We start from the raw sequence: 72,089 nt of genomic DNA, 5'->3' as shown, positions 1-72,089 counted from the left end.
CGGAGTGTGTGTGTGTGTGCGTTGTGTGAGTGAGTGTGTGTGTGTGTGTGTGTGTGTGTGTGTGTGTGTGTGTGTGTGTGTGAGATAGTGTGAGAGTCTGAGTGACTGAGTGCTAGTGTGTGTGTGTGTGTGTGTGTGTGTGTGTGTGTGTGTGTGTGTGTGTGTGTGTGTGTGTGTGTGTGTGTGTGTGACCCAGCAGCTCATGTGTGTGTGTTTCTCTCTCAGGACGAGCGGTTAGCTGGAGGTTATGAGAACGTTCCTACAGTTGATATTCACATGAATCAGATCCAGTATGAGAAAGAGTGGCTGAAGTTCCTCAAAGACTACATCGTTCCTGTGACAGAAAAACTCTACCCAGGGTACTATCCGAAGGTGAGACACACACACACACACACACACACACACACACACACACACACACACACACACACACACACACACACACACACACACACACACGTCCATTAACACCTGGCCTGAGCCATTCATTTGCTGCCCATATTCATATTTTACATTGTAAGTTATTTTTGGTTGCACTTTTTGATTGACAACATTTTACTTACGATAGGGGTAGGGTGTGGTTTAGGGTTAGTTGCATGTAATTATGCAAAATATATTGTTTTTCTGTAGTAAATGTGTATAACAAAGACACTGTAAAATAAAGTGTTACCTTTACTTTTTAATAGGCTTTTTATTTGGTCATTTACATTGCATCAGTTTGATTCATTTTGGAGTTTGATTCACTGTTTGTTTCAATGAATGAACTAAATTGAATCAGATCAAATATTGAATTGAACAATGAATTTAATAAAAATTGTGATTGTTTGTTTGCATCATCGCTCAAATATGTATTAAAATGATTTGGTAATATATCTGTAGGTAAATAAGGCAGTGTAAATATAAAGCGATAGGCCTATATTTGATTGGAAACAATTATCTTAACTTGATTTTTACTGTTTATTTTTTATTTAAATATTTTGATGATTCTTTAATTCAACGACTGTTGCTTCCTCTGATTCAGAAAAATAAAATAAAATCACCCTATTTGAATAATTTTGAAGCAGATATACTCAATACTCAACAGCAGCACAAACTTTTGTGTTTCAGGCTCAGGCTGTGATGAATTTCGTGGTTCGTTATCGTCCTGATGAGCAGCCGTCGCTCCGTCCGCATCACGATTCCTCCACGTTCACCATTAACATCGCACTCAACAGCAAAGGCACCGATTATGAGGTAAACAGGACTTTCCATTGACTTCTGTTGTGTTTTGTGGAGTGTATCGACCCATAAACCCTCACACCGTGTCCTAACCAGACGCAATGCGATAAGATTCCAGCGACAAGCAGTTTGTATGTCCACACCAAGGTTATTTTTGTAAACTGAAACGACTAAAGACTAAAACTAAAAGACTGTTGGTCAAAAAACACTTTCATAAACTGAAATAAAATGGAAATTTCAACATAAATAGAAAAATAAAAACAAAACAAAACTAACAAGTTACTGAAAACTAACTGAAATAAAAAAATACTAATTAGCAAAAAAAAAAAATCGTTTTCGTGATTAATTAGATCCTGTACCGGAAAATCGCGTTTTTCCTATTGGACTGCGTTACTTTATTTTTCAATGTAAATGCGTGTCTAGCCCACAAATAGACATATTTTCAGAGAAGTAAACTAAATGTCTGAATGGAACACATAAATATAAGTATAACTATGAGTATATGATATTAAAATATACAATAGACAAAAAGCATAAATGGATCAATACAAGAATAATATTTGAAAGGATTAATGATAGAATTAACCATAAAAGAATAATCATAATAATCATATGCATATTTTTTTCTTATACACCACGTTTAACAAGATTTCATCTTTAATATGAATGAGTATGTACTTTTATACATTTAAGTTGCATTTAGTTTGGTTCTTTGTTCAATCCTAAACAATTTTTTCATTTTTATTATTTGCACAAAAGTTAACCCCCCTCCTTGAACTGCCACCTTACCGTGGTGGAGGGGTTTGTGTACCCGAAGGATCCTAGGAGCTATGTTGTCTGGGGCTATATGCCCCTGGTAGGGTCTCCCAAGGCAAACAGGTCCTAGGTGATGGGTCAGACTAAGAGCGGTTCATTAACCCTTTATGAAGAAATTTAAAACAAGGACCGTGACGTCGCCCGGCATGGCGCAGCCGGGGCCCCACCCTGGATCCAGGCCCGGGGTTGGGGCTCGTATGTGAGCGCCTGGTGGCCAGGCCTCCCTCCATGGGGCCTGGCCGGACTCAGCCCGAAGGAGCGACGTGGTGCCACCCTCCCTTGGGCTCACCACTGGCAGGAGGGACCGCAAAGGGCCGGTGCAAAGTGGATCGGGCGGCAGTCGAAGGCGGGGGCCTTGACAACCCGATCCCTGGACACGGAAACTAGCTTTAGGGACGTGGAACATCACCTCGCTGGCGGGGAAGGAGCCTGAGATGGTGCGTGCGGTTGAGAGGTACCGACTAGAGATAGTCGGGATCACCTCCACACACGGATAAGCGGCTTGGGCTCTCCCTTGAGAGAGGATTGACTCTTTACCACTCTGGAGTTGCCCATGGTGAGAGGCGGCGGGCTGGTGTGGGTTTGAGTCATGTGTTGGAGCCATGTGTTGGAGTTCAACCCGGTGAACGAGAGGGTCGTTTCTCTGCGCCTTCGGGTCGGGGATCGGTCTCTCACTGTCGTGTGCGCCTACGGGCCGAACGGCAGTGCAGAGTACCTGGCCCTCTTGGGGTCTCTGGGAGGGATGCTGGAAAGTGCTCCGACTGGGGACTCCGTCGTTCTACTGGGGGACTTCAGCGCCCATGTGGGCAGCGACAGTAACGCCTGGAGGGCCCTGATTGGGAGGAACGGCCCCCCTGATCTGAGTTACAGCTTGTCCACAACGAACACCATGTTCAAGCATAATGTTGTCCATCAGTGCACGTGGCACCAGGACACCCTAGGCAGGAGGTCGATGATCGACTTTGTGGTTGTTTCATCCGACCTCCGGCCGTATGTCTTGGACACTCGGGTGAAGAGAGGGGCGGGGCTGTCAACTGATCACCACCTGGTGGTGTGTTGGATCTGATGGCAGGGGAGGAAGCTGAACAGACTCGGCAAACCCAAACGTACTGTGAGGGTCTGCTGGGAACATTTGTCCGAGTCCCCTGTCAGAGAGAACTTCAACTCCCACCTCCGGCGGAGCTTCGACCAGATCCCGAGGGAGTGTGGAGATATTGATTCTAAATGGACCATGTTCTCCACCTCCAGTGTCGACATGGCCGCTCGTAGCTGTGGCCATAAGGTCTCCGGTGCCTGTCGAGGCGGCAATCCCAGAACCTGGTGGTTACTTACAGGAAGTAAAGGATGCCGTCAAGCTGAAGGAGTCCTATCGGGCTTGGCTGGCTTGTGGGACTCCTGAGGCAGCTGACGGGTACCGGCAGGTCTAGCGGACTGCAGCCCAGCTGGTTGTGAAGGCAAAAAATCGGACCTGGGAGGAGTTCGGTGAGGCCATGGAGAAGGACTACCGGTTGGCCTCAAAGAGATTCTGGCAAACCGTCTGACACCTCAGGAGGGGGAAGCAGTGCCCTACCAACACTGTTTACAGTGGAAGTGGGCAGCTGTTGACCTCAACTAGGGATGTTGTCGGACGGTGGAAGGAATACTTCAAGGATCTCTTCAATCCCACCGACGCGTCTTGCATTGAGGAAGCAGAGGCTGAGGGCTCAGAGGTGGACTCGTCCATCACCCAAGCTGAAGTCAACAAGGTAGTCAAGAAGCTCCTCGGTGGCAAGGCACCGGGGGTGGATGAGATCCGCACTGAGTACCTCAAGTCTCTGGATGTTGTGGGGCTGTCTTGGCTGATACGCCTCTGCAGCATCGCGTGGTGGTTGGGGACAATATCTTTGGGCTGGCAGACCGGGGTGGTGGTCCCTCTTTTTAAGAAAGGGGATCAGAGGGTGTGTTCCAACTACAGGGGGATCACACTTCTCAGCCTCCCCAGGAAAGTCTATGCCAGGGTACTGGAGAGGAGAATATGACCGATAGCAGAACCCTGGATTCAGGAGGAACAGTGCGGGTTTCGTCCCGGTTGTGGAACACTGGACCAGCTCTATACCCTCTCCAGGGTGCTGGAGGGCTCATAGGAGTTTGTCTAACCAGTCCACATGTGCTTTGTGGATTTAGAGAAGGCATTTGACTGTCCCTTGCGGCGTCCTGTGGAGGGTGCTCTGGGAGTACGCGGTCCGGGGCCCTTTGCTAAGGGCTGTCCGGTCCCTGTACGACCGGAGCAGGAGCTTGGTTCGCATTGCCGGCAGTAAGTCAGACTTGTTCCCGGTCCATGTTGGACTCCAGCAGGGCTACCCTTTGTCACCGGTTCTGTTCATAATTTTTATAGACAGAATTTCTAGGCGCAGCCAGGGGCCGGAGGGTGTCCGGTTTGGGGACCACATGATCTCATCTCTGCTCTTTGCGGATGATGTTGTCGTGTTGGCCCCATCAGACCAGGACCTTCAGCATGCGCTGGGACGGTTTGCAGCCGAGTGTGAAGCAGCTGGGATGAGAATCAGCACCTCCAAATCCGAGGCCATTGTTCTCAGTCGGAAAAGGGTGGCTTGCCCACTTCAGGTTGGTGGAGAGTTCCTGCTTCAAGTGGAGGAGTTCAAGTATCTTGGAGTCTTGTTCATGAGTGAGGGAAGGACGGAACAGGAGATTGACAGACGGATCGGTGCAGCTTCTGCAGTAATGTGGTCGATGTACCGGTCTGTCGTGGTGAAGAAGGAGCTGAGCTTCAAGGTGAATCTCTCGATTTACTGGTCAATCTACGTTCCTACTCTCTCCTATGGTCATGAGCTGTGGGTCAAGATCCCTGATACAGGCGGCCGAAATGAGCTTTCTCCACAGAGTGGCTGGGCGATCCCTTAGAGATAGGGTGAGGAGCTCAGGCACTTGGGAGGAGCTCAGAGTAGAGCAACTGCTCCTCCACATCGAGAGGGGCCAGCTGAGGTGGTTCGGGCATCTGTTCCGGATGCCTCCTGGACGCCTTCCCGGGAAGGTGTTCCGGGCATGTCCCACCGGGAGGAGACCCCAGGGAAGACCTAGGACACGCTGGAGGGATTATGTCTCCCTGCTGGCCTGGGAACGCCTCGGTGTCCCCCCGGAAGAGCTGGAAGAAGTGTCTGGGGAGAGGGAAGTCTGGGCATCTCTGCTTAGACTGCTGCCCCCGTGACCCGGACCTAGATAGTTGATTTTGGCATTTAATGATACACAGAAACGATTACAATGCCACATAACCTAAAACATAACATTAACTCTTAATGTCATGTAGTAACAACAATGGCAAATCAGCTGTTCTCCCGTAGTAGACGGTCACAGTAGAACGTCGCTAAGTAGCAGTTAATGTCACACATGCGCAATAGAACGACAGAATGCCATTGCTGTTCCACCAGAGGCTGTTGCTTAAAGTCCCTATTAAACTTTGCTGAAATTAAATGTCTTCAACTGGAAGTGTTCTGTTAACTCTGCTAAACTATAATTACTAAAACTGAAACTAAATATATAAAAACTATATAGAAATGTGTTCACAAAATAAAAACTAAACTAAAACTAACAAAACCATTCATGAACTAAACTGAAATTCTAGGAGATTGATATTAAAATAAAAACTAATTAAAAAATGCAAAACTAAAATAACCTTGGTCCACACCAGACGCAATATGACGAGATGCAACAAAATCAATCCATAGTGTCAGCCAATCAGAAGAGCGTGTGGGCGGAGTCTCTCTGCAAGCGCACTGCACTTACAACCAAATCAATCCAAAATCACAGCCAATCAGAAGAGTGTGTGGGCGGAGTCTCTTTGCAAGCACACTGCACTCACAACCACATTAATCCAAAATCACAGCCAATCAGAAGAGCGTATGGGCGGAGTCTCCCTGCAAACACACTGCACTCGTATCCAAATCAATCCAAAATCACAGCCAATCAGAAGAGTGTGTGGGCGGAGTCTCTTTGCAAGCACACTGCACTCACAACCAAATCAGTTCAAAATCATAGCCAATCAGAAGAGTGTGTGGGCGGAGTCTCTCTGCAAACACACTGCACTCGTATCCAAATCAATCCAAAATCACAGCCAATCAGAAGAGTGTGTGGGCGGAGTCTCTCTGCAAGCGCACTGCACTCAAAATCAAATCAGTCCAAAATCACAGCCAATCAGAAGAGAGTGTGGGCGGAGTCTCTCTGCAAACGCACTGCACTCAAAACTAAATCAGTCCAAAATCACAGCCAATCAGAAGAGCGTGTGGGCGGAGTCTCTCTGCAAGCACACTGCACTCACAACCACATTAATCCAAAATCACAGCCAATCAGAAGAGCGTATGGGCGGAGTCTCCCTGCAAGCGCACTGCACTCACAACCAAATCAGTTCAAAATCATAGCCAATCAGAAGAGTGTGTGGGCGGAGTCTCTCTGCAAACACACTGCACTCGTATCCAAATCAATCCAAAATCACAGCCAATCAGAAGAGTGTGTGGGCGGAGTCTCTCTGCAAGCGCACTGCACTCAAAATCAAATCAGTCCAAAATCACAGCCAATCAGAAGAGAGTGTGGGCGGAGTCTCTCTGCAAACGCACTGCACTCAAAACTAAATCAATCCAAAATCACAGCCAATCAGAAGAGCGTGTGGGCGGAGTCTCTCTGCAAGCACACTGCACTCACAACCACATTAATCCAAAATCACAGCCAATCAGAAGAGCGTATGGGCGGAGTCTCCCTGCAAGCGCACTGCACTCACAACCAAATCAGTTCAAAATCATAGCCAATCAGAAGAGTGTGTGGGCGGAGTCTCTCTGCAAACACACTGCACTCGTATCCAAATCAATCCAAAATCACAGCCAATCAGAAGAGTGTGTGGGCGGAGTCTCTCTGCAAGCGCACTGCACTCAAAATCAAATCAGTCCAAAATCACAGCCAATCAGAAGAGAGTGTGGGCGGAGTCTCTCTGCAAACGCATTGCACTCAAAACTAAATCAGTCCAAAATCACAGCCAATCAGAAGAGAGTGTGGGCGGAGTCTCTGCAAGCACACTACACTCAGTTTATCATTGTCATACTTTGTATGTTGTTGTTCCAGCCGCTACCTCGCAGAAATATAAGCCATTTCTAAAATAGAATCGGCACGTATCGCTGTCACAGCTCGTCAGGATAAATACTCTGATTAACATGGAAAACATGGCTTTTATTGCGCATCTTGTGTAGTGTTGCTTTCGTCAACGAAAATGATGACGAAATATTGTCGTCAACGAACCGTTATCACCTGACGAAAACGAGACGAGACTAGACGTAAATGCATGGTCATGTGACGATGACTAAAATACATGTATAATGCAATATCGTTGACGAATAAAAACGAGACTAAATGTGGCTTACAAAATAAAAACTATGCTAAAATGTCTCTTAATTTTCGTTGACCAAAACGAGACGAGACGAAATGTTATAACGTCACGACGAATGAGAGTGTTTTTAACAGTTTGTGCTTGTTATATTAGACATAGGGCGCGTCAAGTTTGGTTGTAAAGCGCGTTTCACACGCGCGGGTGATTTTTTTAGTTTCACTTTCTCTGGCAGCGCAATCTCAAACATAGCCTAAATATTTCGCCCTTGTGGAGGATAAAATTCGCTCTTCAGACCAATTTACATAAAGTAGAAAACACGAAGATATCATAAAGAGATCGATGGTCTCTTCCTGCTCGTGTCCCACATGCCACATCCCTCTCAAAGTGCAGAGTGGTAGGCTATATCACGCGTCTTTGTGTGGAAATATAATATAGGCTACTAGCCTATAAAAAGATAACCTTGAAATTCTATATTGACTGGGTTAAATAGAATCACATTACTAAAAAGAGACTAAAATACAATTTTCATTGACTAAAACTAGACTAAAATGTCATCAGTTTTCGTCGACTAAAACTTGACTAGACTAAAAAGAGTATGAACGTGACTAAAACTAATAAAAACTAAAATGACAGCCTGACACAAAGACTAGACTAAAACTAAAATTAAAACAGGCCGCCAAAAACAACACTAATTTTGTGTCAATCAAACCTTTCTTACATTTTCATTCAGACATTAGTTAGAAGATAATAGGCCTGATGCACTGGACAGCGGGACTTTAGGTGTGTGTATTTGTGTGTGTCAGGGTGGAGGTTGCCGGTTTCTGCGTTACGACTGTAAGGTGGAGTCTCCCAGGAAGGGCTGGTCGTTTATGCACCCGGGCCGGTTGACGCACTACCACGAGGGGCTTCCCACCACACAAGGGACTCGATACATCATGGTCTCATTCGTTGACCCTTGAAAATCATGTGAACTTTTGTCTGTGTGTGTGTTTGTTTGTGCTTTTTCTGTAAATTATAAATCGAATGTTACATTCGAGCAGATTGTTACAAACGATCTCTGGCACACGTGAGGTCAGAGATTCACTCCTTCAAAAGATTATTGTTTTAAGTGAACTTTAAAGCTTGATTTAAAAGCTTGATGAAAAGAGTATTTTTACTTGATTTTTATAGAATATTCAAGGCAGAAATTTTTTTTAAAGAGCAAAACTTTCTGAGATAGCTTTTGTACTCAAGCTTTGTACAAACCGCTTTAAATTATTTTGAAAATAAATATTGGAAACAAAAGTGGGTTGATCTGAGCTCATTTACACTATTATGACTTACAAAAATTACAAAATCACTCTTTTATCTTGGAATTGTATGTTTTCAATTCAATTGTTATGTCCCAGTCTAGGAACACCGTGGAGTAACATAAATGAAGAATGTCTTTTTACATGCCACTACATGAGCTTCGGAAATGGGTATATGCCAAAATAACAAGCGAAAACGGAAACTAGCTCTTTATTTAAACGCTACCATAACCTAACAAAGTAAAAGTAAAAAAAATATATATTTCACCTCCCTAACTCCATATCTATTTCAAACCAGGAGAAAATATATTTTTCAAAATATGGGCGCCCATCTCCTACAAGATAGTGGCATTACTCTATTTACAGATTACCTTTTAATACCGACACAGTAATAATAATAGAAAGGGAAAAAAACCTCCTACAAGATAGTAACATTTCTCCCCACCTTTTAATATCGGCGGATTACTAACAACACTAGCAACAATAACAGAAGAAATCCACAAAAAAAGATGTCCACAAACCACAGTTTAGTACCATATACGTCCAAGGACATAATACCCCCACCAATGAGAAACCAACTTCAGTGTTAGTAAAAAGAAACAAAAAGAAATATAGCTGCAAGCAGCAAATATCGGGGTTCAAGCACTAAAGGCCTTTAAGCCAATGCGTGAAAGGGGATTGTTTTATTTAGCAAGCATGTAACCACTTAGATCATAGATGGAAAAGACCATTTACAGCCAATACAGGCAAATTACCATGGGAAATATTTGGGTTTTAAAGCTTTTTAACAGTTATAGTGCCAGCTATGGTCCAATCTCCATAAAAGTTGGCATGCTCGTTTAGAATCATATGTCGCATGTGCTCACTTAATTTCGTGACATTTTAAATATTTGTTTGTTAATTATTGAACTAGAGAGTCCAGAGAATTGTACTGCACTGGTTTTTGTTTTATTGAGGTTGAGCGACAGACCTAGGACTAGCTTGCAAAAGTTTTTTTTTTTTTTTACATAATCGTGAATATTTAATGAACGATTTGATTGACAACAGTGGTTCTCAAGGCAAAGTTGTTCAGTATGAGGAGATCTATCAAATGATCTGAATATTGTGGGGATGTGTGAAACATCATGTGATTACAGATGCATAAAACTTGTTGGCGCCAACAAGTGGCCAATTTTTTTTCCAAATTCTTACAGACCTCTGCGGCCATGAGTCAAACGTGCCCACCAAGTTTCTTGTCTGATAGCTGCTCAAAATTCATTGGACTCTGCCGGTCGCGTTCTTCAAGATACGTGAATGTCCTTAAAGTCAGTCTTGACACTACGACTTACGGTTTGGTCTGTCTGATCAGTTTTAGGGCAGAATCCTTGGAAAATTCAACAATTACAATAGAGTTTTAATGTTATGCACTTGAACCACTAAAAAAACAATATATCAGCAAAATTCAATGAAAAACCACCACATACCAACAGACCTGGAAAGAGCATCAGCAATAATATTATTATTTCCTTTCTTGTGTTGTATTTCCAATTTAAATTCCTGCAAAATTAATGACCATCTCATCAGACACTGGTTGTTATTTGACAAATTTATGAGTTTGAGAAGAGTACACATGTGCTATTACTGTACACAGAACAATGAAAGTTATCCCATCTGATGTTCTTCTGTTGTGTGCTGTAATTATACTGTGTTTACACATGCCCTACATGTGTGCTCTTTGTGTACAAAGTGTGACACTTGAGTTAATTATATTATGTGAATGATCTGAATGAGAACATTGTTAAACCTGTGTAAAATGAGGACTTTTTGTGTAGAGTTTTGCAGAATTAAGAAAAATTGAGAAAAACCTACTGTACTGTACCGTCAGGATTAGGCACAAGGATGCACGGGATCTACAGATGCTTTACCTCCTCTTTCATAATCTCCCGTTTAACTGGATTTGCAATTTTAAGAATGTTGACATATGGAAGCTTATCCCTCAATTTCAATATCGTGCATCACAGTCTCTGCAAATAAGGAAGATCTATGATCAACATACAGTCTCTAGACAGCAAGAGAGACCCAAGGACCAACTAGGACCAAGGAATGGACCGGAGCACTCAACGTTTTAAATAATTTATTTAATGGTACAAAACGACTAACGTTTCGACGCCCATGCGTCTTCTTCAGAGTCAAAGAAACAATGGCAACAATGCACAGATTTAAAAGAATCAAAGCTCCACACATTGGCCACTGGCCTAAATGGGTGTGGTACATCAATTACCCAATCTTATGAAAGCACTCAAGTAGAAACAACCCCCCCCCAAAAAAAAAAAAAAAAAAGGAATTAATAATAAATAAATATCTACAGGAAAAAAAAAAAAAAATACAATGAAGTCATGTACAAATAAACATACAATTACAACCTCAAAATGCGAACTATAGAAAACATGAAAGTCCCAGTTCCTCATTTAGACCATTAGGTTCAACTGTGTTGAGAGTAAAAATCCAAAAGGCCTCTCTTTGCAGTAAGGACTTAGCTATATCACCTCCTCGTTGGGAGGGTACAATTCTTTCAATACCCCAATATTTCAAGGACGCATTGGAGCCATGATTAGCTTTTACATAGTGTCTCGCAATTGCATACTCCATATTCCGATTCCGAATTGCTGCTTTGTGTTCTGCAATGCGTAGTTTAAGGGATCGTTTAGTCTGGCCTATATACACCAAACCGCATGGACATTTCAGCATATAAATCACGTGAGTGGTGTTACAGTTAATAAAAGAGTTGATCGTGTATTTTTTGCCTGACTGAGGATGGAAGAATTGTTTTGTATCATTTGAATTAGAGCAATGGGTACAGTGCCCACATCTGTAAAAGCCCAAAGGAGGAGCCGGCAACCACATAGGTTTTGGTAGAGGATTCATGGTCGTATGAACCAACCTGTCTCTCAGTGAGCGAGGGCGCTTAAAAGTAATACGCGGCGGTTCCGCACAAATATCTTTAAGAGATGGATCGCTCTGCAGGATGTACCAGTGTTTCTTAATAACATGCTTTATTTCTCTTACTGAAAGCGATATCTCCGCAGCCTATGAACGAGCTAGAATGACGCAACGTTCAGATCTTTTGACTAAAACCAAACGCGCCTCAAAACAAAGACTTTGTTTCTCCACAGATTTCTCTCATATCGGTGGAGAAATAAAGCATGTTATTAAGAAACACTGGTACATCCTGCAGAGCGATCCATCTCTTAAAGATATTTGTGCGGAACCGCCGCGTATTACTTTTAAGCGCCCTCGCTCACTGAGAGACAGGTTGGTTCATACGACCATGAATCCTCTACCAAAACCTATGTGGTTGCCGGCTCCTCCTTTGGGCTTTTACAGATGTGGGCACTGTACCCATTGCTCTAATTCAAATGATACAAAACAATTCTTCCATCCTCAGTCAGGCAAAAAATACACGATCAACTCTTTTATTAACTGTAACACCACTCACGTGATTTATATGCTGAAATGTCCATGCGGTTTGGTGTATATAGGCCAGACTAAACGATCCCTTAAACTACGCATTGCAGAACACAAAGCAGCAATTCGGAATCGGAATATGGAGTATGCAATTGCGAGACACTATGTAAAAGCTAATCATGGCTCCAATGCGTCCTTGAAATATTGGGGTATTGAAAGAATTGTACCCTCCCAACGAGGAGGTGATATAGCTAAGTCCTTACTGCAAAGAGAGGCCTTTTGGATTTTTACTCTCAACACAGTTGAACCTAATGGTCTAAATGAGGAACTGGGACTTTCATGTTTTCTATAGTTCGCATTTTGAGGTTGTAATTGTATGTTTATTTGTACATGACTTCATTGTATTTTTTTTTTTTTCCTGTAGATATTTATTTATTATTAATTCCTTTTTTTTTTTTTTTTTTGGGGGGGGGTTGTTTCTACTTGAGTGCTTTCATAAGATTGGGTAATTGATGTACCACACCCATTTAGGCCAGTGGCCAATGTGTGGAGCTTTGATTCTTTTAAATCTGTGCATTGTTGCCATTGTTTCTTTGACTCTGAAGAAGACGCATGGGCGTCGAAACGTTAGTCGTTTTGTACCATTAAATAAATTATTTAAAACATTGAGTGCTCCGGTCCATTCCTTGGTCCTAGTTGGTCCTTGGGTCTCTCTTGCTGATTTTTGTGTCCTGTTCCGTGAGCACCAACCAGGCTGAAGCGCAAGTGACTCCTTTATACAGTCTCTAGACATCTGATCTGGAAGATTAGATAACATTTGTTCAATGTTTAACAGAATGCAATGCAGTCTTAGGGCCCTATCTTACACCCGGCGCAATGCAGCGGCAAGCGCGACGCAAGTGTTTTTTACTAGTTTCAGTCCGACGCAGTTATCATTTTCACGTCCTGCGCCACGTTGTTTAAATAGCAAATGCATTTACACCCATTTGTGCGCCATTGACCAACTGAAACCTGGTCTAAAGTCAATGGCGCAATATTTTATTTTTATTTTTGTTATTTAAAGAGCGCGTTAGTAATGTGCACCTATAGGCGGGTCCGCAACGCGCATACACTCTGTTTATTACACACACAGGGACACAGCAGCACACAAACATGCCAAATATTAAAATTAAAAGGATACAATGTAAAAGATTATTAGTGAACCTGCGCCCTGCGCTTTAGACCATGAGCTTAGATCGTTAAAATAGGGCGCTTAATGTCCTCCTTAGTAGCATGACGTGGAACAGCTATTTTAAAGAAATCAGCTGTCTTTCCTACAGCGATTAAACTCCTCAGTAGAAGACAAACATGGTTGAATCAAAAAATAAATAATTTATTTTAATTTTTTTAAATGTATTTATTTTATTTCCAGCTTGGTCTACCTAAAATGGCACAGAAAATGTAGTAAATAATCAAATGTATGTGTGTGTGTATGTGTGAGTATATACTGTGTGTATATATATACATATACATATATATATATATATATATATATATATATATATATATATATATATATATATATATATATATATACAGAAAAATTATCTTAATTCAAACAGAAACAACTTTATTTTTCTGACCCCATTGGCAGATCATTTTGCTTTTTTAAGCATCAACTCACTTCATTTTGATTAATTCCCCTGGAAAACCAGACTTAATAACTTATGTCATTTTACTACTTTAGTAAATGCATCTTGATTTAAGTAATGTTTGATATTTGGACTGGAAACAAGACAAAAATAGTAAGAAAAACATTTTTGCCGTGCTGTAAATACTTGCTTGAGGTCAAACAAGGTGAGCAAAGTGTGGAAACCAGCAGTTTTTCTAGTTGGATGTTGAAGTCTCCCAGAACTACCATCCTCAGGGAATGATGACAGAAACACATCAAACTCCTCCAAGAAGTTACCCAGCTGACCTCACGGTCGACACACAACTACAACATGGATTTTAATAGTGCTGGTGAGAGTAATTGCATGTGCTTCAAAGGAGCTGTTGTCACACAGAGATGGCAAAGGATTAAATTTGGGCAGGTTTGTCTCAGTCAGGGACATCAGATTAAGACCTGAGTGACTAATAGATGTAATAACGTCTGTTTGTTTACAGAGACAGGATGAGAATGAAATGTACTTGTAGATTGTGCTTTATCAAACATGACACATCATCATCTCTGCAAGATATCACTTTATCACATTTATGTAGTGAGGAAGCCAGGGCTTAAAGTATTCCGGCACCGTGCCGGATCTCCGGCGTGCGGCCGTGAGGAAGAAAAAAAAATCAATATTCAATATTTTCGAGTCAATTGATTTCACCTACCAATCATATGAAAGGAACGCAGCTCTTACTAACGTTACAAGCCTATCAGAAGCAGGGCGGGGCCTGGCAACACAGTGTGATTGAGATTTATACGTCACGTTAACGTTGTGGGGGAAAGGAGCGGTAGTTCATGAAGCTTGGGGATGATGTCCTACCCACGGGCGTAATTTCCTATGGGGACACTTTACAAAATCCTGTTGTCCTCCCCACCCCCACTCATATTCGTTTGTTATGATGTTTAACCGCACGCCGTCATTGACACGGAGGAGCAGGACCGAGCCTGTGTAAAATAGCTCACTGAATGTTCTAATGAGCGAGTAACTTAGCGATTGCAGCACAGACAGCGATGAAACGCCAGAAACAACAACAGGTAACGTTACGTGACTTTAATGTCATCATGGATGAAAAGAAAGAAAGGAGATGTGAGTTGGTTCAGTAAATTAGCTCAGGTCAGGATAATCATATCTGTCTACACCTGTTGATAACTGAGCTAACGTTAATACACTGCTGCTTGGTAACTTCAGACTTGGCTAAATATTTAATTTTAATATTTAATTAAATATTCTGTGTAGCTTACAAAAAAAAAAAAAACATTCTGTGTAGGCCTACCATGAAAACGAGTCCACTTTAAACCGCAACATTTTCTGTCAGCAGCGGCGGGTATTAAAGTGACAGCAATTCTCTCTGTTAGTAAAGTTAACCAAAGAACAATGGGAACAGAGAAAATTACTAACTGCTCAACGCAACGCCTTGATGTCAAAATGACGTCAAAAAATAGGTCAAAAATGAAAGTCATATTGACGTCAAAGTATCAATGTCAATTTGATGTCAAGATTTTGACCTCTGCTTATGTAATTTTGCCAAACATAAATGTGAAATGCATGACCGTACACTTATTACCAGCTTCACTTAAACTAACCAGATTTACTGTATTTAACTTTCGGGGGTAATGAAATCATAATCATAAATATTTTTGTATTTTAAAGTCACCATGATGGTGGTTAGCGTTTGCTTTAGTTGTGCTCTTGACCCATGACTTGGTAATATAAAATTTTCTCTGATTGCTATAATTGTGTGTTTTTAATGCACAATTGTTGTAGCTATAAAAGTCATGAGATCAGGTGATCTTGGCTGTTCATTGACAATGATGATGATTTCATCATGTTGTGGCCTGAATCCTTGATCTAATTCAGAGTCTAATGCTTTGCTTATATAGGATTTTTGTTTTTAAAGGTTTATAATAGAAGCCATTTAATTTGACAGTATGAGAGCAGTGTTGTTTATCAAATGTGTGTGTCATTTTTAAACTCTCCATCTCAGTCACACACACACTGGGTCCAGCACTCGTGCTTCTGATGGCAGTGGTGTTTCTCCAGTGGATCTTCAGGCTTCTGATGGTCCTGGTCATCTCTCAGAGTGTGTGTGTGATGTTCTACTACACACGCGAGACACACTCGTCCAGGTGAGCGCGCACACTCAATGCTTCACCTTTAACATGTGAAATGTCATATCTGGATATTTCTTTAAGTGCGATTGGATTTTTCTCATGAAAATTGAAATCTAATCATTACTTGCTTTTGAAGAATAAGTCTAAGACACTGAATTAAAAAAAAAAAATTAATGAATTTAATGTTTCTATTTTCCATGACACTATAATAACAATCATTATTCTTCACATGTCATTGTGAACAGTGTTGTTGTCATTTAGATTTTTATTGAATGATTTAAGGATTTTAAATCACAACACTAAATTTGGAAAAGCCTGACAACTCGACTAATTAGCCTATTTATTCATTATGTTCCTCTTCAAAAATTTCACGTTTAATTCAATGTGTTACTTGCCATTTCTTTGTAATTGTTTGTGAAATTTAGCCTATACAAGCAATTTACGAGTGAAAATGATTATATATATTTTTTCAGTGTATAGATACTATGTATGCAACGATGGGAAATCGTGACCAGAATCTCAAGATTACACAAGTGCTTTACTTACTAAGCACTTTCACTAAGTTGGTTTCAAACACCCAATTTAAAACTGTCTTGAATTAGAATATAGTTAGAATCTGATTTCTAAAATCTAAACTAAGATTCTAATAAAGATTTTTTTTTTTTTTTTTTTTTGTGGATGTATAAAGTCACCTTTGGCTTTCTGAAGGGACTTTCCAGCCCTGATCTCTGGTGTTAAAGGCAACGCAAGTTTATTTATACACTTGATACACTATAGTAGTTCAAAGTGCTTTACACAGAATAAAAGCAAGGAAACTTAAGAGTTATAAAAGGAATTGAAAGAGATATAAAGAGTAATAAGAGATATAAGAGTTATAAAAGTAATAAAAAGATGAAAGATTAACACTGGTGTATCATAAATTTTCCCGTCAAGTTTTTCTTTATAAATCCCACCTTTTGCGCAGGAACTGGCGTACGCATGTTTTCAGCCCCGTTTTGTGCGAAATGAGGCCCCTGATCTCTGGTGTTAAAAGGCAACGCAAGTTTATTTAGATACTTGATGCACTATAGTAATTCAAAGTGCTTTACACAGAAAATAATTAAAATAATCACAAAATAAAAGCAAGGAAACTTAAAACAGTTATAAAAGGAATTAAAAGAGATATAAAGATGATAGATAAACTTCTCATCTGGATCTGGCTAAACACCGGTGTATCATATTTTTCACAACTGCAACTGTATTTTGAAAAGCTTAAGCAAATACATTTGCATTGATTAATGTTCACCCAGGTGTTCATCACGAACTATGGAAATAATCTACTAGCCAGATTCAACACTGACTGACTATCTTCCCTTCCCAAACACACGTCTGGTGTTTCAGACCTACAAACTTATTCTGTGCTTATATTTCTTACAATCAACTCTTCAAACGACATTCACATGTCCACACACTTCTTGAAACCGATGTACATCACATCCTTTGTGTTAGTTTTTCTGTCAAGAAGGACTGGAGATTAACTTGATGTTCTGTATTTGAAGTGTGTTTCTGTATGTAAATACAGATGGTATTCGTTGGAAGCAATGCGGTGATGTTTACTCATTGTTTTTTTAAACAGCATTTCCTGAAGGGAAATTTCTTTACTGTATTAGTAGACGTGCTAGTGATTTAGACAAGATGATTTAAGATCCTGTGATGGATATACTTCGATACTGATATACAGTGCTGTGAATAATTATTTGCCCCCTTCCTAATTATTATTATTATTTTTTTTGCATGTTTGTCTTAAATGATTCAGATCATCAAACCAATTTTAACATTACACAAAGATAATGCAGTTTTAAAAGGAACACGCCGACTTTTTGGGACTTTATCTTATTCCCCGTATCCCCCAGAGTTAGATAAGTCCATACATACCCTTCTCATCTCCGTGCGTGCCGTAACTCTGTCTGACCGCTAGCCTAGCTTAGCAGGACTGGAGGTAAACTGGAGGTAAACGGCTCCAGCTAGCATACTGCTCCCAATAAGTGACAAAATAACGCCAACATTTTCCTTACCAGAGCTGGTAAGTCCCGCCCCTTCCGCTAACCCAGCTGGACCTCTAGGTTGAAAAATCGTCAATGCAAGTGAATGGGAGAAAATAATTATTTTCTGGTCCCGTTTGAATTTTGCCATCAATGTGAGCATATGTTGTCTGTGAATTTTTAATATAATTTTTCGTGTAAAGAATGCTACAATTTAGCGGGTAGAAGTTTGATACGGTTAGACTTTGTGTGAGAGCACTTTGTGGACTACAACTCTCGCTGCTTTTGACGCGTTTGAAACGTCACCACCACTCTCACACGGACACTAGCTCACGGATCCCGCTAAACATGGCTGTGTCTTTGGTGCACTTCACCGCCTTCTTTCAGGGAGAGGACAAAATCGTTGAGGTTGGCGAAAAATACAGGTAAGTCAACTTTATGGGCTGACGTCACATAGGCGACTTGTAGTCTTTCTCGTTATGTCTTTTCCACAACTGCTAGCCGAAGAATCATACCATATACTGTCAAACTCGTAACATGAAAAGTTATATAAAAAATTCACAGACAACATATGTTCACATTCATGGCACAATTCAAACAGGACCAGAAAATAATTATTTTCTCCCATTCACTTGCATTGACGATTTTTCAACCTAGAGGTCCAGCGGGGTTAGCGGAAGGGTGGGACTTACCAGCTCTATATTCTCAGAAGGCGAAGCATTGCTACTTGGGCGGAGTTTCGCCAATATTATTTTATTACGGAGCAAACTGATCCTAGACCAGCATTTATGGACAGCTTTTCCCTCTAAAAGCAATCAGGAAGCATAAGCTTGTTTTCGTCACGGAATAATAATTTTTTTTTGTATTAAAAGATAAATGTGACTTTTTATCTCACAACTGCAAGTTTATCTCACAATTCTGACTTTATAACACGCAAATGCGATTGTATATCACGCAACTCTGACTTTATAACTTGCAATTTTGAGTTTATATCACGCAATTCTGAGAAAAAATACATTTTTTTTTTTTTTTTTACGTGGAAACAGTATTTTTAGAAGGCAAATTAATATGAAAATTCGACACTATATAAGGCCGTGGCTGCTCCGACTAATTTCCAATTCATATTTCTGAAGTTACAGAGATTAGTGCTCCTGTGAGCTAAATGCTGCTGAAGACGTTTCGTTATGGAATATGCGAATAGGTTTTTTTGCTCTCAATAGTAAGTTTGCTGAATGACCATATGATTAAGGGGGGCACGTAATCTAAAGAACTGCAGGCCACACTCCCTCAGTTACAGTTTTTTCTCGATTGCTTAAACACATTTCTTGAAACTATGCCTCGTATTCTCAAAACTGTAAACACAAATCCATAACGTCTCACCCAATTCCCCAAACATCATATTTTCAGGTCAAAATGAAGCTCTACACTCAAAACCATTCACTCTTGCTGAAAAACCAAACTTTGCCCTGAGATATCACACACAAGCCCTCACAAACACACACACTACAACATAGTCTTACACACTGGTGAAATAAATTCAAAACAACATTTCCAAAACAGCTAAGTTATGTTGCTTGTTTCAGTAATATTTAAAATTAGTTTTGTAATCTGAATAATTTAAGTGTGACAAATATGTGGAAAAAAAAATCAGGAAGGGGGCAAATACTTTTTCACAGCACTGAATATGTTTGATGAAGGTTCTGGTTTAGTGCACAAGACAATATATTTTATGCTCTTTTTCTTTCAGAGATGCGATGACAGAGGCGCTTCAGAAGCTGCGCTGCGCAAACCTCAGACGCAAGTTTTCCGTTATCAAACCGGCTAAAAGGTGTGTGAGAATGAAGATCAAATAAAAGTGAATGAGAACAAGGCTCCAGAAATATGTGCAATTTCTGACTTTCCGATTATAAACTCGTTTATTTGTCTGATGCTCAGCAGATGACGTAAAAAAAAAAAAAAAAAAACATTTTTAGCTTTACAGCTTTTCATTTTGTGAGAAAAGAAATCATAAAAGTAGTTAGTTTTAAAAATCATATAAATTCAGTACTTGTATAGGCCTACTGCAAATATAATTGTAACTCAAATGCGGCGTATTGTGAAACAGATTAGAAAACTCTTAACTATTTCACGTGGAAAACGTACTCGGTTGCCTAATGCAGTGGTTCTCAAAGTGTGGGGCGCGCCCCCCAGGGGGGGCGCAAGGTTACTGCAGGGGGGGCGCGGGAGATCAGCAAAAAATAAATAAATAAAAATACAGCCGTTACGTTACTACGGCATTCAAGTGCGTGAAAGCGGTAGTGAAAGCGCTCTTCTTTTATAAAGCGGCAACGAACGGCAATGAATCGTTCTTCTTCAGACCGTTGGAACAAGCCCAACATAGAAGTTGCTCGCCAAAGAAAAAAACCTCTTCAGCGGACTGAATCACGAGCTGCTATTGTGAACGCGGCACTCCGCTGCTGTGCGCGCTCTGGTGAGAAGACCAACCAGAAGCTGAGCTCGTGAGGCACTCTCCAAAGCTGCTATATATTAACTTTTAATTATAAATGAAAAGTTTAAGTTCTGGTTTATTATTCTCTCTTACTGTTGATTCAATGACATGACAAATTAAAACTATTCCTGTTTTTCATTGCACGTTTTTATTTTATTTTGTAATTTTTTATTTTTTATTTTTCAAGGAGAAATACAGAAAGCAGGCCTTCAATAATTTCCTAAATCAGAGACACTTGTAAGTTTATCATTGCACGTTTTTCATTGTAAAAAAACATATTTATTATTAATTTTTTTTGGGAGGGGGGGCTCAGATTTTTTTAAAGGTTTAAAGGGGGGCGTGACCAAAAAAGTTTGAGAACCACTGGCCTAATGTAACCTCGGTTCTCTCTAGAAGAGGGAACGAGTATTGCGTAAGTTTAGCTTATGCTACGGGAAAGTTCTCTTTTCTCGAGATCTGAAGCCAAAAAATTATCCTTAATTTTGTATTCATTGTCAACGCAGTGCGGCAGCCGGCAGACCATGGCAGGCTACATAAGCGTGCTCATTTGCTGCCCGGAAGCAACTGCTGCAGCCTACCAGTGAGCCGTGTGTGACGTCACGCCCTATGAGGGTGCTTTGCACCCTCCACACCCTTCTAACCGTCAGGATGGGTGTGGCTAGCTTGTATATAAGGAAGGGTTCACAGGCTGAGAATCTGGTTTTCATAGTCTGCAGCGCAAAAGCTCGTGGCGCGGCACGGCAGGTTACGCAATACTCGTTCCCTCTTCTAGAGAGAACCAAGGTTACATTAGGTAACCGAGTACGTTCTCTCGTATTGCGTAAGTTTAGCTTACGCTACGGGAACCCCTTGTCAACGCCGTGCGCGCCGAGCATCAGTGCATGAGCATCAGTGCATGAGTCCCAGGGAGACCGGGGAAAACAACATGCTGGAGCAGGCGGCCAGTCGGAGAAACGGGCCAGCACATGTACAAAGCACTTCATATAAGATAGAGCGGCACTGCCGGTCTATATACCAACGTAAGCAGTGCGGCCAGCAGCGCGGGCCTGCACAGTACATAAGCACACATTAGGGGAAAAATAGAGCGGTCTCGCCGGTCTATGTGTAGAGAGAATAACCCCCAGCGCCACTAAGTGTAGGACAGGCGGCCAGTGGCGCGGGCCAGCACCGGTACACAAGCGCGTAATGGGGAACAAAGAGACAGAGCGGCACAGCCGGTCTGTCTTCCCTTGGTGCCATTACCAGAAATATTACCAGTACATGAACGTTGTACTGGTTGGGCAGAACATACACATCACTTATACTGACAACAGTTTAGCCTGTAAGGCGGGAACTTCCAGGTTATAAAACCTCACTAATGTCGATGGGGAGGCCCAGCCCGCTGCCATGCAAATGTCATGAATAGAAATCCCACTGGACCAGGCCCACGACGAGGCCATGCCTCTAGTGGAGTGGGCTCTGATACCCAAAGGGCACTGCAGGTGTTTGGAGGCATAAGCTGCTGCGATCGCATCCACTATCCACCTGGACAGGCTCTGTTTCGAGGCGGCGAGACCCTTGGTGCGCCCACCAAACGAATCAAAGAGCTGCTCGGAACGCCTGAAGGCGGCGGAGAGCGTGATGTAAACCCTCAGCGCCCGGACAGGGCATAAGAGGTTAACACTGTCCTCACTATCGGATGCTGGCAGAGCTGACAGGGAGATGATTTGCGCCCTAAAGGGGGTACCAATCGCTCTGGGGATGTAACCGTGTCTCGGTTTGAGGATGACTATGGAGTCATTTGGTCCGAACTCAAGACATGCGGGGCTAACAGATAGCGCATGCAGATCCCCCACACGTTTTACTGAAGACAGAGCTATCAGAAAAACGGTTTTGAGCGAAAGGTATTTGTAATCCACAGATTCAAGCGGTTCAAATGGAAAAGCCTTCAGGGCCTCCAGGACCAAGGACAGATCCCAAATAGGAATCGAGGGGGGCCGCGGGGGATTCATCCGTCTGGCTCCCCTGAGGAAACAGATGATGAGCTCGTTCCTTCCTATTGTACGGCCGCGCGTCATCTCCGCGAACGCTGCAATGGCCGCAACATACACTTTGAGCGTGGAAGGGGACCTGCCCTTGTCCAACAGCTCTTGTAGGAAGGAGAGCACCCGTGGAACCCCACATGTACGTGGATCCAGGCTCTTAGTAGAGCACCATTTAGAGAACACAGACCATTTAGACGCGTAGAGCCTTCTCGTAGAGGGAGCTCTAGACTGCGTAATCGTGTTTACGACCCCTTCTGGCAGGTCAACGGGTGTCCGTTGATTATCCACGCATGCAGAGACCAGCGCTCTGGATGGGGATGCCAGATTGATCCACCGGCTTGAGAGAGGAGATCATTTCTCACCGGGATCGGCCATGGGGCTAAGTGCGACAGCCTCACTAGCTCTGGGTACCAGATTTGGTTCTCCCATCGCGGGGCTACAAGAAGCACTGGGTGGTGCGTTTCCCTGATTCTCTTGATGACCTGTGGTAACAGGGAGATCGGAGGGAAGGCGTACAGCGGGAGGCTGGGCCAGATTTGGGCCAGCGCGTCCTCGCTCTTTGAGAAGAACGCCGGGCAGTGAGCGTTGTCTTTTGACGCAAAAAAGAGGTCGACAGAGAAGCACTGTTCTGTGAGCGATGAGCTCTTCCTCTGACTGTGCTAGAATTAGCCAATCGTCCAAATAGTTCAAAATTTGCATTCCCTGGCCTCTCAGGGGAGCGAGAGCCGAGTCCATGCACTTCGTGAATGTACGGGGTGCTAAAGACAGGCTGAATGGCAGGACGGTGTACTGATATACCTGACCGTCGAAAGCGAATCTCAAGAATGGCCTGTGACAGGGTATTATCTGGATCTGAAAGTAAGCGTCTTTCAGATCGAGAGAGATAAACCAGTCCCTCTGGCGAATCTGCGCGAGGATCTGCCTGGTTGTGAGCATTTTGAACGGTCTTCTCATAAGAGCCTTGTTCAAATATCTCAGATCCAAAATCGGTCTGAGAGCTCCGTCCTTCTTGGGAATGAGGAAATAACGGCTGTAAAAGCCTGACTCGCTCAGAGAAGGGGGTACCGGTTCTATAGCCCCTTTGCACAGAAGTGTCGCTATTTCTGATCGAAGTAGATGTGCTACTTCCCCATTCACTCTCGTCTCGGTTCGCGCTCAAAAGCACGGGGGGCGGCGAGCGAACTGCAGAGTATAGCCCTTTTTTTACTGTGCTCAGCACCCATTCTGACGCGCCTGGAATAGCTTCCCACGCTTTTGCGTGTGCGGCTAGGGGCAGAATTGCCTCCGGGCTCTGATTGCTGCGTATCGCGGGCTCGAGAGCTCGATACGGAGGCGCGGGCGCAGCGCGCGCACTCTCGGTGCTTAAATACGGCGGCTCGCATGCAGCGATGACTGGCCGTTTTACACACAGTGTCCCAGTGGCTTTGGACGGGGAACATATAGTGTGAGGCGCGACGCGCGAGAACGGCGTCGGGGGCGAAATGTTTCTTAGTATGTGTGAGCGCTCGAGTGCGGGCACAGGACTTACATTTGAAACATGACCGGTAGCGAGTAGGACACGTGACCTACTTCTAACACTCGAGCGGCTTTTGCCCACTTTATGAGAGTGGGCTCTGTGAGAGACATGGGATTTATAGTGCTTGTGTGTAGGGGTGAACACAGAAACGTGGGCACATTTACTACACTTGAAACACATGCGGCATGAGCCGTACAACCAGACATCATACTCTTTTGAGATTTCTCTGGGTCGTCGTGAAAACGGCGGTTGTGTGCAGGCGAGAGGGTAGATTTACCGGCTCGTTGGCTGCGAGGTAAACAACTGCAGTAGCCGTGGCAACGGGGACTGACAGAGCGTGAAGCTTTGACGGTGGTCCGGCCGCAGCGGGACTTAACCGTCTTTTCCTCCCTCGTGTTTAGACGCTCATAAATACTCGAGCACCATGAGTAGGCGTGGTGCGAGAGGCGGGTTCGCTTTCTGTATGTAAGAAAAGCTGGCCGCGAGCTCGGAGAAGCCGCGAGAGCCGGGATCGAACATGGGTCTCTAGCGAAACCTAAGATTCTGCCACTAAGCCACACGGGAGAACACATTAGCTTTCAGTTAGCGCGAGCATATAAGAGAGCGTCATCATGTTTCGTGTCGGCGTTTGTTTGCAGGCGTGCGTGTATTAAAACAGGCTCGTTTACTGCAATAGTAATATTTCCAGCCGCCTGAACTTAAGAGAGGACTGAGAAATGTGTGAGAATTGGAGGTTGGTCCGGCCTCAGCGGGACTAAAACACTCTCTCTCTCCTCTTTTCGCCAGTGAGTGAGGCGTGCGCGCTGAACGTTGCTCGTGACCGTCCGCTCTGTCATCCCTTGTGAACGGCGCAATCTGCGTGGCTCAACAAGGGAGAGAGAGGGATGAGTGACGCGCGCGAACGGGGCGAGTAGGCAGAGAGCGTCATCATGTCTTGTGACGGCTTTTTTTTGGTGGCGTGCATGTTTCAAAACAGGCTCGTATACTGCGATATTAACAATTCCAGTCGCCTGAACTTAAGAGGGGACTGAGAAATGTGTGAGAAATGGAGGTTGGTCCGGCCATGGCGGGACGAAAACACTCTGTTCTCCTTTCGCCGGTGAGTGACGCGCGCGAACGGAGTAGCTTTCTTGTAACGTAAAGAGAGCTCCAAGACCGTCCGCTTCTGCCATTCCTTGTGAGCGGCGCTGTTGCGCGGCTCGAACAGAGGGAGGGTGCCTATCTCGTTCGCCTCATCCCCTGACGCAGAGGCGGCTCGGGCAAGAGCCGGCGGTTGAGCGGCCGGGAAGGGGGGTGGAGAGGGCGAGAGAGGGAGGGGTTCCGGCGAGCTCCTCAGTGTCACATCAGTCTCCGGTGGTTTCTGTGAGCGGCGCTTCTTCCTGCGCGGCCCGGCAGAGACGGGCGGAACGACAGCTTGGTCGAAAACTTCAAGTCGAGCCCGCAGGGTCGATATTGAGAGTTCTTCGCACTCGGGGCAGCCGCCCGTAGAGAGTGTGGTCAGGAAAAACAAGAACGACAAGAAAAACTAGGCGTTTTTTTAGAAAAACGCCTCGTGCTCTTTTAGAATGAGAGAAAGCGCGTGTGAGAGATGAAAATCAGATTCTCAGCCTGTGAACCCTTCCTTATATACACGCTAGCCACACCCATCCTGACGGTTAGAAGGGTGTGGAGGGTGCAAAGCACCCTCATAGGGCGTGATGTCACACAGGGCTCACTGGTAGGCTGCAGCAGCTGCTGCTGGGCAGCAAATGAGCACGCTTATGTAGCCTGCCATGGTCAGCCGGCTGCCGCACTGCGTTGACAATTAATACAAAATTAAGGATAATTTTTTGGCTTCAGATCTCGAGAAAAGAGAACTTTCCCGTAGCGTAAGCTAAACTTACGCAATGCGAGAGAACCTCTCGTAAGAGAACTGTAATGCTTTGATGGAAGTGTTTGATTGTTGCGCTCTAAAAACACTGTGCTTTTTTACCCCAAATTGTATCACATTAGATATTCTTAAATTACTGAAAAACTTGATTTAATTCGACTACTTTGAACTAAAATCATTGACAGTCTTGCAATTGAGGAAGTGTAATTTGACTATTACCTTTCAATGTAAACAGTGAAGCTTTATCTTTTATCTATCTTTTTTTTCCATCCTGGCAGATACTGTGCTATATGTTCATCATCAGCTGAAATGCATTTCACTTACATGCCTCTGCAAACATTTGAATCTTTATTATATTTGCTTTAAATGTGAAGGTTATCATTAACTATGTACTTAGCTTTGTGTGCCAACATACACATGCAATTCACCCAATCTATAGACCTGTGGTCCAGTTAATGTAGTTCAGACGGTGAGTCACAAAGATCACAAGACAACCACCTCCACACGAATAAATATTAGTGATAAAATAAATATCACTAATAATGGCTATTCAGATGAAAATCTCTGGGAAAACAAATAAATACTGGCTATATAAGAGGATTTTACGGTACAAAATATTTACCTTTAAATTATGCACCATTTGGTGCACTATGGGGTGGTGTGGCGCAATGGATAAGACACATGCCTTTGGTGTGAGAGACCCGGGTTCGAATCCACTGTGAGACACCAATGTGTCCCTGAGCAAGACACTTAACCCCTAGTTGCTCCAGAGGCGTGCGACCTCTGACATATATAGCAATTGTAAGTCGCTTTGGATAAAAGCGTCAGCTAAATGAATAAATGTAAATGTAAATGTTATCATCTGTAATACCATAGTGTAACCACTAGATGGCTGTATAACCATATAAATATATAAACCTGGCTGTGTAATCCCTAGTTGCTGGAAACATTATTTTCAGTTATAATAATAATAATAATTTAGTTGTATTAGGTTTTGCATTTGTATAAATATTTTGACATTATTAAAGACTACTTTTTCAATGTTTGCAGTATTGTTACAGTCAAATCTGGAGAAAGCATTTTGATTGCTCATACTAGCTATATATAATAGCTTGATCAGCCACACAAGAGTAATCAGAACCATTGAACATTGCGATGAGATCTGGTCTGTGGTCTCTCCTCCAGATGGAAAAACTCTGCATCTCAAATCAATCAGCGATTGACAAATTCAGATTCAAGTAACTATATTGGCATTGTCAAATTTACAGACAACAATGAGCAGTGTAAGGCAGTGATTGACAGTGCTCTGATCCAATGGCGTTGTGCATTGTCCCTGTTCTTGACATGCGCCAGTTTAGAAAACAAGCGCTCGCCACTAGCATTGGAGACCTGAACTGACTTAGGAAGGGGTGATATAACATTAATCTGCCCCTGCGCCTGAGGGAGTAAATAATGAGAATGATTGTTTTCAAACATCTCATGTGCTTCTTTCTATAGGATAGACATGAAGAGTTTTACCCAGGAACTCTCCGATTTCTTAAACTGCCCTTACAAACCGAACATGACTGAACAAGACATAAACAGGTGTGTAATTTAAAGGGGTGATATAATGCCCTTTTCACAAGAAGTAAAATAAGTCTTTGATGTCACCAGTGTGTGTGGGAAGTTTTAGCTCAAAATACCACACAGATATTTTTATATAGCATGTTAAAGTTGTCACTTGTTGAGGGTGAGCAAAAACGTCTCGTTTTGTGTCTGTTCCTTTAAATGCAAATGAGCTGATGCTCCTGGCACAGGAGGCGGAGCTTCAAGAGCTAGTGTCCTTTTACCTCACACACACATGCACTGAACATTTCAAAAACTTTTAGCCTTTTATGTTCAAACCGGAGTCAGACAAAGATGGAGAGACTCGAGAAGAAGTGACAACATGTAGACAACGGGGTATTTCTGAACGGTTAGTTGATGAATTTATGAAGCTTATGTGGAGTTATCTTCTAGTCATTGATTGGCATATTCTGTCATGATAATCTATAAATTGTGTCCCAGGGGCGGGGTTTATGTTCATTTTAGGGTTGGTGATGTCACTAACCCAGGAGGAATGTGGTGTAGTCTCTACCAGCCGTTTGTTGTAGTCCTTAAAAAGTGATTTCTTTAAATGAAAATCTCTCCCTTTGCTCTGAACTTTGAGCGTTGTAACTTTGCAGATGTTGTTTATGCTCAAACAGCAACATTACACACTAACTAAAGTTAGAAAAGTCAAATCATAATCAACCACCCCTAATTAATCTCCAATCCAGTTATGCTATACGTTATTTGCTGATTAACAGGTTATTAAATTAGATGTGTCATAGTTCTCCTAGTCATGTAAACTGATCAAGAGGTATAGTGACAGCTTAACGCTTGTATAAAATGAGTCCTCGTAAACTTTTTATTTTTAAATTTTCTCTCTCTCTCTCTCTCTCTCTCTCTCTCTCTCTCTCTCTCTCTCTCTCTCTCTCTCGCTCTCTCTTTCTCTCTCTCTGTTTATGACAGAATCCGGCTGCAGTTTTGTTGCAACGCCACAGGATCATTCATTCTCACCCAATGCAACACAGCCATCAATCAATCCATCCAATATGAAACAAGCACAACAAAAACATACAACATTAATGCAGCACTTCACAGTATGCTGCCCAAGGTGTGTGTGTGTGTGTGTGTGTGTGTGTGTGTGTGTGTGTGTGTGTGTGTGTGTGTGTGAGTGAGTGTGAGTGTGTGAAGGTGTGTATGTTAGAGAGAGAGAGAGAGAGAGAGTATAAGTGTGTGTGTGTGTGTGTGTGTGTGTGTGTGTGTGTGTGTGTGTGTGTGTGTGTGTGTGTGTGTGTAAGAGAGAGAGAGAGAGAGAGCGAGAGAAAGAGAGTGAGTTTGTGTGTTATTGTGAGTGTCCTTACTTATATAGTGAAATATTATGATGACATTTCACTGATCCTCACTGCCAAAACATGTTTTCAATTGATCTGGCCACATTAGAAGGGACCTTTGTAATAGAACCCTTGTCCCGGCAAACTTTCTCCAGAACTTCCGGGGTCAGAGTGATCGGGGGAAAAGCATACAGACCCAGAGCAGCTGGATGCATGAGGGAAAACCATAATGGACAGTGTGCCATCTCTCAAGACGCAAACACCTAGTCGAACACCCTTTATATCTGCTCCACCACCTCGGGAGGAGGGACCCACCCGGCTCTCCTGCCCGACTCGGAGAACCAGAGCTCCGGGCAGGGACCCCCACCTCGGTCCACCCCTCTGCCCGACTCGGAGAACCAGAGCTCCGGGCAGGGACCCCCCACCTCGGTCCACCCCTCTGCCCGACTCGGAGAACCAGAGCTCCGGGCAGGGACCCCCACCTCGGTCCACCCCTCTGCCCGACTCGGAGAACCAGAGCTCCGGGCAGGGACCCCCCACCTCGGTCCACCCCTCTGCCCGACTCGGAGAACCAGAGCTCCGGGCAGGGACCCCCCACCTCGGTCCACCCCTCTGCCCGACTCGGAGAACCAGAGCTCCGGGCAGGGACCCCCACCTCGGTCCACCCCTCTGCCCGACTCGGAGAACCAGAGCTCCGGGCAGGGACCCCCCACCTCGGTCCACCCCTCTGCCCGACTCGGAGAACCAGAGCTCCGGGCAGGGACCCCCACCTCGGTCCACCCCTCTGCCCGACTCGGAGAACCAGAGCTCCGGGCAGGGACCCCCCACCTCGGTCCACCCCTCTGCCCGACTCGGAGAACCAGAGCTCCGGGCAGGGACCCCCCACCTCGGTCCACCCCTCTGCCCGACTCGGAGAACCAGAGCTCCGGGCAGGGACCCCCACCTCGGTCCACCCCTCTGCCCGACTCGGAGAACCAGAGCTCCGGGCAGGGACCCCCCACCTCGGTCCACCCCTCTGCCCGACTCGGAGAACCAGAGCTCCGGGCAGGGACCCCCACCTCGGTCCACCCTCTGCCCGACTCGGAGAACCAGAGCTCCGGGCAGGGACCCCCCACCTCGGTCCACCCCTCTGCCCGACTCGGAGAACCAGAGCTCCGGGCAGGGACCCCCACCTCGGTCCACCCTCTGCCCGACTCGGAGAACCAGAGCTCCGGGCAGGGACCCCCCACCTCGGTCCACCCCTCTGCCCGACTCGGAGAACCAGAGCTACCCCACAGCCCAGGCCTCTACCCTCACCCGGGCACCGGCCGAACCCGGGGGTCCCACACTTGGGGTGGGGTCTCCATTGCCTGGGGCTCAGCCCCTGCGTCGACAGGACATCTGCTCCCTGGGATATAAGCAGCCCTGATGGAGAGCAGCTTTCCTTGAGCCCACAGGAGGATCTGGTGTGCACATTTGCAAAGTGGACACGAATGCAGGTTTATATATGTGTTGTTTGTGCAGACAAGAACATGGTGGCCCTTGAGGTCTGAGAGGATGTACTTTAGAGAAAGAAACACATCCATCACCTCAGAGCTGATGACCTCTCCACAGACCTTGAGTCGAGCGACCATCTAGGACTGTTTCCCAGCCTGTGAAGGTTAGCATTACGCAATGACAAGGTGAAGGGACCAGGGCTACTTCTAACTTGATCATGCAAATTGGATTGACCCTCTGGGGAAATGGTCTTGAGCCTTGGGTGGCGAGTTCGAAGATGAGACCTGAGAGTGGCGGGGGAGAAACTGCTTGTTTGCCTCCTGAAACCTCTCGATGACTGTATTGACTCGTTGAAGAAGCCAGGAGGTGAAAGCGGGGCGTCCATGAGGAAACTTTAATCTTTATCATTTATCCCTGAGAGGTTTAACCAAAGATGCCCCTCCACTGGCACCAAGGCTGCCATAGAACGGCTGATAGATTTAGCCGTCTCCTTTTTGGCCTGGAGAGAAGGATCTGTGGCCCAGCGCAGCTCTCTCAAGATCTAGGTCTCCTAGCAGGTCAGTCTGGTATGGGACATGGCATGTAGCCTGACCTGCTGCCAAATAAGCTTTACCCACCAAAGTTGATGTTGTTCTGACCGGCTTGGTGGGTAACACCGGGGCCTTCAGGGACGATGCTGACTCGGGGGAGAGATAGCTGGAGTTAGATGTCTGAGAACTATACACACGATAAGAGACTGGTTGCGACCGTGAGGGCAGGAAGCGTTTGTCCAACTTGCTTTTAGGACAAATGTCCTTCTTCTCGGCAGGCCAGTCGATGTTTTGAGTCACAACCTCCATGAGCTCCTCATATGCAGGAGTGTGAGGTGGCAAGTCCTCAACCTCTCTTGCATCGATGCTAACAATATCCAACTCCTAACAGCTGGATAACTGCAGCACCGGAGCCTCACTCGGGGTGGAAGAAACCACAGCTTGTGCTTCCTGACCCTAAGAAAAAACACTGAATCCAGCGGTTGAGGGCAGAGAAAAGGCCAGGCCTGTCTCTAGATCCCCATCTACAGACCCCCGACCTGAATCGCCACTCCACCTCGGCAGCAGCAGGACCAGAGCTGCAAGGAACACAAGTCTGAGGAGAGCGTCCGTAATGGAAGCTTTTCACAATGCTCAAAGCCAACCCCCTCAAAAGCTAACTATGCATGCTCCACTCTCAAACAAACTACGCATAAATCATGTGTATCCCCATCCGTGATGTAGCGAGGGCAGGGAGGAACGCACAATTTCAAATGTTGTTTGTTCGCCATCATTATAACTCTTATTTATCAGAGACAGTAACACCAAATAAGACAATTTCAATTTCACAGAGATTGCTTGCTGAAGACATAGAAGCTAGCGCTGCTTGGTTTGGGTATGCTTTATAGTTTCCCAGTTGTGATGTCACCCACCTATGATGCTGTCATGCCATTGGACTAATTTCACATGTGCTTCACGACGCAATCACACAGATGCGTTCCAACAGAGTCAATTCTTGATGCAACGCAAGTTCCCTTGCAATGGAACTATGAAATGTCATTGTTAATGTAGTGTGTGTGTGCCCGTGTGTTTGTGTGTGTGTGTGTGTGTGTGTGTATGCAGGACTACCCCTGGTCCGGTCGGCGTCTGGGTCGGTGTGCTGTGGTCGGTAGCGGGGGGATTTTGAAAAACAGCAGCTGTGGAAGTGAGATTGACAGCACAGACTTCGTCATGTGGTAAACACATCCCATAATTCCTTGCTCCCTCACTGGCTACAACAATGTACTCAACCAGAGTGATTTATATGGAAAACAGGTGAAAAAATATAGCTGTAAGCTGTAAATTCTTAGAAAATATGTTTTGACTGAACATTGGTAAAAATTGTTCAGGTAAATATGGTTTAAAATTATTTTAAACACAAACCTTGGTTTGGAAATTCTGTAACTAAGCATAATGTGTCACAGAGATGACAGACTGTATATGGATATTGAAGAGAAACTCAAGGTGAAAATGAACATTTTTAGACATACTTGGCCAGGGGTGGGCTGGGGTGCGTTTCCCAAAGCCAACTATGGTCGCAAGTTCTGTCATTACCAATAGAGTTCAATGGAACTTGCGACCATAGTTGGCCAATGATGCTTTTGGGAAACGCACCCCTGTTCGTGGAGATCTACCTACCTGCAGAGTTCAGATCCAACCCTGATCTGATCAAAATTACCTATTGCAGGAAAGCAACCTATAATTGGATCGGTTGGACAACCATCTGTATAAACGATTTTTTCAGCAAGATGCCTACCAACATTAGCAAAGAAATCATTTAATCCATTTGCTATATCAAAAGGGTTGACAAAAGAAATACCATCTTTAGTAAAATTTGTTGGAATTTTAACAGTGTTACGGAAGCAGACGGACAACAAGGTAAGTAGTGATGTAATGTTTATTTAAACAGCTGAGTGTCAAGAAGAATCAACGTGCAGAATTTAGGTGAGTATCAGAGTTCAGGAGTGCAGAGTTCTTGAATGAAATTCGTGAATGAATGATCGCTGTATCTGTTGCAGGAACGGCAGGATGAGACTTCAGAGTGGAGATGATCTTCGTATGAAGAGGATGACAGGTGACAGCACACACTCACGCACCACTTGATGGGACAGACAGGCTTACGGCTCGGACACCACTCGAGATGAGATCTGGAAAAGACTGGAATCGTCGTAGAGAACAGGTAAGTAAACACAGGTAAGTTTAGTAGTGAAACTCGCAGAGAGAAGCACTATGAGTCCGCTTCGGATAAACGAGCCCGGACAATGAGAGGTGCGTGAGGTGTGCTTATGAAGCAGTGGTGATTGATGGGGTGCAGGTGAGACTTATTAAAACTCAGGTGACTGTGATCGCTGGATGATTGTGGTGGATGAACCTGGCCAATCCGTGACAAACAGAGCCTTTTTTTTTGTTAAGTAATTCATTAATGATATTCCATGTAGATTTTATATTACTAGCAGACTCTTTAAGTTGATATGAATAATAATTTTTCTTAGCTATACGAAGTAAGTGAGTAAATTGATTTTATATTGTTTGTATGTATCACAATTATATGGAGTTGGATTTTTAAGAAATTTTCTATATAACTTGTTTTTCTTTATTGAGGACTTCAATAATCCTGAAGAGAACCATGGCTTAGGAAAACACTCATGGAATATAGAATTAAATGTTTGAAAAAATAACTGGTAAGCCAATTCAGCATCATGTGAATATAAATATCATCCCATGTTGTGTGTTCAATCATGGATTTAAAACGATCTATATTCATTTCACTAAATTTTCGATAGCTTGGTTTATCTACAAACATTCTTGAGCTACCACTAATTCCTAAATTCAAATTAAATATGGGGGAAGTAGTCTGAAATGTCCGTACACAATATTCCTGAATTAGATTCATAATCAAAAGAGTTTGTAAAAATATTATCAATCAGGGTGGCAGTTTTGTTTGTCAACCTGGTTGGTTTACATATAAGAGGATGAAAATAGGATGAAAACAATACATTTAAAAAATCAGCTGTTGAAGCATGGCTTTCACTTTGAAAAATATTAATATTAAAATCACCAAGTAGAAAACATAGTTTTCCTTCATCATTAATAACATCCAAAGCAGCAGAAAGTGCAACATTGAAACAATTAACATTACTGTCAGGTGGGCGATATATACATCCAATAATAACATTTCTTCCGCCAAACTGAGAGCAAGAGAGTATTTCCAAGAACACAGATTCGACATTACTTTCATCAGAATTTACGTAAGATCCTTCCTTAATATGAACTGAAAATCATTGTGCACAAAAATAACAACTCCACCTCCCACCTTTTCCTTTCTACTGTTTTACGGTGTGTACTTTAATCTTAACACCTTTTACCTGTTTATTTATTATTCTCAGGTAAGGTAAAGAAAGTCAAATCTGACCTAAACCGTAAGCATTCAAAAAGTACTTACAATTTGGTCAGAAGACTCCCCTGTGGTATGTTCGCATTAAAAGTCTTCCAGCATCATAAATCTAAGTCTCAGTAGGCAGATTTTGTAATCAATTAAATTTATTTTAATTGGTTACTTTTCTTTTTATAATAAACAAAATATTTTTTTTTATAATAAAGGCAAATAAAACTTCATCGTTTAAGTGTAAAATAAAATAATCACGTCTTGAATCAAAGGTGTAGTAAGCTCTGGGCTTCTTCTCTTCTGCTTGGGGTTTCTTGTCCTCAGCTCTGGGCTTCTAGGCGTCGGGGGCACTGGCGTATCAGTATCCACAAGGGCAAATCAGTTCTTCAGTCTTTTATACTTCTGTTGTTTACAACAGGCGTTGGGTTGTCACTCCTTCAAACTCCTCCAAAGTTTCCCAGATCCTTCTCCAGGCAGGTGCAAGCGGTCCACCTCTTCATGTCCTTGAACTACAGTAAATTCAACTAAGATGGCTGAGTTCATTTACAGTTCTAGGAGTCTAGCGCACACACATTATCACACTTTTCTGCTCCTCTTACCATGGGTTGGCACAGTCACATATACATACAAAACCAATTACTGTACATCTATGCCAAAACAATATAAGCCATCTTTTACTAACAAAATAAATAATAACATTGAATGCAATGCATTCTATCCAATACATTGGCTAAATATGTGTAACAAAAAGGCATCTACAATAAACAAGGAGGCAGGTAATTGCATTTTCTTGATATTATACAACACCCCCTTCATGCAATTATCCTGACTCTTTATCCTTCATTCTCATAATTGTAGCACAAACTTTGTTCACTTCATCAAACTTTACCAATAACATGGACATTTGTCCATCATTCTTAAATAGATTGGTTTGTTACAGTTCATGCAACATTTCACCCAGTTTTGTTTTCTGGTTCCCATAACAGAAATAATCAATTATATTTCTTTTGTAATTGTATTAAAAATTATTTATTTATCAAGGGGCAAAACTTTGTGCTCTGCTTGTTTATCATGTATTAGGCCAATTTGGATCTCAAAAAGAATCCATTACTTAAAGCACCCGGTCTTCCCCAGAGGTCGCGGCTCCACCCCTAGCCCAGCTAGCGGTTGCGCTTCCAGGTGAAACGTGGAAACGTGAGCCGCTTACATCTCCTAGGGTCTTTAGGGCACAAAGTTAGTATTTGGGGTATGATGGTTTTTTTTGCCCCAACTACAAAATTTAACATCCCCCTTGGTTTGAAGCAGTCTTGAAATTTATTCAATGTTCAAACAGTGCACAAGGTTTCTTTTTTATTATTGCTTGTAAACGTCCAGTTCCAAACCTCTGGGTCAAATATTTTCAAGCAACTAATTTTCTCATTCAAATATCTTACACTAAATCCAGTAATCATTTCTTAAGCATTAACAGATTCTCAGATATCAAAACTGTACCATCAAATATAACAAACCCCTTTTGTAGTAATTGTTGCATAAACATATCACATCCTACAATTATTTATCTGGTTAATTATGGTTACATTTCATACGTTTACTATAATCAGAATAACCCAGTAATTAAACCTTTGTATCCAGAGTAATCCTTCTAATGTTTCCCTTAATTTCTGAGAACACTGTATATGTTCAAACATAAATTATATAAGTCAATAAATCAATTTATTCCTTGTTATACATAAGGTTCCCATTGTAAAGTTTGCAAACAATCTCTCAAGTTAATAATGTCCATCTTTAAACCTTTTATATTTAATATTAAATTTACAAGTTCATCTTTTAACATGCCCTACGGTCATAAGAGTTGTTCCTCTTTAATTAGTATATATTTTAATTTCCTTAAAATATTATATACATTCAAAGCCCACTGAAGCCAATGAATTCTTTAATTCATAAAGATTTAAGAATATTTCAAAAGCAAAAACAACAACATTATTTTCCGTAATTTCTTACTATGAATTATGTTAACATCCCCATTATAAGGTTCATACTTTGTTACATCAGTATTTGGTGGCATCACACACATTTTAAATCCTCAAAAATTAACCCAATAATTAAATCGTCTTATCAGGAGTTCTCACCCTAAACGTCTCCTTAATTAAATCTAAAAGGTATAATCTTTTCTAACCCAAGATTTGTTTGTTACTGTATAATACCTTTTCACATAATACAATTAAATTATTCTTTATTCATTTACAATAATATATTTTGTTTTCTTAAATCAACATGTATTTATCAGTCAGTAAAAACCATAAACACTTGGCATTATAGATGACATAAAATTATTACTTTTTATCATACAGTAAGTACATTCATGTTTACAATATCAAACACCCACTTCATAATTGTCACGGTTCATAAATCCTATGCCTCTTTCTTGTCTCGTGTTTCTGTTGTTGTGTGTTGCGTGCTGATTGTGTGGGCGTGCCGGCTGATCATCACTCATCAGCAATTAAGCTCATCACTCCCGTCACCAGCTGCAGCTCATCTCAGCACCTATATATACTCACTCAATTCTCATATCCTTTGTCAGATCGTTGTATGTGGTTCCCGGTGTGTGATCTCGTCTTCGTTCCAGTCTTGGTGTCTCATCGTTTCCTGTTCGTGTTCCCGTGGATGTTCACCCTGGAATTGTCACGTCACGTCACCACTCTTCATCACGGCACACATCTGACCATCGAAGTCCCTGCGCCACTATCCTGTTTCACTCTGGACTGCATCTATCATCAACTTATTATTCAATAAAGAGAAGGAGTTAACTTGCACTTGCTTCCGTGTTTCTATCATGACAATAATAGTCCTTTTAGTTCTACGGTTCTTATTTTATTTATTTATTATAAATCATTAAAATAATGAAGTAATAATATTTACCAGGATTTCCCAAAAGGTTTAACTGACCCCAGCTAAAGTCTCAGTGCTGGTGGATGCAGAGTGGCCGTTTCTGGCTTTTACAGTCTATCTTGTGGTACAGTCTATTTGACTGAATAAGAGGCATATACAAACTATATACTGTAGGACTTCTTATGCTATTTCCGCCCCCTTCTTTGGAAGGGTTCCAGATTCAGTCAAGGCCATTTGGTGCTCTTGCATGGATCATAATGAGAGCTTGTTTGTCCTCATCTGCTCTCTTGCTGTTCTCAAACACTTGCATGATAAGCCTGCATCCAGAAGTGCCAATCAGGTCAACATTACCATGTCTACTAGCCCCTATTATTCATAATGAGCTAATTTTCTTTTTGTTTGTTATGGAAACATACTAAATTAAAGGAACACTCCGACTTTTTGGGACTTTAACTTATTCACAGTATCCCCCAGAGTTAGATAAGTCCATACATACCTATTTCATTTCTGTGCGTTCTGGAAGTGTTATTTGACGCCCCCACCGCTAGCCTAGCTTAGCACAAAGACTGGATGTAAATGGATAAGGTAGCATACTAATCCCAATAAGTGACAAAATAATGCAAACATTTTCCTATTTAGCGTGTACAAATAACAAGGCTATATGAGACAGAGACCATTTTTAATCGTATAAATACTGGGAACTATATTCTCACTAGGCGTAGGAGCACAGCTACTTGGGCGGAGTGATTAGCGCAGCACACGAGACGCCATGTTGATGGTTCAGTAAACAAAACAAACGTGACTAACTAGCTAGTAACGAACATGACTCGTGATCATGGCTGACTTTGAGGAATTGTCAGAGGAATTTTACTGGGTATCAAACCAAGATCCAGATCCATATAGTTTTGAGCCAGAATACACAGACGAGGAGTTACAAACTTTGGAAGCTGTAAGACAAGATACAGCGAACACCCATGATTGTAAACTATAAATTTACTATCTAGTAATTGCTGACTCTATTACTCCAACTCTGAGCGAACTCTGCTCCTCACCACAGGGCGTCTCGTGTGCTGCGCTAATCACTCCGCCCAAGTAGCTGTGCTCCTACGCCTAGTGAGAATATAGTTCCCAGTATTTATACGATTAAAAATGGTCTCTGTCTCATATAGCCTTGTTATTTGTACACGCTGTGACTATACAGATCACAACATGTAAATAGGAAAATGTTTGCATTATTTTGTCACTTATTGGGATTTGTATGCTACCTTATCCATTTACATCCAGTCTTTGTGCTAAGCTAGGCTAGCGGTGGGTGCGTCAAATAACACTTCCAGAACGCACAGAAATGAAATAGGTATGTATGGACTTATCTAACTCTGGGGGATACTGTGAATAAGCTAAAGTCCCAAAAAGTCGGAGTGTTCCTTTAACTTTAAGTTGTTTTCTCAACTCTTCCAGAAGTTGATTGACCATCCTTTCCAGTTTCTCTCCCAATTTTTCTAGTCTTTCTAGTCTTCTTTCTGCATATTAGAATACTTTAATATAATAGATACTGCAATATTTTCCATAATCCTAATCTATTTTATGTGACCCTCATTAAATATCATTGGCCTACCTGCTCCATATGCTATCATCATGTATTCGTGATTTAATATCACTCTTTGTTTCTGCTGCCAAGTACATGCACACATTTATTTTATTTTTTTCAAAAAGAAATACTGTCTATTATCATTTTTTATTTTATCATGAAATTTAGGATGATGTTTAAAATAACCCATGTTTTATATCATTTTTCATTACTCACTCTTACTACAAGTAGGAGGAATTAGCCTCCTATTCATGTATTATTTTATCTTATATTACCATTATCTCTTGGTTATTTTTCCTTCTAGCCAATGCTAGAATATTCTTCATATTATTTAATAGTTTTCAAAATATTAGTTTCATTATCACCAAATAAGTCTCCATATTAAGACTTTTAGGATTTGCTTCTATGCCATTTTCTAAATTACATTCTTACACAATTCATATTTAATTTGTCCATGAATGTTCTTCTTACACTTAGCTAAGAATGACTATACTGTTGCAGTGTTTGCAGATGTCTTTCCATTTTCCCCAAATATTCCAGTTCTAACCAAAAGTATATTTTTCTCTCTTGTCGTCAAAATCTTAATTTCCTGTAATGTTCCTTTAAGGTAGATTCCCCTTACAGTGAATAATCTCCGTTGACCTTCCTATTCAATATTTCTATCATGACATTCACTTTAAAACATCTTGTTCTTTCCGTTTATAATACTAATATCATTGGGTTTTTTAAATTTTCTCCAATTTTCGACCCTAATTTACTTCACCTATTTCTAGTGCTTTATACGGTGGATTCCTCAAGCAAGATTATGCAGATATGAGAATCCCATAATTTCAGTAGTTCCATAGTGCACTATTCAAATGTTCTTCCTTTATGTATTATTAAATATATTTTTCCACTTTCTATCTTTGTAGATTTTCCACATTAGCTTTATAGCACAACTTCCTGCTTTCTTTTGCTCCCAAAAAGCTTTAGTTCACTTAAATCGCTTGTACAGTTAGGCTACAGTAAAATCAACAAAATGCCAAATTGCTGCTACATCCATAATCATTTAAACAATCAATAATTATCATTTACCCACAGCAATTGATTTATATTAGCAGGATTTTTCTATATTTCAGCATTATTCTTCCCTCTTTTTGGACTATTTACTTTAATTGTTTTTGATAAGTAAATTCCAAAGTATCACTCTACCCACATCAAAACTTTTAATATTTTACCGTTTTGTTAATCTTGTGCCAGCTCTTTCTCTTGGCACAGGCAATCGAGGTGCTTTGCTGGTGGTCCTGTTCACTATTTCCTTGAAGACCAGCCTGTGGTGCTGAGTGAACCTCTGCTAGCAGGCTCTCCCCCTTCCAGAAGTTCACTGGCACACAGGATCAGCTCTGCCTTTCAATCATGTCATTGGGACTTTGTCATTTTTTATTTTTACATTTTTAAAATATATTATGCATTTAATCACATTCCCCCTTTTTGGGAGATGTTTTATTGTGATACATTCTTACGCTATATCAGGGATAGACAACTCCGGTCCTGGAGGGCCACTGTCCTGCAGAGTTTAGCTCCAACCCTAATTAAACACACCTGAACAAGGCAATCAGTGTTTTCAGGATTACTAGATAGATACAGGCAGGTGAGTTTTTATCAGGGCTGAAGCTAAACTCTGCAGGACAGTGGCCCTCCAGGACTGGAGTTGTCTATCCCTGCGCTATATTGTTAATAGCTTTTAGCAATTGTTTCCATTAACCAGTTCTCACTTTGGTTGGAATATTTTGCCTTCTTCAAAGCAAGATTTTAGGCTCTCTAGTTCTCTCCCTAGTCTCCTGGGACAAAACTAGCAGCCACTTGCTTTGTACGTCATTTGTATTTATTTCAATACATTATGACCATATTTACGACGCTAGAAATACCCAGCTGTTTCCAAGTCTGATTTCTCTGTACACCTTTGTTCCGTAATTTTGCCCTAAATGGGTAAATCCCCAAAGGTCCATGCCCCAAATTCTAGGCCTATTGCCTACCATATTTACCAGCAAATTACTTTGGTTAATGTCTTTCAAACATTCACCGCCTTTAGTCCACTGCAACCCTGTTACATAAACAGTCCTATGCATCCATGTGCTCGCCGATAGTCACTGGGTCAGTCCTTATGACTTTGAGGATAACTCATCCTACATTCCTGGCAGACAACAACACACTAGGTTCTTTCATTGTTTGTTGACAATCTTCTTTGTCAATTTATCATTAAATTAGCTTCAGTCTTGATAATACCTCTCTAGTTATCTCTAACTGAAGAAGCTATGCTTTATCTTAATCATACTTTTATTGTTAAATTTAATTTGTCACCTTGTTTTTTATAGCAAGGATCAAATTCCTTTTAAATCAGAAGAAATGTTCTAATAACTCCAAGTTTCTTTGTCAACTATCCTCACTTTTATTATTTTTACATCTGTAAATGGCTAATCTCCATGTAAGCTTATTCAGACATTTCTTACAGTCACTTTCTATGCAGTACTTGTTGATTTTCAGTTTGTTAAATAGCTGTAAAATGAAAAATATTAAGTTCATTTGTCACATCTTGCCTGCAACTTTTATTAGTAGGCTATTAACAGTTGTTCTTGCATTTTGATCACTCTGCTGCATATCTTAATACTTTATATTAAAACTAATTTCAGTTAATCAATATTCAAACCTTGTCTTTGTTTTAAATATCCTTATGTGGTCAGTCTATTGCAGTCACTATCTCTTCCACTGTAGTAACAATTATACATTTACTTTTGTTATGTACATTATTATTTTATTATTATTATAATTTTTCTAAATTAATTTTTCTAAATTAAATCCGACAATCCATCCACTTTCTCTCTCTATGTTTCTTCCGGCTTCTCCCGTTATAGGGGTCACCACAGTGGATCATCCACATATCTGTTTGGCATTGGGGTTAACAACAAATTCCTTTCCTTGTGCGACCCAGCATTGGGAGTGCACTCATGCAACGCCAGTTGCTAGGACTTCCTAAAAATCCATGTACTACTATAATACTGTATGTAACCCACTTAATTATTTTAATATCTTATTTCTTGTTCACTATAGTCAACCTCCATATTTGACTTTTAAATAACTCAATAATAATTGTTGCATATCTTTAACATATACAATAGTATTATATCTTTAACATTAACAATAGTAATATTATAATGTCTGTCCCCATTTAGGAACATCTTGTTATCAGTCAAAACTTACTGTAATTTAATTCTCACTAATGTTAAATTTGGTCAATTATCTGTTATATATTATACATTGTTTCAGTTTCATTACTTTTCTTTAAGTCAAGCTCAGCTGTATTAATATCATATCACTGTGTTTTCTTTAAAATTGTCTGCTAAAAGGTTCAGAAAAAGGTTTAGTCTATACAAGAGGTTAAGTCCCCCCAACATTTTTTTAGCTTCAGAGCTAAATCAGTTTGTTTACCTGGCAGTCTATTTTCCCGTTTTACAAAACAGTTTAAATCAAACCCTGTTTCTCCATGTATTGCTGTGTCTGGTAAAACTCCTGTCGAGCGACCTTGAGCTACTCCCGTGAGCTCTGCCTGCTAGGCTGTACCAGGAGAAAAATGACTCCCCCTAACATGCTTCTGCGTCTGACTTCAAACTGAAATCTTCAGTCTTCAGTGCACATAGTTTTACAAACAATTGTACGTTTTTTTAAGAAACCTGTTTCCTTTTTTATGACTTTTTATCTGGCTATTAATAGTTGTTACAACATAAGATATCAGTCGTCCTTTTATTATAATGTTTTGCTTTTATTGTTATTTTTCTTCTTCCTCACTGCAATGTTTCTACATTTGAGGCTCTCTAACTGTAGTTGTTTGTCAAATCAAGCATATTTGACCTCGGTCAAAAATTCCAACTCGGAATATCTTTTCCACAGCACTGCTAAACTTTTTCTCAGAAGCAAGGTATGTTTTTATTTTTATTTTATTTTATTAATTGATATCATATTGTATCAATATCAATATTCAAATGTCCTAATGTTTTTGTCTCATTAGTCTAGTTATAATTGCACTAGATACTTAGGGTAAAGTTACTGACAATACAACAGCATTGAAGCAACACTTTAGTGACTTAAATCTCTTCTTAAAACTCTTCTTATTTTAGGATTTGCTTGATTTTCCATTTTAGTTGTTTGTATTTGTATTTAAAATGTGTAGTTTTCCCTCTTGGATTGCCTGTAAAGCACTTTGAGAAAGCAACTTTTTAAGGTGCTATGTAAAATAAATGTATTATTATTAATACTTGGGTAAAGCTGGTTTTATATTCACACATTCGGCACAAACTACAACACTTTTTTTTTCTAATATGTAATTATGCTTCATCATTTGCTAGCAATAACATGTTTTAATGTAACCCATTAAGCTATGTATTTTATGCGTATAAACCACTTCAAATCCCAAAATCTAAAACTCTTAAACTCAAACTTGTTAAACATAATAATCTTTTGTATATATACTTTAAAAGCATTAAATCCTCAAACTTGACTTCCTAGGCAATTTTAACACAACGTCTACAGCTTTTAAAGGGTTAGTTCACCCAAAAATGAAAATTCTGTCAGTAATTACTCACCCTCGTGTTGTTCCAACTGCGTAAGACCTTCGTTCATCTTCGGAACACAAATTAAGATATTTTTGATGAAATCTGAGCCATGTCTCACTCCTCCATAGGCTGCTATGTGACCGAAACTTGCTGGCCCAGAAACGTTATTAAAGAGATCGTTAATATAGTCCAAGTGACTCCAGTGGCTCAATCTTAAGTATATCAAGCGACGAGAATACTTTTTGTGCGCAAAAACAAACAAAAATAACGACTTTATTCCACTTTTCATTTCCTTCTCTCTGGGCCTCGTAGTGTTTTTGCGCTGCGCGTCTGTGTTGCACGTCATCACGCATCACACACATGACCGGCGTCGGCCAATAGTGAGCCTACATGGTGACGTGTAACACAGACGCGCTGCGCAAAAACACTACGTGAACCAACTAGAGGCTCAGAGAGAAGGAAATGAATAGTGGAATAAAGTCGTTATTTTTGTTTGTTTTTGCGCACAAAAAGTATTCTCGTCGCTTGACATACTTAAGATTGAGCCACTGGAGTCACTTGGACTATATTAACGATCTCTTTAATAACGTTTCTGGGCCAGCAAGTTTCGGTCACCTAGCAGCCTATGGAGGAGTGAGACAACTCTCAGATTTCATCAAAAATATCTTAATTTGTGTTCTGAAGATGAACGAAGGTCTTACGCGGTTGGAACAACATGAGGGTGAGTAATTACTGACAGAATTTTCATTTTTGGGTGAACTAACCCTTTAAAGAGTTTTACTTTATTGAGTCCTCAATCAACTTATTAAATTTAGATTTCACTGTCCAGGGTGTTTCCTTAGCTATCTTGAGCAGCTGGAATGATAGGCATTTCAACTCCTTTAAAACCTTCTACCATTAGTATAATAATATTTTTTCCTTAAAAAAATAAATATATATAGCCTATATATACATAAAAAACGTTTTTCCTTCTTTCACAACTTCTTCAATTGGTATAGACCTCTCTTATCTAACCGCATTTATTAGATCAATCTGTTATTCTTAGTTTCTCAGATGTTAATAAAACATCTATCAGTCTTTTTCCTCCAGTTCAAAACATTGTATCTTGTCGCTAACTTAAACATGCATTATTATAATACTCTTTGAATTTGCCATTTTTAACAGCTCTCCTAATCTAAGAAGTTTACAATATAAGTTTTTGTATAAATTTCCGTATAAAAATCCATACTTCATGTATAGTTATAATTAACTTTTCACTAATTATAGCTCGTTCTTCTTGCTTATGTTCGTTTGACTGTTTGTACAGTATTTTATTTAATGTTTGTCTAAACTGTAATATTTATTCGTATTTCTTTTGATTATTTTATTTTCTTCTAAAGCACTTTGAATTACCATTGTGTATGAAATGTGCTATATAAATTAACTTGTTTTGCCTTGCCTTATCTTGTTATTCTAATAAATGAATTAACAATTTCTTGCTGCTAGCCCTTAATTACATATTTTTAAATAAATTATATTTTCTTACCTTAAAGTAGCAAAGTTTTCCTGTAGAAAACCCGTTATAGTTCAGTCTCATTTTTGAACCTTTATCAGCGTACCAAGCCCTGTTCTAAGTTGCTGAAGTATTTAGCATGTTCTCTGCTGTAGTCATTATTTAAACTTTTGTTCAAGACTAAAGTAGCCTATAAAATATGAAATATTCTATTTATGTTTGTTTGTTTGTCCACTTATGTAATTTACATATTTATTGATCACTTCTTATTATTCATATTATGTAGTTATTACTATCTTTTCCCTTTTTTTTTTGACCTAGGAATATCTCTCTCAGTAAACGGTCATTATATTTGTCTTTATAACTAAGACAGATACACGTTTCTCTTGTAGCAAAATCTCGGCTCACCTATATGCATTTTCTAATGCTTTAACCTCCTGTCAGCATAGGCACTATATGGTTATGTAATTTTTAACTCCTACCTGTGTACTTATGTTTGCAGTATGACTTGACATGATTTATAAGTCTAATATTCCTTATAAACTATTCTTCATTTAATTTTGGGTTAAAAGTCAGACTAGCATAGTCAAAGTCCCAGTGTCTTTTTCCATCTCTTCTTCCGGACTCTGAAACTTCTCTTTACCAATATTAACGCTCTCTTGTCTTTTGAAGTTCTTACTAACTTCTTATGGTACTTAAGTCTCGCTTCAGAAACTAATTTTTGTTTTTAATGACACTATTACTTGTTCTAAAGTTTTAGTCACTTTTCTACTTAAACCCTCAGTAAATGGGTTCCCATGTTAGACTGGCTGACTTTATATCTCTGTAAATAAAGTTTCTATAGGCACAATTTTATTTTATTTAATACATCACAATAATTTTTAATTATTCTTATTGTTTTCCTCTTAGCATCCTACTTCATTTCTTTCTATCTGAATATTTGTATTTAGTCCTCTGTATTTACTACATTAACCTCTGACTAATCATTCAATATTAAAAGTATATACTAGCTACATTTAACATAACAGTATTTGATTTCCTGCTTTCACTTTATGTGTTGTGTATCAGATATTGGAGTTCTCTGAACCCTCAAACTCACCCTGACTCTGTTGTAAAACTCTCATACGGAGGCGTGGACAGCCGAGAGAGTCCTTGCGGGACATCTTTTCTCGTTTCTAAAGTTGTTACTCTTTGCATTGTTAACAAGTTTATTGTTAATAGTTTATCTCCCATTTCCTTCATTGTCTGTTATTTGCAATTATTCCATGGTCTGGGTGAATACTCGATTCTGATTGGCTGCAGGGTGTCCATTAGAAAGTGATAATGTACATCTAGGAAAGGCGTCCCGTCAATTTGCCTGATGACAGTTCTAAATGATTGCGCTGGCTCAAACTCACTGATCAACGGCTGCGGTCGGGTCGCTGTGGCCACGTTGCTTGGCAACGCCTGTATACGGGAGATATTAAATAGTGCGCTCGACTTAAATAAAAACCCTCACGATTTTTACTCTAAAACACATTAAAGTATTATTAATTGATTAAATATTTCTTTCTTTTGTAAGTAACCATGGTATAAGCGGGTTAATGCCCTTCGAGGTGTCCATTATCAGGTTTTAATGCACTTCGTAGAGGCAACCACCCGACGCGAACTTCGCCTCTACGTCGTGCATTAAAATCCTTTAATGCATGGCTAGCCGTGGATTATCCCTTACTTAATGGACTCCGCTGCGCGTCGGACGGTTCACGCCTCGCTGTCGTCCATTAAAACCTGATAATGGACACCTCGTCGGGCATTAACCCGTACCTATATTCCTTCAATTACCATTTTCACTCCATCATAAACTATTATTTAACTTTAAGACTTATTTTGTTGTCAGTGCCTCCCTTAAATTTTCATAATTATCGTTTTACAGCTCTTTCAGCCTCTAGCGTTCTGAAGTACGAGCTCTTCTCTGTAATACAGTGTGGGAGACGATCTGGCACGCACCACTGTTGGCTTTTCGAGTCTGAGCTATGCTCACAGATTCTGTCTCTTTAATCGGTACACCTATTTTACAATAAAATCATCCTGGCTGTTCCAGGACCAATAATTATACTTTCATTACACTTTTTATTTGTATTTTAATATGCCAGATAACATCCCATTTTTCTCAACAGATATTGTTACAGATTATAAGTCCTACTTTTAGCCTGCATATTTCCACTTCATAAAACTGTCTTCTGACAATGTTAGGTACATTTCTTCTGTTTGTTTAAAGATATTAATATCAATTTGATATATAGCCTGTCTATCCATGTAATGATTCCTGTCTTGTGTTTCCCTCGACTTTAGTTATTTCCTGTTCTGTGTCATGTTTTGTAGTCCTTTGTAGTTTTTCTAGTTTATTAGTATCCCCAGGTGTTTTCTCTTAGTCACGCCCCCTTGTTATCTTGTTTAGCTGGTTAGTCACTGTATTTATACCCTGTGTCTTGGTTCAGTGTTTGTGGGTTCTTGTCATTTGTGATGTTGTTTTAGTTTGGTTGTTCTGTTGACTTTCTGTTCGCCACTCTGTGACGATGCAGGGTTGAATCAACGGAGGGAGCAGGATCCAAAAGCAACAGATTTAATAAATAAACTTGAAACAAGACAGACTTAGATAAGGGAACAAGACACAGGAACAGAACAACCAAACTAAAACAACGAATGAAAGAAAGAAAGATAGATAGATTAGCTAGAAAGAAATATAGATAGATAGATAGATAGATAGATAGATAGATAGATAGATAGATAGATAGATAGATAGATAGATAGATAGATAGATAGATAGATAGATAGATAGATAGATAGATAGATAGATAGATAGATAGGTAAGAAAGAAAGAAAGAAAGAAAGAAAGAAAGAAAGAAAGAAGAATAAAGATTAGTTAGAAAGAAAGGAAGAAAGAAGATTAGTTAGATAGAAAGAATAGTTAGAAAGAAAGATTAGATAGATAGATAGATAGATAGATAGATAGATAGATAGATAGATAGATAGATAGATAGATGATAGATAGATAGATTAGTTAGAAAGAAAGAAAGAAAGAAAGAAAGAAAGAAAGAAAGAAAGAAAGAAAGAAAGAAAGAAAGAAAGAAAGAAAGATTAGTTTAAAAGAAAGATTAGTTAGAAAGAAAGATTAGTTAAAAAGAAAGGTAGATTAGTTAAAAAGTTAGAAAGAAAGAAAGATTAGTTAGAAAGAAAGAAAGATTAGTTAGAAAGATAAATTAATTTTAAATAAAGATTAGTTAGAAAGAAATAAAGATTAGCAAGAAAGAAAGACTAGTTAGAAAGATAAATTAGTTTGAAAGAAAGATTTGTTAGAAAGAAAGATAGATTAGTTAGAAAGAGATAGATGCACGTTAGAGGAGGGACCTGAGCCACATCTGCAGACCAAAAGATCACATAGACTTTGAACTCTTTTAAATCTAGTTTATGAATAGTTAAAATGGTTAATCACTGTACAGTTTTTTGAATAGTTTTGTGGATTTACACAGAATCCACAGGACACGCCATCTCTTATCAGCTCAGCTGAGGGGTTTATATTCAACTGGCTATATCTGCTGTTACTGTGCAATAGGTGATGGGTACATCCTTAGAGCAAATTCTTTTGAGAATGCTTATCTAGGTAGCCTAATAAAACAGACAGAGAAGATAGAGTGTATATGCACAGCGTTAAGCATTGATATTTCACATCACATACTTCAGGAAGTCACAATGACTGTGAACATGAAATTCACTCATGACTAACTAGCAGAACAAGGTGATCAAGACTGATGCTTTAATCCAGAGTACTCCAAGGACAAATGTTAGAGTTTGTTGTGTTTGTCAGTAGGAGACCATTTTAAAATGACAACCCTGTTAATATGATTTTATAGTAAAGTGATTATTGAAAATGATCAATAATCAGCATCAGATTATCTTTCTAATAAACACATTGAAGGATAATAACTTATAAATGTAGATCCCAACATTAATTTAGCTTGGACAACACACCATTTATGTTTTAGATCCTATGGTTTACTTTTAAAAGGTTGAAGCTGCACCTGTTTCACAGAAATCAAAGATTTCTTTTCCTTTTTCAGGTTTAATTTGGCAGCGGTTAATGACAGTGATGTTGGACTGAAGACGGATCTGATTACCATCAACCCCAGTCAGATTTATAGAGAGTCAGTATCCACACACACACACACACACACACACACACACACACACACACACACACACACACACACCTCTCAGTGAGATTATTATTTATTATAGACACTTTTATTCTCATATGTTCTATACAGGCATACAGTTTGATTTTTTTTTTCACTTTACAATAAGGTTCATTAGTTAACATTAGTTTACTACCTTAGTTAACATGAACTAAGAATGAACAATACTTCTACAGCATTTATTAATCTTAGTTAATATTAGTTTCAATGTTTACTAATACATTTTTAAAATCAAAGGTTGTATTTGTTAACATTAGTTAATGCACTGTGAACTAACATAAACAAACAATGAACAGCAGTATTTTTATTAACTAACATTAACAGAGATTACTAAATACGGTAACACTTTATTTTACAGTGTCTTTGTTACATATGTTACATGTACTTACCATAGTAATAACAGTAAATTATGCATAATTACATGTAATTAACCCTCAACTAAAACATAATACTATAGTAAGTACATGTAGTTGCTTAATATTACTCAGTATTTAAATATATAGTTACACTGTAACAATGACACCTTAAAATAGTGTAACCCTAAATACTGTAAGAAATGTATTGCTCATAGTTAGTTCATGATAGTTAATACATTAACTAATGTTAACTAATGAACTTAATTGTAAAGTGTTACCAATATTGTTTGTGTGTGTGTGTGTGTGTGTGTGTCTATAGATATAAAAACCTGGAGAAGAATCCGGATCCGTTGGTGGAGCGGGTCAGTGTGTACGGAAACGCCTCCCTCATTATTCCTGCCTTCGCCTACACGTTCTGCACATCACCGTCAATCAAAACACTCAAAGTCCTCCAGCCAATCAGACCTCAGCAGCCGGTGGTGTTCTTCAGCCCCTCTTACCTGCGGACACTGGACCGGTTCTGGAAGGGGCGTGGCCTACAGGAGGTGCGCCTCTCCTCTGGGTTTATTTTAATCAGCACTGCACTGGAACTGTGTGAGCATGTTCACGTTTACGGATTCTGGCCGTTCGACAGCGACCTGCAGGATCAGCCGATTCCATACCATTATTATGACCTGAAGCGCCCGCACCGACGCATGCACAAGATGCCGGAAGAGTTTGTGCGGCTGCTGCAGCTCCACAGCCAGGGGGCGCTGACACTGCACCTGCAGCCCTGCTCCTCACAAACACACACTCGGACTGTGTCCGAAAACACCCCGGATAACGGGCACAGCCATTTGTAGTGGTCTCCGAACCCATAGCGCAGGGTCTCCACGGGTCCTTAGTCTTAAAGGTGGTATATCATGAAAATCTGCCTTTTTCCGTGTTTAAGTGCTATAATTGGGTCCCCAGTGCACACTGGGTCCTTAAAGGCACACTATGCAGTTTCCGTTTTTCTCAAACAGCGACCCCTAGAGTCGCTGTGGAGTACTTGTATTTAACGTTACTGTTGTAAATACCACTCACGCAGGGCCGTCTCTGCACTCTTCTGACCGCACTTTCTTCGTTTTCTTCGTCGACTCTGCCTTGATTCACGTCTGAAATGCGTGCTAGTGTCTTCCATAGAGGCTGCTTCATATGTTGTTGATGTATGTGACGTCGTGCTGTAAAGCAAGTCGTGATTCTCGCAAGATTTGTCAGGGCGCCACCTCTCAAACCTGCATTGCTGTTTTGCCAGCGCCGTCCCCCCCACCCCACCCCCGCTTTGCTATCGGATGATTCGCCCTACTACGAGTTTGTTTACCATCAAAATGATTTCGAAGCTGTTATATTAGGGTACAAATCTTGCATAGTGTGCCTTTAATCTGCACGTTTACACCCACGGCACCGCCATTTGGTTTTCCCAAGCGACAACAGTGTAACAGAGCAGTTCGAGCAGAGCCTGAAGCTGTTCTGTGGTTGAGCACAGACGAGCACTGAACACTATTGACCAGAACATGTCACCGCTGTCTTATAAAGACCTCAGGAACTGTGGACACTTGTGGAGAAGTTCAACATGAGGATGAGATGATCGGTGTAACTCCACAACAACTACAGAAATGTCTCCACTAACATTCAGAAGCTCTTCCTGAGTCTCTCCGTAAGGCTGCACTCGTACTGGTTACTCTGGGATTCTGGATGAGGGAGATTGGCCTGTTCTGTTATTGCCGGAGTTTCTGAAGCTTGAGTAAAGACTCCGCCCTCTTCTGAACGAAGGCGGAGCTAAAGCTCATTTGCATTTAAAGGAACACACAAAAACGGCGCGTTTTTGCTCACACCCAAAAAGGGGCAAATTTGACAAACTATAATAAATGATCTGGTATTTTGAGCTGAAATTTCACAGACACATTCCGGGGACACCATAGATTTATATTAGGCTACATCTTGTGAAAAGGGGCATAATATGTCACCTTTAAATCAAATTTAAGGCCATAAAAAGTCTTAAATATCTTAAATGCTATAAGAAAAGTATTAATTATAATTTCAAGCACTTTTAAATTTGGGGATGGAAAAACAGGAATCGAAAAATGGCTTAATATTAAAGTTAAACTTCAAAAGGCAATGATTTAGCTGTAAAACGAGGTAAAAGTAAATACGAGGCACTGTTGCACATTCTACAGGCTCACTTTTCAGATCAGTTCGCAATCAATGAGATACTGTTGATGAATTATGAAAATGTTTACCTATGGAGTTTATTTCATTCCTGGAAACTCGTCACATTTCTAAAAAAAAAAAAAAAGCAGCTGCATTGTTTACAGGGTTTACCAGGGTAACCGCTATATTTCTGCAGTTTTTTATTTCATTAAGCTGATGGATCTAAAAAAAGCTACTGTGCATTCTAAAAATGTAAACAATTAGGATAAGATATTTATAAAATCATATTTATATGAATATAAATATAAAAAGGGCTTAAAGGTTGAAATGTGAGATTTATTGTTATATAAAACTTGTTTAAATCTTTGTTTTTACAGTACTTTTATGGTTTCGATGTTACCACACACATTGCTCTACTCTGCCTGGATGGTATAATCTGATTTAAAATGGTCTTTAAAAAGGTCTTAAAAAGCATTAAATGTGATTTTAAAACCCTTGCAGATACCCTGCTAGCGGATATTATTGAGTGCGCTAACCAAACACTGTGAGGGTCGCGCTGAATTCCTGTGTCGGCAGAAGATGGCGTACGCATTGTTCACACATTCAAGTGTACCAAATTAATTGACCAATGTAGGGAATAGTAGAGTAGGGGATAGGGAGCGATTTTGCATACAGCCATTGTTTATTTGTGATTTTAGATGAAAATTTAATTTAAAATAAGTATATAAAAATTAAAGTAATGTGCAAAATAGTTCTGTGCCCCCACAGACACGCGCAACACTCTTTTATAGCCATGTTATGTAATGGTCTCGACATTGTATTAGCGATATTTCAACGAAATTTCATCAACCAAAAAAGCTTAGAGTAGTGTCAATAGCATAAAGCACAGTTCACACATAAGCCACTCACTTTCACCCTTTTGTTGGTCAGTGTGGTGAGTTCGCGTGAGCTTGTACATGAGGGAATATTAACTATGCGGACCATTTTCGCTCTAATGGCAAACTCCTGAACTCGCAAATTCCTACTAAAGGCCAATTTATACTTCTGCGTCGGGTGCGTGCAGTAGGTACGGCGCAGCATATGCATAGACGGGTATCATACGTCGTACCCTTCACGTTACCCTGACGCACACCGCCTCAAAAATTTAACTACACGTCGCGACAACGCGGACTGCAAGATCTATGATTGGTCGGCTTGGTAGCATCGCATTTCCTCCTACGCATTTCCGCCATGTTCTTCTTTCCGCCCGTCATTTTTAAATTTGGTTCAACCGTCAACAGGTTCACGGGTCGCACGTACCTTCTCCTCTGACGCCTTCTCTCGTTTCTGCCTTTTAGTTTGAATAATTTCACTAAAATGAACTGTTTTTCCACCTCGATAAGCTCCAACTCCAACATGATCCGCTCTATTTGGCCCTGTCCCAAATGGCACACTCCGGACTCGTGGACTTCCTCAGAGTCCACACCTCATTCACTACGTCAAGTAGTGCAGACCTACAGGGCCCTTGGCGCGAGTCCACGAGGGCGCATTGAGAGGTATTTTCGGGACAGACTCGATCGTCACGCCGGAAATAACGGTCTGGTTGTTGTTGGACAGGAGAAATCACACTCCGACGTCTTATCTCCACGTCAACTACACAGCCTAATTTTACAGTTCTATATTTTGATATTGTGCATGCCCCCTGGGCATTAGACAATAGATACATCATGCTTATTTAAATGATGTATACAGTTGTACATAATAATACATAATGTTCCATTTGAACTAAGATTACAATTTTAACACATAATGAAAATGTGCATGAGTTTCAGATGAATTTACAGGTTTCAGTAAAGCCCTGACATTCGGTTCTATTTATTTAATGAATCATAATGTGATCATATTATCCAACGCACTATTATTATGTTTGAGACATCAACCACTTGTTGATGACCATAATGTTTGTATAAACTGTAGGTAACAACTGGTAAAATGTACATCTAGGTCATAAAAACCGTAATATTTTCTTCTCAGCCATGTCAACAATTATCCGTGAGCGAAATCTCCTCCCATCCGTTGTCTGATTAGCCTTTCGCAAGGAAGTGGGTGGAGCCTGCATCTATGCGGGCTTCGCAGAAGAGGGTACAAAGGGGTTCAAGGGTACAAAGGGGGCGCTGCTGAGCACACTTCAGAGAGTTAAAGGGTTACTCGTAGACTCAGCGAGCACGCGCAATTCAAGTCCACGAGACCTTAAGTCCGCATGAAGTACAACAACAATTTATTGATATTTATTAACAACATAAATGTATTTAAAGAAGTCGTGTGAGTGTGTTTGTGCGTGCGTGCGTGTGTGTGAAAACGGAACTACTACTCCAAGTATGCAAGTCCAAAAATACATGGTGAGATTACTACATTTTATTTAATTAAATGCATTTATAGTGAGATTATTATATTTTCAGTGTCATATTCTGTGTAAATTTTGACCACGAACCATGCGCTGTCACTTTAAATCAGCGCTTGCAGCACAGCGAAAATAGACTCGGTGCAGAAATGATCGTTGCACTGCTGTATACGCACCGCTCCTGGAACGCATTGCCGGACCGCATCCGCAAGCAGTGTGAAAGCTCTATGTTAATATGGGTGCGGAAAAAAATACGCATCGCATAGGCTACGCATTTAGGGTGACCACCCGTCCCGCGTAGCGCGTGCGCGCACAGCGTTTGAAGCCCAATTCACGCGTCACGCAAATTGAGACCGTGTCACGCATAATCATAATCATAATCTATGCTTGCTCAAAAAAAAGTTGGTCGCTCTATATACTCGAGCCCCAAGCAGACAAACGAACATTACTTGACATTTCAGCACGCTATTGTTGCCACACCCACCCCTCAGTTGAACTGCTGACTAGGTTGTTGTCAACTTTTTCGTTGTTGTCATGACAGCGCACGCACGCACATACCAGACACACTGGGAAGGAAGGAACTTTCAGATGCGCGATTTCCAATTCGAAAAATTCGAGAAAGAGACTGTCTGAGAGCCAACGCCATCATCAATTAAAAAGAGAAGGTGTAAGTACAAGAAACAAGAATGGGGAAATTAATATTTGTGGCTTAAAAAGGTGTTGAGGGGGATACCGAGAGGGCTTTTTGTGACCTTTGCAAAACGTCCTTCTCAATCGGACATGGAGGGAGGGGAATACGAATACTTTTTTTTTTAACTGTTCCTGTGGTGTTGAGCAACTACAATTCCGTTAATCCTATAAATTTATATTATAATTTATTAATTTATTTAAAGTAAATAAATTGTAATGAAAAATAAATAAAATTAAATAGTAAATCTTAAGTGGAAGTACATCTGTCAATTCATTGAATGTTCAAAATATTATGAGTCTTTATTTAGAAAAAAATACATTGGTTGGCCTATTCATGAGCATACATCAAAAGTTACACGTTTAGGAGAATAGGGCATTATTAATACTATGCAAGGTGGTGTGCTAGAAATGGGTAAACCACTATCAGTGAGTCTGCCAGTGGGGCACCGCCGCGCCAGACAGTGTCCCACATTGTCCCTCAAAAACATACCCCTTGTCCCCCCTTGGGCTTAGCAGGTGGTCACCCTATACGCATTGCAAACGGAGTATGTGAAATGGGCGTGATACTGACGCTTTTTTGTCAGTGGTAGAGTACACCGGCTACATGCGAGAAGTATAGCGGTACGCAAGAAAAAGTGCAAGTACGCTTTGGAGTAAAATGCAGAAGTGCCGGTACTGCGTGTGAGTACCGCTACCGCCCTACTTCGACCACTGGTCACAGGTCAAAGTTCATATTGTTTTGTTCTTGTGAGACACCGGTGAATCTGAATGTAATCAGGTTGTTACTTTAGTAAAATCTGGATTAGTTACTGGCTCAGAGTTTCTAACTTAAAATAGTAAGGATTGTGGTTATTTCTGTTGGAAAAGTCATGCAAATAAATATTCTTTTAAAATATATATGGAATACAGTGGAATATGTTTGTGTATTTAATGTGTTTTTGAGTTATATATTTAAATGTACTTTTGAAAATAATGATTAAGATGTGTACACACTCACATTAATTCAAGGAGTATGGAAAATGTGAGTCATTTTTACTTGGTTACACCAAAGTAATTAAAATGAAACTTTTCTTAAAAATGATTTATAGGTTTTCAAACCCATAAGAATCCTCTGGTGTGGTCGCCATCCAAACACATTCCCGCAATCTCCATCAACTCTCAATAACAATTTGTCTCTAAATGAGCCTCAGTTTTCTTGCTGACACTCTTTCTTTTTCTTTTTTTATTTCTTGACGACACTTGCACACAATGTTACATAATCGCTGACGTCCGTAAGGGCGGGAATCCTCTCCCGGGAATTCTTTCTTGACCAGCTGGAGTGTTTTCTCTCACAGAAATCCGAACATGCCCGTGATTATTGCTCCCCCGTAACAAGCTTTATTAATTTGCTGTCCTCAGGCCAAGTTGTCTTGCGGCTTGAAAATTCCCTGGAAGAGAGTCGCACACCTGGCCTTCACCTTAATGTTAACCACATCTCCTCTCTCTGTGTGACAATTAAGCTTGTTTTCACATCCGAGATGATCCGACCAAAACACCCGAGATGATAAGTAAAGAACTAAAGGGGAAATGTGTGCTATATGCTTCCTAAATAATTATAATAGCACGTTTACTGAGAGAGAGAAGAAGAAAAAAATAAAACTGGTGTAGGATTTACTTTGCAACAATTTTCACTCAATTATTGCTAGTTAATTTCACAAATAATTACAAAAAATTAACATTGAATTGACATTTTCTTGTACAGTGTTTTCCAATAATCTTTGTTTTATTTGGAATCGATTAGCCTACGAAACACCGTTCTCGACAAAGGCAATCCCACAGTCAAACACACACAAAAATTCGCATCTTCCCTTGACAAAATTGCACAACACAAATTACAAGTCAATGTCGGGTTTAAAATCATTATGACCATTTTACAGGAGAAGAGCGAGTTTGAGAGGGGCGGAGACGAGTTGGGTGTGTGTGTGTGTGTGTGTGTGTGTGTGTTTATAGCCTTTAACCCCTGAATCACACACTCACTCACTCACTCTCTCTCTCTCTCTCTCTCTCTCTCTCTCTCTCTCTCTCTCTCTCTCTCGCACTCACACACACACACACACACACACACACACACACACACACACACACACACTCACTCACAAACTCTCTGATGGCATCGGGGACTCTCCAGTGGATCTTCACACTGCTGATGGTCCTGGTCATCTTTCAGGGTGTGTGTGTGGTGTTTTACTACATACCCGACACACACTCGTCCAGGTGAGCGCTTTTATCTCAATATTTCATTATAATTCAATAAATGCTATTTAAAAGAATTCAAATCGGGCTCCGTGTTGCTGATTTTTTAAGTAGCGAAAGTCTATGACTAGTTTAAGATTTGCGTCTTAAAAAGTAAGTTTTTTATTTTATTTTATTCTAACTGATGACTAGAGTAGGCTATGATATTGTGCATGCTGTCATGAAGTTGTTAAATTGTCTTCTGAGGAGTCTAAGAAACACAATTCATTTCAATTCAAATTCAAATTTATTTGTATAGCGCTTTTCACAATACATATTGTTTCAAAGCAGCTTTACAGAAAGTGCATTTTAGAAATGTACATAGAAAAATAAAGTTAGTTAATCATGTATTAATTTAGGGCATAACATCGCTGGTGTTGAGTCGTCTCTTCACGGGTGTTGGGGATCTCATCTGAAGTCTCCATGAGAGGCTGGATACAAACTGGAGCTGACGAACTCTATTTACTATACTAGCGTCCCGAGATAACAACAGAAAAGCAGATGGGAAATAATTCGCATAGATGCTGTTCATAATATTAATGCATTTGATCCGATTTAACTGTAGTTAACACAAGTGATAGTTAAATGTCATTAGTTTAGATGGAAACGTCATTATAATTCTAATCAGAATAGAAATGTTTTATATTTGTTACGCAGGAGAGTAGAGCTGTTCAGGACTGACTCAGAGGTGTTTCACTCTATAGTGCTTCAAATAAATCCTTCAGTTTACTGCGGTGAACATATTTCAACCATGTGCTGTAGGCTATTTCTGCAAAAGTAATTCCAGAAAATGTTTGTAACATCTTAATATCTTTTCATATGGCTATATAATGGCTTATTGTAGCGTTTATCAGATTAGAGCTGGACGATAATATAGTTACAGTACATTTTGTGACGTTGTTTAATCGCAGAGTTGACATTTGCTGTCGTCTATGTATGCAGATGAAGTTGGACATACTTGTAGTGTATTAAAAGACCTGGCAATAATATAATTACATTTTGCGATGGAATAAATAAATAAATTCTTGTATTGATTTATTAGTAGATCTGAGTGCTAATGTATCAAATACCTTGTTTTCTGTTCAGATGGAATGTTTGTGGATGAAACTGGTGAAAGTGTAGTGTGGTAGATTTTTCCCTAAACCTAACTATCTGGGTCTCGTCTCCAAATCGACGTCCCCGTTCAATAATAGTTACCTAACTAACATGTTCCCCTAAACTAGCTTCCTTCCTAAACTAGCTTACCTTCTAAACTAGCTTCCTTCCTAAACTAGCTTACCTTCTAAACTAGCTTACCTTCTAAACTAGCTTCCTTCTTAAACTAGCTTCCTGCGCAGGAATAATGGACAAACAGACTTCTGCAAATGTCTTTAAATGCTTTAATCACGGCCAGGAGATCTTCCCGAGCAGTTCTCAGGGAATCTCTCCCAAGAAGCAAGGCCGGAGGATCTCAGACAAATTCCATTGAGAATCCCACCAGAAAACACGGATACAACAGTTTTTATAGAATTGAGAAAACAAATAAGATTATAGTGACTAACATGTCACCTTTAATATGATTGGTTCATTTGGTTCAAAAGCCCCAACCTTTTCCCTCTGTGTCACTGGCACAAGCAAACTCTGTTTCTGTGATTCATTATCACAAGGTTTTGAGAACTAGTCATCTGTCTAGTTTCACTTCCCCTATTTGTTATTTATACAAACGCACGCACGCACACACACACGTCTCAAGTTTTCCCCAAAGCATATGAATGTTTTCCCCAAGGAAAAACAAATGTTAGTTGATTAATTAAAGTTGATTAATTAAAAAAATCCATCACAGTAGATGAGATGACATGAGAGATGTTCATCAGCGTCTGGTTTTAGTGCATTGATTTTTTTGAGCATTGTGTTCAACATTAGGAGAAGTCTTGGTGAAATGTACACAAGTACTAAATCAATATTCCAATCGAGCAATCATCTGATTTCATTGATAATTTAGGGTTATAATATGTTTTATTATTGGCATGTTCTAGCAGAAATTGTGCATCCTGCTCTTCAAGAAGAACTGTTCAACCCTTAACCCTCTGGTGCTCTCTCCGGTCATTTTTTATTTTATTTTTATTATTTATTTCTTAGAATTTTTTACTTCATTGGAATGGTACGAAACAGAAAAGTAAATGGTAAATGGTTTTGGCAAAAAACCTATTAAAAAAAATCAATAAAAAAAAAATCAAACTGTGCTCTAAAGCATTCAAGATTTCTGACAGTTTAAGTGGGAAATTAAATGTTCAGGCCGATGCTCAAAGAGAGCAAAAAGAGTGAATAAATGGATTATTTATTATTAATAAAAAGACCCAAACAGAAACAAAAAGGGGTCTGGTGTCATAGGAAATCCTGTAGAATCCTGTACATTTCTGAAGAACTTTTGATTCTCTTATAGTTCTGTAGAAAAGAACTGGTATTCAAACATTAAAAACTTGATAACCAGCCAAAAGTTCATTAAAAAGAATAGGGTTCTTTGCTGAAAGTAAATGGTATATTTGCTGAAAACTTTATTTTTAAGAGTGAGGAGGAACTCATTAGACTGAACCTACAGGCGCAACAAGAATGTAATAGATTGTGTGCAACAGGGTTATCTGCACTTTTGATTATGTTGATCATTTAGAGGAAAGTTAGTGAGCAGCAAAAAATGTACATTTGCTCTTTTCTTTCAGAGATGCGATGACAGAGGCGCTTCAGAAGCTGTACTGCGCAAAACTCAGACGCAAGTTTTCCGTTATCAAACCGGCCAAAAGGTGCGTGAGAATGAAGATCAACCAGCGATCCTGATATTTCAGAGAACTGACCATTTAATTAAATGCCTTTGTTTCCCTCTCAGTATAAAACTCAAGAAGTTCACGCAGGAGCTGACAGATTTCATGAGCTGCCCGTACAAATCAAACAAAACTGAGCGGGAGCTAAACAGGTGTGTCTTTATCAACTTTACATTCATGCTTATCCATTAGGCAGGTCATCAGGTCAATTGCGCCAACAGTTGTTGCCTTCTCACCAAACTGCTTGGAGTGTGTTTGATTGAGTGTGTGGACAGGATTCTTTTATACAGGTAACACGTTCAAACAGGTGCAGTTAATACAGGTAATGAGTGGAGAACCGGAGGGCTTCTTAAAGAAACACTAACAGGTCTGTGAGAGCCGGAATTCTTACTGGTTGGTAGATGATCAAATACTTATGTCATGCAATACAACGCAAATTAATTACTTAAAAATCATGTGATTTTCTGGATTTTTGTTTTAGATTCCGTCACTCACAGTTGAAGTGTACCTATGATAAAAAATTACAGACCTCTACATGCTTTGTAATTGGGAAAACCTGCTAAATCGGCAGTGTATCAGATACTTGTTCTCCCCACCAGGGCCGCAAACAGCTGGGGGGCGCCAGTGAGAGCCCCCACCACTCCAAGAGATTTTTGCCCAAGCGAGTGGATGGAAAATTCTTCTTTTTTTACATTTCCGATAATGGAGCGTATATTTGCACTAAGTGCCTGTCTTTTTTCATGTAAAATTGTAAAAAAAATTTAAAAGATGTAAAATTTATAGCCTAACATAAAGGTCTCTAGCGTTATATTTTGTCAACAAATTAAAATCAAAATTGTGATATGGCTTTGTGTCTTTATAAAACAGCACAAGACTTTAATTAAGTAGCCTAGACATTCTGTTTGTGCTGCGTGATTTAAAGAAAAGTGCGCACTTTGCTCATGCGATCAGCATGGTGATCTGGGGTTTTTCTCCAAAATAAAAGCTCAAGGGTTTATTTCTTGCAAGTGGAGAAATTAGGAGGACAAAAGTATTGTAATTTTCCGATACTATAGTGTAATGTAAAATATACTTTTGAAATATTCATTTTAATTTATAAAGTAGCCTACATATTATTGGCTATTATATGGATTTTACGTCATAGGAATACTTATATAAATCATAAACACCAGTGATAATGTAATGTAGACTGAGACTCTATATCATGATAACTAATAAAATGTTTGAGCCCTCTTTAGTGTCCAGGTACAAGTCAATGTTTTTTCTTTGTTCAATGTGCACAGTTCATGGGTTGAAGCTCTTAATTTTTAGCTCTCAAAGTACCAGATTGATGCATTAATTTAACCTTAAAATGTACAACATTTTCTTGCGGGGGAGCATGCCCCCGAACCCCCCTAGAGGGATAGTGGAGGGAGGGGGGGGCGGTCAATAGGAATCTTGCCTAGGGTGCCAAAAAGGCTAGAAACGGCCCTGCCTACAATGCAAAACTCTTCCCTCGCGATTGGAAGCTCCTGTAGGCCTAAATGCCACAATCCTGTATGCCACAAAAAGCGGTTTGTGAATAGGTCTTAGTGAGTTAGGAGTCCTCTCGACTTCTTTTAAGCTGTCCCAGACGTAGGTGCTAATTTTAGGGCTAAAAAGCTTTGTGAATTACTCTTAGTAAAAAAAATTAGAGTCCTAGAGGGACAGTGGGGGGGGGGGGTTCAATAGGAATCTTGCCTAGGGTGCCAAAAAGGCTAGAAACGGCCCTGCTCCCCACTGTATATGTATATATATATATATGTACAGGCACGTAGTCTTTCTTTACAAATTGACCTCACCAAATTACTTGTTTGGCCTTAATTCATAATACAGAACTTTTTGGTCGCTTCCACGTATCCATGTGAACTGGAATCATTTTGTTAACGTTTTATCTGTACCGAGGTAAAGGGACGGAGAAGGGGCCTTCACAGGGGAGAGACTAGTTGACACTTCAGGACTGTGCTGTTGTCGTGTCCAGGCGCAGGTCCTTCATCAGATCCGGATACGCCCTGGATCCGGCGGACTGCGGTACATTGGGATGAACAGAGAGACTGATATTAGTGTAGACGCCATTCTTCTTATGATGCAACGAGTACATCAGGATTTATGGGAAGTGTTCCCGGTTCCGGCTGACCTAACCTGTAGAGCATTACAATAATCTAACCTTGATGTCATGAATGCATGAACTAACTGTTCCGCATTTGTCATTGAAAGCATACTGTATGTCGTAATTTAGATATATTTTTAAGATGGAAGAATGCGGTTTTACAGATCTAGAAACATGACTTTCAAGTTAATTTAGCTCATTTTGTTTTCCCTGTGTATATAAGCCCTGAGTTTTCCTAAATTCCTTGTCCAGTATTTAATGTGATGCTAGTTGTTTGTATGTGTGCTCTTGCTCCTTGTGTTAATTAAATGTATCTAGTTATTCATACCATGTCCCGTTCTTCGCTCCTTGGATTATACATAGCAGCATGTAACATTCATACAGTACACAATACTTTCTCCTTACTATTTGCAGTTACTATATATGATGTTAGATTACGATTATTTACTGTAACCTATGGATGCTGTTCTCCATTTTTTTGATGTAGAGTCTAATGAATGATCTGTAGTGTTTATATATTGACTGATGTGTGTATGATCTGAAAGCATTGTTTGAGTACAGGTGAAATGGTTTTGAACCGATCTGGCAAAATCAAACGTAATGTTTAAATAGTGTTTAAAGGTCCCGTTGCATGCGATTCCATGTTTCAAACTTTAGTTAGTGTGTAATGTTGCTGTTAGAGCATAAATAATATCTGTAAAATTATAAAGCTCAAAGTTCAATGCCAAGCGAGATATTTTATTTAACAGAAGTTGACTACAAAAAACGGCTCGATTGGACTACATCCCTCTACATCCTGCATTAGTGACATCACCAGAACCGTTTCTTGACTAAGCTCCGCCCACAGGAATGCTCCCTCAACTCTACTGGCTACTTGCGCACTTCTTATAACTTAGGCTACTGTGTTTACTCAGCTCTTACGGTGATTTTCTGAAGTAAAACTGACGCTTCATCTTTTGTGTGATGTACAATAAACTTTATTAAACTCATCAGTACATGTTTGATCATCATTCAGACAGCAGACTTGTAGGCTATTAATAAATAATGGATACATAGCCTACAAGCAGATGACAAATACGTTATAATAACCGTAATTAAACTACTAAACCATACCTGTTTCATCTCTATACAGCACTCTGACTCTGTAGGCATTATTGTCCGACTCGAAATGAACACGTTACTGAGAGTTTCTGATATTATCATCATTCCGTGAGATGAATTTTTCCTGACAGACTGAGCACGAGCTCATGAAGCTCCGCCCCCTGTGTCGTCCAGCAGCACCTCATTTGCATTTAAAGGGGACACACTGAAACGGCTCGTTTTTCTGAGCCCCAAAAAATGTCAATTTAAACATGCTGTAAAAAATGATCTGTTGGGTATTTTGAGCTCAAACTTCACATACACACTCTGGGGACATCAGAGACTTATTTTACATCTTGTGAAAAGGGACATAGAATGGGACCTTTAAAGAGACAAGCTGGTAAAACTGTTCAAACAATAAATCATAGCATACTGAAGTGGGTCATTTTAACAGAGATGATTATGTAATATGAATCCTCATAAACTCTTAACTCTCTCTCTCTCTCTCTCTCTCTCTCTCTCTCTCTCTCTCTCTCTCTCTCTCTCTCTCTCTCTGTGTTTATGACAGAATCTGGCTGCAGTTTTGTTGTAACGCCACAGGATCATTCATCCTCACCCAACGCAACACAGCCATCAATCAATCCATCCAATATGAAACAAGCACAACAAAAACATACAACATTAATGCAGCACTTCACAGTATGCTGCCTGAGGTGTGTGTGTGTGTCTGTCTGTCTGTCTGTGAGAGAGAGAGAGAGAGAGAGAGAGAGTGTGTGCGTGTGTGTGTTCTTGTGAGTGTGAAAGAGAATGTGTGTGTGAGAAGAGAGTGTCTGTGTGTTTGTGTGTGTGTGTGTGTGTGTGTGTGTGTGTGTGTGTGTGTGTGTGTGTGTGTGTGTGTGTGTGTGTGCGAGAGAGAGAGAAACAAAGGGTGTGTGTTTGTGGCAGTGAGTGATTGTGTGTGTATTTTTGAGAGAGTGAGAGAGTTTTGGTGTCCATGAGGAAAACAGCTTAGCAACCTTACTAAGTGAGGATTTCTGAAAATGTAAAAATGCTGAAAGTTTTGTGTGATGGGTCAGTTTAGGGATAGGGTTTGTGTAAGGGGAGAGAATGTACAATTTGTACAGTATAAGAATCATTATGTTTTTGATATATGACCACATATTCAAGTGTGTGTGTGTGTGTGTGCAGGACTTCCCCTGGTCCGGTCGGCATCTGGGTCGGTGTGCTGTGATCGGCAGCGGTGGGATTTTGAAAAACAGCAGCTGTGGACATGAGATTGACAACGCAGACTTTGTCATACGGTAAACACATCCCATCATTCCTTTCTCCCACACTGACCACAACACATCCATCAGTATTCATCCATCCTTCCTGTTAATATGATGTTTTCTCTCTCTTTCAGGTTTAATTTGGCAATGGTTAATGACAGTGATGTTGGACTGAAGACGGACCTGATTACCATCAACCCCAGTCAGCTTCAGTCAGTGTTCACACACACACACACACACACACACACCAGTGATGCGCGGGTCAATGTATAAACAACCCGCACCCGACCGACGTTTTCAACTAACCCGCCGCAACTCGGACCGCAAAAAAAGAAAAGAAAGTATTGTACCCGACCCACTTCCTGACCCGCATTTTTTAAAGGTAGTAAATGCTCATCGTAGCGCCATTGGGCCATAGACGCAGGAACTCCCATACGCCCCCCATCAGCCTCCCTGGCCTATAATATCCATTAATCCAGCCTGTGGAGGAGAGAAATGTAGCCCTGACGTGGTGCGCTCGGCGGCGAGAGCAGGCAGTTCTTGAGGCGGCCCATCATTTTCCATTTCAGCTGTCTAGATGCATATTATTGATGAATGCGATGTTTATGTTTCGACCCTGCTTGAAGAATTCATCAGCAGGTCAACTGAGAGAAAGCCCACTTTTGGAAAAGTGTGAAAGCCCTTAGGAGCGCAAACTGCTCTTTTTCTGAACGCTGTATGATATAGCCTAGTGTTATGTAATAAAGGCTTGATTTATTCATTTATTTCGTTTCATTTTCGTAACAATTAAGATGCTGCATGTGTTTATCCAGTCTAATCGAAGTGTGCGTCTCACCCCCGACTTTCCCAACAAAAATCCCGCCCCTCTCACAAAATACATAAAACTGACATATATATATGCGTTTAAAAGTAGCCTATTAAAATGGTACAGTGGCATTGCTCAGTTCAACGTGTTGGGAAATCGGGCATTTTGTCCCGCGTCAGGATTTATTCAAAAGTTAATAACGCTCAACATTCAAAAGGTAAATAAGGATTTCCCACTTAGTAGCTTAGGCTATTTCGCCGCGTGGATGCCCAATTGAAGCTCTCACAAGTACAAAATGCAGGCATAGAATATGTTAATAAAGTCTTTATTAACGCATTTTAGACAAACAAAAACAGGTAGGCTAGTACTATATAAATTACAAAGGTTTAATTGGCATCTTTATTTCAAACGACCCGACCGACCGCGACCCGAATATCATTAAAAATATTTTTGGATGACTCGTAACCGCGGGTGACCGCAGGCTCATTTTGGATCAACCCGTGCATCACTGACACACACACACATACACACACACCCACCAATCAAAACACAGCTTTGATGATCATTTAAATGAAGACTTTTCAGGTTAATTTTAAGCCCTCAGAATCTTTTTTTATTGATTGCTATTTCTAAATAAAATTCTAATTTCCGCTTTAATAAAAACACATTCATTGGCCAATACTGGCATCTCTATATTCTTGGTTTCCAAATGAAAATAATTCAGATTTAATTAACTTTCAGACTGTATTGTATATTTCTTAAAAATGTATTCTGGTTAAATATAATTTATACTCTCTGGTTATGATTTGACTGATCATTCAGGTTATAAAACAAAAGAAACAATGCATGAAAATGGAAACATTGGTAAACCGATCTGTGACTTATTGTGTCCTAAACAATTTTTTGCGGGGATTACGTTAATGATCCGAATTTTTTTTACTTTATGCAAAATGGATTTCTCTTTTTTTGAATCATGAAGTAACCTGAGCAGTATTTTATTAATCTTGATTAATATTCATTTATAAATGTACTATTGTTTGTTTTGCAAATCATAATTCATTATCTAATATTAACAAACTAATTCATTTTCAAAATAACAACAGTTGTGTGTGTAGAAATATTAAACAAGGTTATTCAATGCTATAAACATATTGTTTATTGTTACTTGTCCATTAATGTCAGCATATAAAACTTTGTCGTAAATTGATGGGCCTAACAAATAAACAGGAAGACTGGAGACGTTATGTTGACTGACAAATGTGGTTTCACTTGGGAGCCCCAATCATCTCTGAGTTTAAAAAAACGGCCAATGGAATTGGCAAGTGGAATTTGCATGCCAAGCCACTCCCCCGTACAAATGGGTAAATAAGATGGCGGATCGCATCCACTCGTTCAGGATTTTGCTGAGGAGGCCATTCAGCTGGGTGGTTCAGGGTTGTGGCACGGGGGACATAAGAGGACATCTCCGTTCCCTCCATCAAGGAACGAGGGATACGTCAGTAACCAAGATGTTCCCCATCTATTACAACTATCCCCATTATGTCGACTGACAAACAGAGTCCCTGTGGAAATCGCACCACAACCACTCTGTTGCGAGTGTTGGAGACGCAGATGCTGGCGAGATGAATGTGCCCTCGTGGCAACTGCTCTCTTTAAGTCGTTAAGTCGGCCGCACGATTGAGCTAGCCCGGATTATAAATGGTGTGGACATGAGAGACTGCTAATTCCGGAAGAGGAGATGGCGGGCGAGTTGTGACGGGTGACGTGAGCGTCCACCGCCATGACTGTTGATATACGCCACCATCGCAGTGTTGTCTGTCCGGACCAACATGTGCTTGCTCAGAAGCAACGACCGAAACTGGCGCAGGGTGACAACTGTAGGCAGTGGATATGCCAATGCAGTTGAGGTCTCGTTCAGAAGCCAGTGGCTGTGTGTCCATTACATGCAGCGCCCCAGCCTGTTCCGGAGGCATTGTGACAACAACATGTCTGGACACTTGTTCTGAGGGTACTCCAGTCCGTAGAATGGCAAAGTCTGACCAAGGGCTGAACAGACAGATCAGTGTGATGGTCACACGGAGTGCCTATCTCAGGACTTGGCTATGAAGCCAGTGCTGTAGCGGTCTCATATGCATCAACCTGAGCAGCGTTACTGAGGCTGCGGATGCCATGAGCCCCATGAGCCTCTGAAAATGTTTTAGTGGTGCCGCTGTTTTCCCCTGAATGTATACTCAGGCATTTCAATTGAGCAATGGTGAGAAGCCAACTCCATACTGAGAAAAGAGATACAGTGCATGGGGGAGAGCTTATTCTTTTCCCAGTTGACCTGAAGCCCCAGATGGCTGAGGAGCCTGAGCACTAGGTCCCAGATCTCGAGAGTGAGCTAGAATGAGCCAGGAGTCCAGATAGTTTAAAATGCGAATGCCCACTTCCCTTAGCTGGGCAAGGGCAGCCTCCACGACTTAGGTAAAGACGCGGGGAGACAGGGACAGGCCAAAGGGGAGGACCTTGTACTAGTATGCCCAACCCTTGAAGGCAAACTGATGAATCGGTCTGTGTCGAGGTAGAATCGAGACGTGAATGTACGCGTCGTTCTGGTCAATTTCTACGAACCAGTCTTGAGGACGTACGCACATGAGAATGTGTTTCTGCATTAGCATCTTGAACGGGAGCTTGTGAAGGGCCTGGTTTAAGACTTGCAGATCCAAGATTGGCCATAACCATAAGTTTAAAAAGACACTCGTCGTCCGATTTGCTCTTTTAGGAAAAAACTACTCTTTTTGACTGAAGGGCCCTGTGGAGAATCGCTGCACTTATCCTTTGCACTGCAATGCGCGGGCGAAACACCGCTTAATGCTCCTTTTTCACCAGTCTAGAGAGATCGGTTGAATGAGTGGATGTGGGCCGCCATCTTATATACCCATATGTACGGGGGAGTGGCTTGACATGCAAATTCCAGTCACCAATTCCATTGGCCGTTTTTATAAAACTCAGAGATGATAGGAGCTCCCAAGTGAAACCACATTTGTCAGTCAACGCAACGTATTAGTGACTGACAGATGGGGAACAGAGACATATTTCCATATTTCCATATTGTATACAAATATGATCATCTAGTGTTCTGTCATTAGTGTTTATTAAAAGCTGTGCTTCTGTAGATACAAAAACCTGGAGAAGAATCCGGATCCGTTGGTGGAGCGGGTCAGTGTGTACGGAAACGCCTCCCTCATTATTCCTGCCTTCGCCTACACGTTCTGCACATCACCGTCAATCAAAACACTCAAAGTCCTCCAGCCAATCAGACCTCAGCAGCCGGTGGTGTTCTTCAGCCCCTCTTACCTGCGGACACTGGACCGGTTCTGGAAGGGGCGTGGCCTACAGGAGGTGCGCCTCTCCACGGGATTCCTTTTAATCAGCACTGCACTGGAACTGTGTGAGCATGTTCACGTTTACGGATTCTGGCCGTTCGACAGCGACCTGCAGGATCAGCCGATTCCATACCATTATTATGACCTGAAGCGCCCGCACCCCTACATGCACAAGATGCCGGAAGAGTTTGTGCGGCTGCTGCAGCTCCACAGCCAGGGGGCGCTGACACTGCACCTGCAGCCCTGCTCCTCACCAGGGGCGGATCGAGAAAATCATTTATAATCAGAAAGGGCTTTATTTGGAGTAACAGTAATCAGCATTTTCTCCACCATACAATTTTTTAATTGCATGCCACTTAGAAACACAAGTCATCCAGCTTTTATTAATATGATATTCTAGTACCGATCTAGCTTACTGCAATGTGCAACAAGTGTCTCATAGCAGCCACCGAGCGAACGCACAGAGTAACATAACAACTTTCAAAATACTAAAACATTTATTTATATTATGATTGTTTTGACCAAGTAAAACAGCGCTGTGTTACCCCACAATTTTAACTTGTCAGATAAAGTGACCTTCATTAGAATGAGATAAAACAATGTGAATTTAAGTGATCAAACGTAAATGTAACAAAATATAACTTTAATCGTTAAAATAAACATAAACAACAAAATGAAATGGGTGGCGACTGTGGCATATAAGCAAATAAAAACAGCTGCGTAAAATGTCCCAGACTCTCGGCCCGCCCTGCTTCATACCACAGTAACGTTAATACTATAACCTTAATAAAACTTTAATACTATATAGTATATAGTATATGAATTTGTTAGAATCATCAATTTGCATTAAATATCATCATATTTTTTAAAGAATACTTATATTTTTATTTATTATACTTAGATTTATTATAATTATTTTTTTACTTATATTTTATTTATACTTAGAGTATACTGTATTTATAATATAAGTTCAGTGAACATTCAGATCTGTGTTCTATCCCAGAGAGAGCAGTTGTCATGTATAGATTATATAGTTACTTTCTCAGTTTGAGCGATTACGTGAGACATGATTCGTTAGTATGTTGATCTATACGTTTTATCATTCCTTCTAATTTTCAGTCATGATTATTTAGAAACCAGTAGCAAAAAGGAAGAAATGGAATTTAGTCAAGAGCCGCGTGAACTTGAGATTTATTGGATGGGTGCACTACAATGTTCTGTTCATTCAACAAATAAAAATGACATTGAATAAAATATTGATTCTTAGTATTTAAGAATTGATAAGCGATTAAAAATTTGAAATATTTTTATTATTTAATATTAATATTAATATAATTATTTTTAATATTTACCACAATCAGCAGAGATGTACTGTGATGATGCTTTGTCTGCATTTGGAGTACAGCAATAACATGAAACAAGTAGAACGAATGTTTGGAGATCAGTGTTGACTTTTATACCAAATAATACTGCTCCGGGAGGAAAATTTAGCGAATTTGTGATGATGAAAACCTTTTTTATGAGATTAAATACTTTTTATTTTATCATTGTTTAGGTGTGCAGAATTCATTCAGTGGTCTTATTCCTCTAATCATTCAGGTCATAGTTTATATTGTTTTGTTCTTTATTTGCATGTCAGACATTGGTGTTACTTTAATTTAGTTAAATCTGGATTAGCTACTGACTCAGGGTTAAAATATAAGGGATTTTTGTTTATTTCCATAGGAAAAGTCATGTAAATGAATATATTTTACAAATATATATGAAAAAAAATCTAATAAATATATAAATATGCGTGTATTAAATGTGTTTGAGTTATATATTTAAATTTATTTTAGAAAATAACTAATAATAATTAAGAAGTGTTCACAAACATGATTTCAAGGATTATTGAAAATACGTTATTCTTTGGTTACACCACATGACAAGTAATTGAAATGACACTTCTGGAAAATGATTTTCAAAAAGTTTTCCAAAACCATATTTCTTAGAATCTTTTGGTTTGGTCACCATCCAAACACATTCCTGCATTCTCCACCAACTCATAACAATTTGACCTGGAGCGTCTCCAAATGGTTCTCAGTCATCTTGACATGAACAAAGATGTGCGGTGATGTTACATCATCACTGACGTCCATTAGGCGGGAATCCTCTCCCTGTTTTCTTTCTTGACCAGCTAGAGTGTTTTCTCTGTGGTTTGGAAGACAGAAATCCGAACATGCCTGTGATTATTGCTGGCCCGTAACAAGCTCTAAATTAATTTTGCTGTCAACTCCACTGCCCTTCACAAGACTTCCACTCGAAAGCACGCTGTCTGTTGAGGAGCGAGATGCGAGCTGGAGGAAAATAAACACTGAATCACATCTCCTCTGTTTCAGTCCCTCTCTCTCTGTGGCAACCATAAAACAAGCTTGTTCCCTTTCGGTCGAAATTGGGATCTCGCTTGAGAGACCAATCCGCTTTGAGTTTAACTAAACGAGCCAATGCACACTGGCAAGCGGGTTTTGCATCCGAAGCTCTGCCCCGTAGCGCGAGTATAAATACAGAAGGGGATGCATCGCATATTTGCCTTTTGCCTTTTTCTTTTTAAAGATGTCATTCCGCCCGTGTGTTTCTGGATGCGGTAGCCCTCTGGCTGACCGATCACTGTCTCTCGTGTCTGGGTCTTAAGCATGCTGAGGCAGCATTTGAGGATATGCATGTTCTCACTGTGGGAACATGACAATCTCGGTGTTGAGATTGAGGCTCAAATACATCTCTCAAGGTGGTGTTCCTTTGCCACATATAGTCCTGCATCTGGTGGCCACCGGTCACTTCAGTCTACTTCGGCTAATTGCACTGGTGATATGAGGGATAGCAGTGAGGGCTTCCCCGATGAGACCACCGCATCACTCCTGTTTCGCACCGCAACCATGGGGGCTTCCAAGGGAGCGTGCTGGCCTCTCCCGGGGGTACCAGTCCTTACCTTTGGGGCTCCACCGGATGACACATGTCTATCGCTGCATCAGAGGCTGAGCTGGACTCTTCTGGGGATGAAGATTCGGCAGAACCATAGCGATGCACGGGTCAGACCCAGAGTTAGCCGCTATGCTTTCATGGGCCACCGCTAGCGTTGAGCTCGAGTGGAACCCTCCACCATGTCCCGAACCCTTAAGGCTGGACGACTGGTTTCTTGGGGCGGGTCATGCTGGTACTCAGAGTGTGAGGATCTGGAGGTTACCAGATCATGGATGGGCACCTTTAACTGCACAAAACCGGTCTGGTGCCGCCTCCCCCCTCAATACCCCTCGATGGTGGAGCAGTCAAGGTTTACGTGGAGATCTCCCCAGTGGAGCGAAATTTGTTTTGCGTACCTACCCCGAAGTGACAAAATAAAATTAAATTCTGTATCAAAATTTATAAGGAAAGACCAGTACTTTGTTTAGGCTTGGTTTGTAGGGAATTACAAACCTGCGCACATATATTCATTCGCGTTTAAAGTCTGTGTAGAGAGAATGGTGTCGTCTTAGCGGCCCCTAATTTAGTAACAAATGATCGTTGCGACGGAAGCAAATCAATCAAAACTAACTTAAGCTGGAAAATAACTTTATTAAAGAACCGCTCTAAAGCCAAAACAATCTCTGTTACCTTAAATTATACGTTTATCTCTGTAAAGCTGCTTTGAAACAATCTACATTGTTAAAAGCGCTATATAAATGAAGAAGACTTGACTTGACTTGGCTTGACTTGGAGCGGTCGGTAGTGATGCAGTTGTCAAGTCACCTTCATTTATATAGCGCACATAGATTGTTTCAAAGCATCTTTACAATGATAGGAAATTAAAGTAA

General features: G+C 40.7%; 3 protein-coding genes across 3 annotated transcripts in view; all 3 read left to right on the top strand.

Moving 5' to 3' along the window:
• Positions 1 to 8,925, top strand: part of plod3 (procollagen-lysine, 2-oxoglutarate 5-dioxygenase 3) — a 36,123-nt gene extending 27,198 nt beyond the window's left edge. Inside the window, exons 17-19 of the mRNA XM_081386410.1 lie at positions 226 to 372; positions 1,108 to 1,233; positions 8,206 to 8,925. Coding sequence (XP_081242536.1) covers positions 226 to 372; positions 1,108 to 1,233; positions 8,206 to 8,361 — 429 coding nt within the window. The 3' untranslated portion in view covers positions 8,362 to 8,925. The remainder of the gene's footprint in view (positions 1 to 225; positions 373 to 1,107; positions 1,234 to 8,205) is intronic.
• Positions 8,926 to 15,824: 6,899 nt separating this feature from the next.
• LOC308703268 (alpha-2,8-sialyltransferase 8F-like) lies at positions 15,825 to 50,147 on the top strand (the record flags this gene model as incomplete). The annotated part of the gene is made up of 7 exons (XM_081386589.1): positions 15,825 to 15,952; positions 19,706 to 19,786; positions 27,354 to 27,440; positions 28,389 to 28,533; positions 31,861 to 31,973; positions 48,815 to 48,898; positions 49,625 to 50,147. Exons 1-7 carry the CDS (start codon positions 15,846 to 15,848, stop codon positions 50,145 to 50,147), a joined length of 1,140 nt encoding a protein of 379 aa, XP_081242715.1. The 5' UTR covers positions 15,825 to 15,845.
• Positions 50,148 to 56,645: 6,498 nt separating this feature from the next.
• Positions 56,646 to 69,959, top strand: LOC308702706 (alpha-2,8-sialyltransferase 8E-like). The gene is made up of 7 exons (XM_081385768.1): positions 56,646 to 56,800; positions 59,515 to 59,595; positions 59,679 to 59,765; positions 63,390 to 63,534; positions 64,010 to 64,122; positions 64,224 to 64,301; positions 68,053 to 69,959. The coding sequence occupies exons 1-7, from the start codon at positions 56,694 to 56,696 to the stop codon at positions 68,543 to 68,545; spliced, it is 1,104 nt and encodes a 367-aa protein (XP_081241894.1). The 5' UTR covers positions 56,646 to 56,693; the 3' UTR covers positions 68,546 to 69,959.
• Positions 69,960 to 72,089: the final 2,130 nt, after the last annotated feature.

This window comes from Scardinius erythrophthalmus (assembly GCF_964197995.2).
Source record: "Scardinius erythrophthalmus genome assembly, chromosome: 15".
Lineage (NCBI taxonomy): Eukaryota > Metazoa > Chordata > Actinopteri > Cypriniformes > Leuciscidae > Scardinius > Scardinius erythrophthalmus.
Note: the sequence above shows the minus strand (reverse complement) of the source record. Positions and strands in the feature narration are given on the sequence as shown.

Coding starts and splice junctions, on each gene's coding strand:
- LOC308702706 (XM_081385768.1), top strand. CDS start 56,694: ATGGCATCGGGGACTCTCCAGTGGATCTTCACACTGCTGATGGTCCTG. Junction 59,596..59,678: donor GTTATCAAACCGGCCAAAAG/GTGCGTGAGAAT, acceptor TTTCCCTCTCAG/TATAAAACTCAAGAAGTTCA. Junction 59,766..63,389: donor ACTGAGCGGGAGCTAAACAG/GTGTGTCTTTAT, acceptor TGTTTATGACAG/AATCTGGCTGCAGTTTTGTT.